General features: G+C 36.0%; 4 protein-coding genes across 5 annotated transcripts; 3 read left to right on the top strand and 1 right to left on the bottom strand.

The window, feature by feature from the left end:
* The first annotated feature begins 20,513 nt into the window (after positions 1-20,513).
* Positions 20,514-23,862, top strand: LOC144449707 (stAR-related lipid transfer protein 6-like). Its single transcript, XM_078140285.1, has 6 exons — positions 20,514-20,603; positions 20,806-20,861; positions 21,559-21,679; positions 22,318-22,438; positions 23,405-23,498; positions 23,718-23,862. Exons 1-6 carry the CDS (start codon positions 20,514-20,516, stop codon positions 23,860-23,862), a joined length of 627 nt encoding a protein of 208 aa, XP_077996411.1.
* Positions 23,863-26,194: 2,332 nt separating this feature from the next.
* LOC144449706 (stAR-related lipid transfer protein 6-like) lies at positions 26,195-30,613 on the top strand. Its single transcript, XM_078140283.1, has 6 exons — positions 26,195-26,284; positions 27,381-27,436; positions 27,829-27,955; positions 29,105-29,225; positions 29,609-29,702; positions 30,469-30,613. Exons 1-6 carry the CDS (start codon positions 26,195-26,197, stop codon positions 30,611-30,613), a joined length of 633 nt encoding a protein of 210 aa, XP_077996409.1.
* A 476-nt stretch (positions 30,614-31,089) lies between these two features.
* LOC144449070 (cys-loop ligand-gated ion channel-like) lies at positions 31,090-42,497 on the bottom strand. 2 transcript variants are annotated; one of them, XM_078139487.1, is made up of 10 exons: positions 42,312-42,497; positions 40,414-40,542; positions 39,821-40,018; positions 38,835-38,934; positions 38,099-38,256; positions 37,366-37,521; positions 36,004-36,180; positions 34,973-35,020; positions 33,910-34,188; positions 31,090-33,359 (listed from the first exon to the last, which is right to left on the bottom strand). In XM_078139487.1, the coding sequence occupies exons 1-10, from the start codon at positions 42,444-42,446 to the stop codon at positions 33,327-33,329; spliced, it is 1,413 nt and encodes a 470-aa protein (XP_077995613.1). In that variant the 5' UTR covers positions 42,447-42,497; the 3' UTR covers positions 31,090-33,326. The 2 variants fall into 2 exon arrangements, with proteins under 2 accessions (XP_077995613.1, XP_077995614.1); XM_078139488.1 differs by lacking the exon at positions 36,004-36,180.
* A 355-nt stretch (positions 42,498-42,852) lies between these two features.
* LOC144449611 (methyltransferase-like protein 27) lies at positions 42,853-49,597 on the top strand. Its single transcript, XM_078140181.1, has 6 exons — positions 42,853-42,906; positions 45,010-45,115; positions 45,904-46,026; positions 46,641-46,782; positions 48,079-48,171; positions 49,345-49,597. The coding sequence occupies exons 2-6, from the start codon at positions 45,011-45,013 to the stop codon at positions 49,509-49,511; spliced, it is 630 nt and encodes a 209-aa protein (XP_077996307.1). The 5' UTR covers positions 42,853-42,906; position 45,010; the 3' UTR covers positions 49,512-49,597.
* Positions 49,598-72,089: the final 22,492 nt, after the last annotated feature.

Genomic DNA, 72,089 nt, shown 5'->3' with positions numbered 1-72,089 from the left:
AATGTACGTAGCAATTGCATTTTTGTATTATCACAGTTCTCCTAAAGGAAAAGATTATTATGGATACAATTTCCTTCAAGTGCAGTAAGGGATGTATTGTGCAGACGCTTTAAGCTAAATGCACATAAATGGTGCGGTCTTGATACAATTTGCTTTAATGTATATTCTCTATTGCAATGTTACCATGAGGTTAATTTATAAGCTTAATTTCGCTACCAGCATGATTTTAGTCATTTAAAGGGTTTTTAGTCCCGTGAAGGAGGGACTTTTACATTGGGCTCCACCCGAATGTGCACCCATTCGTGTGTCCATCCATAATGAGTCATTTCTCAGATATGCAATATTCATTTCACTAAAACCCGGTACAAAGGTACCATATCATATGAGACACATGCATATCACGTTGTTTTGCGACATAACCAAAGTAGACCGAACGAGTCATAAATATTTAAATAAATTTCAATATTACCTCAAAACACTGTAGTGCATAGACCTCCATTCAAGTGTCTACCCCATATTATCAGGTGCGAGCTAAATTGACCTTGGTCTTAAAGGTGATTCAATATACCCACATTGACTATTGCTATTTTGCTAGATGACATGTTCGTGAAACGTATTCTGGTTTTAAAACTTTTAAAAAGACACCTTAAAATGACAGTTTTTCGAAATTAATTTCCTGTATTCAAAGCTGTACTGCCAAGTACAAACAATTGACAATAATCACCATGACAACATTGAAGCAGAATCTATTATGTTTATTCGATTCTCAATCTATACAAAGACCTCTGTTTAAACTTCTAATCGCCAGTGAAAGTGAAGCTTAAATCTTCTCAACTCTTACATCACAGACCTATCAAAACGTTCAGTACAGTTGAAAACGTCAAGACCTTTGAGGGCCGAGTGACCACCTTATATTGCAAACTGTGCAAAGATTTAAACAATTCCTACTTATGACATATTTCAAATCCCTTTCCTCAATTTCCAAAATATATTTCTGGATGGCTGCCAACAGTGGTCCTTCGCTGTCAAGTACGATGCGTGAATCGTTTCATACCATACATTTGATATATCATACATTTCATTCATCTCACCTGACAGTGCATTTCTGCTTCTACAAGTGCAAAATTGCATTCGGTGCACTTTTAAATTATTGGAAACATTCCGTTCTGATAAAACGTTGGAATGCAATCTATATGCATAAAAATACAAGAACAAACTATTTTTGTGGTCCAGCCATAAACTCTGTATTCATCCATCAGTTTATGTATAATATTTATTCCACTGTCTTTTTTACTTTCTCTCCTGTTATGTTGATATGATTTTGAGTTTGTGGCAAATAAAAAAATAAAATAATAGAACCTAAAGAGAGATGAAAAATAACGCAGGATATCGGTGGTCATAGCACGTCATACACATCAAATTAACAGTTACACTATAAAGTCGTGAATTGAGTTTCTTCATTTTTGTTCAGTCGTTCCAACCTATACGGCTAAAACGTTTATGTTGTTATTTAGTTCCAGATCCTGGTGCCTGCTTACTGGATTCTTGTGCTTTTGGTACTTGCATTGATGGATTGAACGAATTCACCTGTGATTGTTCCACGGGTAAGACAGCCTTCCAGCCTTCCTTCAATAGTAAAAAATGATGATGATGATGATGATGATGATGATGATGATGATGATGATGATTACAAGGGGGAAGGGAGTTGGGGGGAGGGGTATTGGGTGTCACCTTTTACAAACCAGTTGTATGGGGAGTGCCATAGTTTAGAAAATAGGACTAGGGGAGGGTGATTTTTTATTTTGAGTCATTGTATTGTCTTTCTTTGCATTATGTTGTGATTTTGGCATCAAAACACTGCCACCCTTTCTACATCCCACTGCTGCCCATACCGGATAGGATTAGGAATACTACAATTCAGTTTTCTACTAGGTTTGCAGTTAGGTTCCGTTATATGTTCCGTTATATTGGACCATGTCGACAAAGCCGCTGCTGATAACCATGTGGTGAATAAATTGCTAGTTGTCAAGTGAGGCGCGGGTCTCACAGGAGTAAAACGGGAACAGTTAGGTAAGATAATAGGGATAAACAAATATTGTGGTGCTGTTGATCTTAGTGTCGGGAGTGAGCCGATCTAGACATTAGCACTTCTAGCCTTCAGCTCAGGTAATGATCATGAGATTCAAACACAGTGACTTCACACAAAGTCACTCTGGTTGTAGTAGTTGGAAATAATCTATTCCTTTAAATCTTTCGATGTGGTGGCAGCAGTAGAATTAAGTGCTTGCCATTGTTTCTGTTGCGAGTCTCCCTCAATACGTCTGACAGAATTCCATGTTTTGGAAATATTTCACCAGGCGGATGGTCATGTTTTAGAGAAGGGGAATTTGGGGAAGGTCATATTTCAGCACGGCGGAATCAAGGGAGGGCCACACAGTACGCAACACCCTGGGCCTGATTAGCTCCCCTTCCACCTTGTAGTTACTTAAAATAAGGCTCCATAAGAATACATAAATACGACACCATGGCCAATGTGTGATACTTTTGACTAATCCACGCATGTGCACTGTACTTATGATATGCCACTATATGTTGTATGGCTATGACTAGTCTACTCAACAGTTTTTGGTCGTGATCTTTTGGTTTTGTCTCTTCTCCTGTCTTTGGTAAGAAGTTGTATGGTATATTCATCCATTATTTACTAGACTATTTCGGAATAACCAATTATGGTGTTTAGCGTGACACTCGACAAGCATAAAATGTGAGAGCACAGCATAAACTGTTAACAATTAATTTACCTAGCTATTGTTTGGTTCCATGAATTACAAAGTTTTTTTCTTTTGATTGTATGATACTTCTAAAGGTAAAGATATATTTCCCCCATTTTCTACTAGCAGATTTGACCAACGTAGCTTTGAAAAAAGTCGTTTCACAGAGTTCAGTTCGTTCTGGCGGAAAGGCTAAATTGGCGATTGATGATGATGTCACCCCAAAGCTTAATGCTGGAAGCTGTACTCAAACGAATTCTGATTTCGGCGCTTGGTGGAGAATAGATTTAGGAGAAATCCACTGTATTTGGTCAGTCACAATTTATAAAAGACAAGACAGGTGCTGTTGTGAGTATCATTCATTCTACTTGTAATTGTTGCATGAAAAAGTCCCTGAATTCTTTGTTTAGTCTTTTGGTGGCTCGATATGCGAGGTGCCAAATACGGCGGTCAATATTTTGTCCGGGAACTATCAGATCTCATCAGACACTGGAATTCGTTTCTAATGTATTTTAGGAAATGAAGTTCAAAATTTCATTACAACTTGCCCTCGGCAAACTAAACGGTTCTTGACAACGAACAATTACGGACATAACTACTTTGTTTACATCAACCTAGGATGACTTGTGTTTTGAGGATGGGGTGGAGGGGGAGGGGTTGGCAATTCGATACCACTACGCTAAACCTAGCTATTGCCATGTTTTAATGATCGGTTTTATATCGGTAAAACGCTTTGGTAGATTGCGTTGTTTGATAAATTGTGAACAAAATGATATTGTTATACATTGTAAAGTTAGAGACATTTAGTCACATAGTCTAGTTGAATGTCAGGCTATAGGTAGAATGGTTGTTCATTGTCAGTCAGTAAACGTACCAATATTTTACATTAGATTACAAATGAGATACTAGGATACAACTTTGTTGATCAAAATGTAGTGCACAAGGAGCAAAAAATATTACAATGGAATACGCAATGATTAAACGTGTTGAGTTATTAAATGAAACATACATATAGAAGAAAATTTAAATGACATCGAATGTACACATCGTCATTGACATTCTAATAAAATACAATAGTTTAATTCAGATTTACATATTGTTGTACATATCATAAACTGAGCTGTGCTGTTGCCCCATCCACTTTCAAAATTGGACTTTTTATGGCTACTTTTAAAACACTGAAAACTGGCATAAAGGAAATAAACAAGTGTGGGGGGGGGGGAGTGTGCATGTGTGTGTCTGGGTTGGGTATGTATACCCAACTAGCTACTGGAAAGATGATCAGATGATAGGTAACTTTTAGAGCAATAAATAAGTACCCACCACAACATATAAACTCAGTTTATGACCGTTAATATGTAGCATTACGCATGAAAATCATGACACTTGCTCATATCATTCTCTCGCATGCCTTAAATATAGCCAGCAACCTGCTAAATGCAATCGTATTGATCGGGGACACTAGCACAGTGTCAGAAGCCACTCAGTGTGGTCCCAAAGTTGATGCCACCATTGTCTTACAAGATATACTTACGTTCACATGTGATCGGATGGGACGATTCGTCACCATATTGTTGGAAAATACGGCTGAAAAGCTCTCCCTGTGTGAGGTGCAGGTGCATGCTCCACGTAAGTCTCCAAGTAATTTGTTTGATCTTGCACGGTTTTAACTAAAATCATTAAAAGTAAAATACACAATTAATTTACAAGTTCCTTCAAGCAAGAACATGGCGGCCTAGATCTTCAGCCAGAAATCCACGATGAGGTTTCTTGTCCCATAAAATATGGAGTCTTTGAATTCAACAGTCGAACTTAAAGCATGTGTCCTGAAATCTAAATCTAGCACTTGATGATGTATTGAATACTATCTAGACCTCACCCATGTTCCTATTAAATTGTGTAATTCTATGCTTTGAGTCAAATATACGTGTTTAATATTTCTATACCAGTGAGGAGACGATACGAAGTGGTAACGCTACAGAAATCGTATACAGACGCTACAGCCCATTGTGAAGGACTTGGTGCCCACCTAGCAACAATTCGAAATGCAGACCAGCAAAGCTATCTTGTGCAACTAATATTACAGACCGAACTTCAAATGAACGTTTGTGAGTTTCTTGATTCTTGAACTATTATCAATATGAACTTAGAAATTGATATAGTTATATAAGTAATACACCTGTCAGTAAAATGTATTTACGGGTGATATTGAAATCTAATTTCCAGGATCATATATAATCACTTTCCATAAGGGAAGATTATGTTATAGCTTTGTCTGTCTGTCTAGTGATGACAGGGTGTGCAATAAACTTAATTTTTCATTCAGCTTTATGCATGAATTTCCTTATGCCTAGATGGATGGCTTTTTGGTCTCAATGATATTACATCCGAGGGCAGTCTCCTATATTTCGATGGAACGACAACAGACACATACGGATATTCAAACTGGGAACCTGGTGAGCCAAATGACGGTGGGCCCTGGGGTTCAACCGAGGATTGTGTCGAGTTAGCGTAAGTAATACTTAATCAATTATTCATGGAATGTGTTAAGGGTCAGCTGATTTATTAATCGAGGTAAAAGTCATATGTCTTAGGTAAGATTAGTAGAACATTTTGACAAGTCTTTTTTTCTGTTTACCAAACTAAGTTAATTTCATGATAACTACCTGTCAGTCATTGCACAGTGGCACTAGAATTTAATATGATTTGAATGTTGTTATCTTCCAGGAGGGATTTTCAGTACAGATGGAATGACGTGCCGTGTCATGAGGCTATCAGGTACTTCGTATGTGAATACAGTGGTAAGTCAACTAGATACAGTTTGTCTCCATATATTAAATTTTGAGTATGAGACAATACAAATGGGTTATGCAATAAGCCTTAACGTGGTATAAGGTGAAAGATCTGAACCCATATGCATTCCATTTGATTAAAGTAAGACATGCACTCACATCAACAAAATTAACAAATTAGATGTTGTTTGCATACTTTATTCTACACAAAAAGACGTGTCCTGTATGCGACAACATATATATATATATATATATATATATATATATATAGCAAATGTATTTAGCGTACAACTGTTGAGTTAGACAAAAAAAAGCATTTCTTTCAATTATTCCAGATCCTCTATAGAAGAAGGGTGATACTAGTGAGCTGTCTGCCATGGTGATAATTGGGACTACAACTCCTTTTGATGATGAATCCTGTGTTAACGAAAGGGGATTGCGTGCTCTACGACCTGCTGCTGCATTTGCTTTCCCGATTCCATGTCCTTCTTTCTCCACATTGCATCGTCGTATTTAAAGACACCATTTGGTATAATATTGATCTTAGGTGGAGATAATCAACATTACGAATGTTTTGAGAAATTTCTCATTATTGTTTATCGTGTGTATACATGTATTTTTGTGTATATATATATATATATATATATATATATATATATATATATATATATATATATATATATATATATATATATATATATATATATATATATATATCTGTGAGTGTGTACACCAACAACGATACCATACAGTTACCGAAAGTGAACTTCTGATGCGTATTTACTAGTAAATGGCCGAATCTTGTCGGTGATTAAAACCTCGGGGTTTACCAACTCTAGGGGTGGTTCATTGCTTAAATATTATATAACGTGCTTTTAAGTGATTGGTTACGGTGTGATAATGTTAGCTCCGAGTTCCATATATTGAATTTTGACAACAATAAATTGCATGTTTGATAGTTCTATCAAAAGTCTGTTGTGTCGCCAGTTGCAATAATTGTGGATTTGTATTATACTTTTTTATGAGAATGAGCTGTGAGAATGTATTTGGTGCTTGTTCGTTTAATTTAGGATACATATGACAATGTTATCTTACAGCTTCACGTGTCTTTGTGTGTGTGTGTGTGTGTGTGTGTGTGTGTGTCTGTCTGTCTGTCTGTCTGTCTGTCTGTCTGTCTGTCTGTCTATGAACACATTTAATATGATTTAATACATGCATTATAACAAAACGCGCGTACCTTATAAAGTTGGCTCTAATTATAATAATTCATTAATTTGCATAATCAATGATATTCAATATTGGGCGATAATGAAAACTTCAAATGTCATATAACATACATTATAATAACAACCTGCACATGTCCTGTAAAACTTGCTTAAGTAAATGTGCCTCTTCAGCTTGAAGACTTTGTTACCACCACTATACTGACATTCGGTAATTGGGCAATATCTTTAGTATGCAAGCTACATATTTAATGTAACGTTGTATGTACATTGACGATAAGATTTTACGGAATGTTTCTTGTCGTCGAATTTAAATACTTGGAGTTTATAAATGCATTCATAGATCGGATACTATAATATAATTACAATGCATATCCGTGTGGGATATGCATCTTCAGTCAGTAAACGTACGAGGTGATTGGCAACAGGAAATAAGAGGGTCTGTGACCCTTACTGGTGTAGATTTGTCCAGTGAAACAAGCCTCTGTAAGATCCAGTTATCACTGCTGTTAGGTGACCCTATTGCACCTACAGCCAAATAGAAATGGCAAGGATGTCAAATCATGTGTGAGTGTCCCACGGTCTTGATGAACAGATTGTTTCATTCGGAGGTGTCCCACTCATGACACTGGTGCTAATTTGAAGATACTCCCAGAATAATTACACGAGCAATCAAGGGGGATTACTTCTACGGAGTAGACGGGTATAGGATGCTACACATGTACGTTGTCAGACCTGAATTACTAGACAGTGGACTGACCGGACAGTACAAGAGCGACATAGTATTAATTGGTCCTGGGTTCAATTCCCAAAGTCGGATGATTTCTTAAACTGGCCAAACAAGTTGACCGAGTGTTCTACACTGTCTATAGACTTTATCACTCGGCCTTGTCTAACCGGTGGAAAGGGTTGCCCGATGTGTGAGGGTGCCCCGTCACGACGTACCTTACAGACTATAAATTGATATCAATGCAATTGAAACGAGTATCTTTATATGAAGAGGTCTTGGTAGTGTACCGACATTTGCGGCAAATTGTACTTCAACCTAAAGTGACAGTGACACCAATAGCTGGAAGAAACTTGATATGGCAGTGTACCGACATTTATGGCAATTTATGATTTAACCCAAAGTGACATTAAACAATATTTAACATAATCTGAAGCCTAACAGTATCGGTATCCTCTTGCACTAAAGAAGAGCTGTTGTTAGGGTACAAAACCATTGTTCACTTACGCCAGTCCTCCTTTAGCGGTCTAAATACTCCATAGAAATCTGAACAGGCTTATGGTAAATCCCACAACAGTATCTTAAACAGTGATTAATCTCACTCCAGGATATGAGTGTAAGATGGGATAAATTCTACGGTGTGAAGTATATGGTTAGATTCACCAGGGCTGATCAGAACTTCCAATGAACTCATTCAACCGTGTCCAAGAGCTATATCGGTTTCTGGGTTGTCGTCGATCGGGTCACCTATGAAACCCTGTCTGACAGATATTGCTAGTATTTTTTTTCATCTCGATGTCAAAGCAATTCTTGCTTGCTTGATTGTCTTAATAGCGTCGTAAGTTTCAAATCAAAGTTTATTTCATGTTATATAGATTTTATACCTGCAGAATTTAAGATAATCGGGTCCATTCTGAATGTCATGATCAGCTACCGACAATTCGTTATTTGATATAACAATATATACCTAACCATATATAGAAAGGGACATCTGGTTACGTCAGCATATACTGGCAGTCATACATATAATTCATGATAAAACTCCAAACTCAACTCTTACACGACATCAATACTCTCTCCTTTTTGTTGAGAAAGGATGTGATATCTCATATAAGAAAGCGTGTAGATTCAACTATGGAAACTTTAAATACAACGAAAACAGGCTCAAATAAAGTTGACGAAGTGTTCACTAATTTAGGTGATGTCCCCTCTACCCCCCCCCCCCCCCCGAGGAAAACATATAAAATGTACACATTAATAACAATAACCAACTCAGACAAAGATTCACAAGTTTGAGAGAAAGACATATAAACACACTAATTGAGAATTTGGAGCTTGGGTTTCCTGCTGAACATGATACTTAAATCTCTACACTCCACTCGCAGGTACTACGTTCAAAGATAGTTTAACAACAACAACCTGCTTAATAGTATGCTTAGAACTAATGCCATCATAAAACATCTTGTACATGATTGATAAGCAAACCTAGAGGATTACTTAAAATAACCATGTCTTGACAAATACACCAGAATGACCGGCAGGTAGATTTTCGTGAAAAAATAAAACCTTGAACCCTATACATTCAAAAGCTTAGGATTACATTGCTTTGAAAACGTTCACCGATAAAAACCGGATCGTAAACGACAACCTGTACAGAACAAACAGTCACCATAAGAACACTACAGGTTTGGATCGGACGAAAAGACATTTTTATTAGTCGTAAATTTCTAAATATGAGCAACTTGGTCGCCCCAATACCAGACGACATCAGTGGAACGAATCAGGTTAGCAATAAAATTAGCATTCAATTTCATCCATAAACTTTCTTGTTGTTATTATGCCAACAGTATACATATGTCAAGGTGTCATTCACTGTAGCTTCATCACTCATGTGTTGCGCAATTTGTGGTAAAAACAAGAACACAAGAAAAATAGACACCATTTAGTTATTATTGTAAAATATTAGATTTTAAATAAGGAAGCAATTAACCATACTGAATCACATTTATTTGCGCTCATCTAATGAGGCTAAGAAATAGATGTATTCGTAAGACCACAGTGGTCGATGAAGCTATTCTAATCATTGCGAGTGTACGTGTCTTGCAAAATCAGCACACCTTTCATATGTTCTCGGTGTTCAGTGCACCTTTCACATTTCTAACTTTCACTTTAACAGGAGATAGAAAATGATCTGCAATAATTACATGCGAATTTTATTAAACAAATGCTTTGCGTGATGGGTAAATATATAGATTATTCTTCAATTTCGGGTCGAAATTCTTCCAAGTGAGATAACGTTGATTTGACTGGCAAACCATTTCTGACATGACATAATCAGGTGTATTGATTTTCTCTAAATTTTCCTTACCTACTGATTTATTTCAAGGAAGAGGAGGAAAAGAAGAAAAAACGTCGGAGTCGACGTCTTGCTACAGCAATAGTGTTACCCATTCTTGTTGGCATTGCCGTGGTAGCTGCGGTGGCAGGTGGTACTGCAGTTGGTGTAAACAATTCATCAGGATCACCCTTCCAAGAATCGATGAGAACGCAAAGGACAGCTGTATCCAGTACGACGAGTAAGATACAAATTAAGATTGATTCAAAACAAAGATGCAGACTTTTTTCATTTCTGTCGAAAATTAACTGACTAGAACTGATCGAATTTAGTCATAACATGGAGTCAACAGTAGTCATTTTGTACACACACACACACACACACACACACACACACACACACACACACACACACACACACACACACACACACACACCCATCAATCAATCATGTCACATTATTTATTGTAGGAGAAAGTCAAACAGCTGACTCGGTCCAAGTAACACCGTCAGCCCAAACAGCGAAGACAGTCCAAACGATTGCGTCTCAACAGACTACAGATTCGGGGCAAACAGTAGTGTCGACCCAAACATCGGCGTCGGTCCAAACGACGCTCTCCCATCAAACTACAGGTTTAGTCCAGACAACGTCAGCTGTGGGTAAATACAATTGTAATAATTATAACCTAAAACAATCGTGCTAAAATAGAGTCGTGGTCGAACAATCGCGTTAACGTCATGTCTTTTTGTTAAAATATGTGTTATTCTATTCATTGAATTGGAATTGAATCTTTATTCACCCATGAGGATAGAAATTAGTTAATCAAGTCTGGTCACTCGAAGTTTACAATTATACTTATAACATTACATTAATATGCGACTGAAACGCAGAGATTACATGTATATCTTCTCATCCGTAAACTACAAAGGTTAAGAGCAAAGGGGTTGTTGGAAATACGTGGATCCTGTACCGTAAGGCATGTCAAATTCATTATCCCAGTATCGAAAACAATGTTTTATTTTATAATTCAGATACAGGTCCGGATGACTGCTTACTGGACTCGTGTGCCTTTGGTACTTGCATTGATGGAGTGAACGAATTCACCTGTGATTGTTCCAATGGTAAGAAAATCTAAATATGCTATTGTTTTTGTCAAATCCGAATATGTGCATTCTACAACTTCAAGTTGTAAGCTTATGATTAGCTTACTAAAACTGTTTTTGGACTGTTTGTTCATGATAATAAGTTGTATGGTATGTTTAGCCGTTGTTTAGACTATCAGCATTAACATGTCACATGTGTAATAGTCAGACTATAGTGGACTGTTTACTGTGTTGTTGTGTTAGCCGATAGCCGTTGTCGTGCCTCCTAGCACTCGAAACCAACGCTTTCTTGAGAACGTGAACAAGTTGGTAATTACGATTTGAAAATGTATCCCCAATAACCTGATTATAACGGTTATCATGACAACATTATTTAAATGAAGTCATCATGTAAATGTACACGCACTGCAGAGACAAACATCTACCTTTAAGACAATCCATGGAGAATTTGAAGTGTGGATTATGTAAATTTAACATAGACGTGTTTAATAAGGACTGTTGTGTTGTGGCTTTCTGAATCATTTCTAACTGTTCCAAGACAAGCTAGGTGATTTGGAGGACTAGGACTTACAACAACAGCTACTGATGCAACAAAACAGTGCAGGAATCATGTTACAATCAGCCTTAGGGTTGTATGACTATTGCCTTGATGAAGTGATGATGATACTTCCAAAAGTAAACATACACTACCTCCATTATTTTCTATTATCAGGTGTGACCAACGTAGCTTTGAAAAAAGTCGTTTCACAAAGTTCAGTTCATTCTGGTGGAAAGGCTAAGTTGGCGATTGATGATGATGTCACTCCAACTCTTAGTGCTGGAAGCTGTACTGAAACGGAAGCTGATTTCGAAGCTTGGTGGAAGATAGATTTGGGAGAAATCCACTGTATTTCAAATGTCGAAATTTACACAAGACAAGATGATTGCTGTTGTGAGTGTTATTCATTTTACCTGTAATTGTTGCACGATAAAGCCCCATTGCATGTTTGTTTAATCTTTTGTTGGCTGGTAATGGATGTACGCAGTGACAAATGAGGTAGCTAATATTTTTATCCGGGAACTATCAGACTCTATTAGACATTGCAGTTCTTTTTCTAAATACCGTTTAGAAAATGTACTAGAAAACTTTGATCAAATGTACCCTTAATTGACAAAAACTGAACACTGTTCGTACTACTAAATAAACATGGACACAAAATCGTAATATTTGAATTTTGGACGACTTGTGTTTTGAGGGGTAGATGAGGTGGTTTCGATGTCATCATTCTAGACATAGCTACTCTTATGTGTGCAATGATCGGTGTTTTGTCAGTAAAAAGTTTAATATCTTGTCTATTTGTAATTTTTTGGAAATAATGAGATTAGTGCAAAGTTAGAGGCATTTAAGTTTAGTTGATCTGATTGTCAGGCTATAGATGGATGGCCGTTCGCAGTCAGTTTGGTGAACGGACCAATGTTTCTGGTTTGATTTCAATAAAAGGTACTAGGTTGGCGCAAGTTTGCGGATAAGGTGTACTAGGCTAAGAGTAGAAGGGACAAAACATATTATAATTCATACATATTGACTAAAGTTATTGGGTTATTGAATGAGGTGAGTATAACACCACCTATCGGTGCACCACCATCACACACCCCTCACACACAGACACATAGGTATACCCCCCCCCCACACACACACACACGCACACACACAAGATGCGTGATACGTAATTTCAGTAAGTATGTCTTAGAAGGCAACGCTTAAAGTAGACCTTACCTGCCTCAAAATAGAAAAAAAACTTACTCCATGCTCCATTACGCATGGAAAGCATAACACACTCTCTTTATCATTCTCTCACATGTCTGAAATATAGCCGACAAACTGCTAAATGCCGTCGTTTTGATCGGGGACACTAGCACAGTGTCAGAAGCTACTCAGTGTGGTCCCAAAGTTGATGCAAACATGGTCTTAGAAAATATACTTACGTTCACATGTGATCAGATGGGAAGATTCGTCACCATACTGTTGGAAAATACGGCAGAAAAGCTCTCCCTTTGTGAGGTGCAGGTGCATGCTCCATGTAAGTGTCCAATTAATGAGTCTGATTATGCAGGGTTTTAACTACACAACAATTTCCTTCAAGCAAGAACAGGCTGGCCTAGATGTTTTGCCAAGAAATCTAAGCTGGGGTCTTTTGTCCATTAAATCTGGAGTTTTCAATTCAAAAGTCGAACTTAAAGAATGTGTTTTTAAATCTAACCTTTCAAGATATATTTAATACTGAATACATCTCACTCATGTTCCTATTGAATTGTATATTTTTATGCTTTGGGTCAAATTTACGTTTTTAATATTTTTTATACCAGTAAGGAGACGATACGAAGTGGTGACTATAAAGAAATCATATACAAACGCTAAAGCCCATTGTGAAGGACTTGGTGCCCACTTAGCTACAATTCGAAATGCAGACCAGCAAAGCTATATTGAACAACTGATGGTACAGACCGAACTTCAAATGAACGTTTGTGAGTTTGATGATGTTTTATTAATATGTGCTTAGACATTGATAGAGTTAACTAAGGAACACATAGTAAAATGTATCTACAGGTGGAAACGAATCCTAATTAGAAAGGCCATATATATTCAATTTCAATTTCATCTTCCATATGGGATTGTTATCTTCGAACTTTACGTGTGTGTGTGTCTATCTGTCTGTCTATGAACACATTTAATATAATTTAATACATGCATTATAACAAAACGCGTGTATCTTATAAAGTTAGCTCTAATTATAATAATTCATTAATTTGCATAATCAATGATATTCGATGAAAACTTTATATTACATGGTACATACATTATAATAACAAGTTGCACATGTAAATCTTGCTTAAGTAAATGTGCTTCTTCACCTTTAAAGCTTCGGTGCCACCACTATACTGACATTCGGTAATTAGACAATATCTTTAGTATGCAAGCTACATATCTAGTGTAACTTTGCATGTACATTAACAAGATTTTACGGAATGATTTTTGTCGTCAAATTTAAATACTTTGAGTTTATTAATGCCTCCACTCTTTTCGCACTTATATGAATAAAAGTTTTCCAACCGGACTTCTACATCAGCTTATAGTGCATGCTATGAATACCCCAATTCCAGACACAATTTAAATTTTATGATGATAGAATAATGTACAGTACATTTATTTTATTCAAAGTTATGCATGAATTTTCTCATGCCTAGATGGGTGGCTTTTTGGTCTGAATGATATTGCATCTGAAGGTAGTCACCGCTACTTTGATGGAACAACACCAGGCGCGTACGGTTTTACAAACTGGAACGCTGGTGAGCCAAACAACGGTGGACCCTGGGGTTCAAACGAGGATTGTGTTGCGTTAGGGTACGTAATGTCCCTTCCACATTCTTACAGAATGTGGAATGTGTCAACCTTTGGTGGTATTGGTTTACATAATTTAACATTTGTGACTAAAATGTTATGTACTATCTTGAACTGATATTCTCTGAGTTTTGTGTTTCTAGTAATCTTCATTGGCAGTTGATATATTGCTTCCCATAAGCCTATTCTCTTATCAAACACATCTGTACAATACACTTCTGCTCTTGGTCGAACAAATACATTTTCAAGTATTCTATGAATAATTATTCTTGCTGTACAATTGGCTAATGGAAGAGACTCTCTACCAAAATAAACCTTGATTTCGCATACCGCTGTATCAGGATTTATTTGACTATTTGGCTTTGTAGGCATAGCATTCCTCAGCCCAAACCATCGAAGTATTGAGGACTGAGGAACTCCTTTATTTTGCATATATTCCCAATCTACCTTTTGTCCATCCTCTCCATATAATTGCTCCAAATGCAAAATGCCAACATTTGCAAATTCAGGATAAAACATTGATTTACCAGCAATTAAACTATCTTTGTTATATCTAGAAAAAAATTTTCTTTGAGGTTACATCATTTCCCCTGAGGGACATCTCTATGCTAAGATTAGACCATGCTTTCTACATACCATAGAGAAAACCAGGAATGTTTCGGTCCAGCAAAAAATCCACATCAAAATTACATTGCAATAATAAACTCATTCACCCTCCTGATTTTAAGATTCTATGTAAAAATAATTTCCAAGGGTGGTTTATGGTTTCATCACAGTGTCTCCTCATCGAGTTAATTGTCACTGCTTTGTACATGGCAAATATATCAGGCATTCCCAATCCCATTTGTACCAATTAGTATAGCTTTATACGATTTAACATCTTTTCACCTATTTCATCTTTCAGGAGGGAATTTCAGTTCAGATGGAATGATGTACCGTGTCATGAATCGACCAGGTACTTCGTATGTGAATACAGTGGTAGGTCTATTAAATATAGTGTGCATCCTTTTATCATTTCAGGTGAAGTATATGGAGATTTCGCCGTGGTAATTGAATGAATAAACACGGAATGTAACACCTTGAGAGATTGTGTTCAACTTTCTTAAATTCGATATTGTTTGCATAATTTGTTCTACACAAAAAGACGTGTCCTGTATGCGACAAACATTTGCTTCAGTTACTCCAGATCCTCTATAGAAGAAGGATGATATTAGTGAGCTGTCTGCCCATGGTGATGATTTGGAATACAACACCTTTTGATGAGATGTGGGTTTTTTTGCCAGGATTTGACACAAGTGTCAAACACTCTTACATACCTTTAAATAGAGAGAAAGGGAGTGAGGGGCCAAGATTTGACACGAATGTCATATGCTTTTCTACACAAAAATAACATGATAGTAAATGTTTTTTAATAGTGCAGTACTATACTGTTAAATAACTTTTCTTTTTAATCATTCCTTCAGATCCTGAATAGAAGTGTAACACTATTGAAAAGACTTGTTGGTATAGTGGTAAGCAGTGAATACACCACTCTTTATGACGACGACTCTTGTGCATGCAAGAGCACTGGATGTTGTATTTCCTGCTGTTTTATCTCTTTCCATGACTCTCTGTGTCCTACTTTATATATACACTGTCTTCCTTAATCAACATCATGTATTGTTTTGACAACACTCTCATTTTGATGTGTATTTTCTTGCCTCTATACACATTTATATATTTTGTGTATTTATTGTTTGTGTGTATATACATATGAAGTTACTGAAAGTGAATTTGTGTCGTTTATTTACTACTAATGACATTCACAATGACCAAATACAACACTTGCTGTGTCGTTAAATATATAGAACATGACATGTTTGTTACTAACGTGAAATGCGCCTCGGAAATAAACTGTTTAAACTTTTGCTGGTACTTTGTTCAAGAAATTGCAAACCCATTCTCAGTTAAAATCAAGAAGAAAAAATCAGGGATCACCATATATATTTTTGAAACAGAGGTCAAAATGTTACAGAATTAAGACATTTTAGAATCCAAAATGGCTGCCAAATATTCGATGGAAAAAAGATTGTCGGTTTCCTTGAAAACAAGACGATGGACCCCTAAATTTCTTTTATTATTTCAAAAGCACATGTAGAAGGGAGGTTTATATGGCAAAGTTTGGAGCAATGTTAAGAACTCTGATGTTCAGTGAAATTAGACCCAGAGGCGCACTCTACCTTAATTATAAGTGATTGTTTACCTTGTTATCGTGTAAGCCTCGAGTTCAATATAGTGAAATTTTGACAAAAATAAGCTGAGACATGTTTGTTTGCTCTTACTAGTAAAATCTTCCTTTGTCGTCAGCCGGCATTGTGTACTTTTATGTCATTTTTTCCCGTGCGGATGAGTTGCACTGGCGAGGATGTAATTTGTGCATAATATTATTCTTAGGTTCAAAGGTTGTGATACAAAATATACTGTTGGTGTAAAATTCTGTGGATGTGTATTTCATCTTACCTATTATAGCCGGGTTGAAAAATGCTCAAAATACAAAAGCTGATGATCTTGTTCTAAAAATCAGTTATTTTTTTAAACATGGAAATGTGTAAGATTAACCAATAACCCCTTTATTAGATGAACAATAAATATACATACCATTTTCCCAATTTTTGTATATTTGCCTGTCTGTACTGTGTGTTAGGAGTTTGTCCGTTTGTCAATCGTGTAAAAAGTTAGTATTGGTCTATTAACAAAATGTAAAATTATAGATGATTGATATGATGTGTGAATATCAAGCCAAGCTTAAGGCCTACCACGGTGTGATAGTCAAAAAACGCAAAGCGTACATGGAATAGTTATGACTTCTTTTTCGCTTATTTTTATTTTTGCCCTTAATGCACTGGAAACTGCTTAAAATTTTGCTTATTAAAATGACCTCTGAAAAGTAACACCAAGGCACTGTAGGTACAGCGCCGCATGTTGACAGATCGTCCAGTTTGTTCCTGCGTTAGCGTGAGTACAACATGCAAAACCAAAGTGGCATCAACTTTCAGACTACATTGAGTATATGTTGACAATGCGCTAACGTCCACAATTAATTGATCAAATCGTCAGCTATATTATTAGCCCATATAAGAGAATATCATTATCCGTAATGTTTCATTTTATACATGACATAGATTGGATACTATAATTACAATGCACATCCGTGTGGGATACGCATCTTCAGTAAACTTACTGTACGAGGTGATTGGCAAGAGGAAACGAGAGGGTCTGTGGCCCTTACTGGTGTAAATTTGTCTAGAGAAACAACCCTCAAGTTATCACTGCTGTTAGGTGACCCTATTGCACCTACAGCCAAATAGAAATGGCAAGGATGTTACACCATGTGTGAGTGTCCCACGATCTTGATGAACAGACTGTATCATTCGGAGGTGTCCCACTCATGACACTGGTGCTAATTTGAAGATACTCCCAGAATAATTACACGAGCAATCAAGAATGATTCTCACACAGCTGCAGGATGCTACACATGTACGTTGCCAGACCTGAATGACTAGACAGTAGACTGACCGGACAGTACCACAGTGCCGTGGTATAAATTCATCGGTCCTGGGTTCAATTCCTACTGTCGGAGGATTTCTTAAACTGGCCAAACAACTGGTCGAATGTTCTATACTACAGACCTCATCAGTTGGCTGTGTCTCACTCATGACAAGATGTGTACAAATTTGGGGAGTACTCCTGGACTAATACCTACTTACACCAACGAAGGATGATTACTAACATATACAGCCCGTGATATATGGACTGAAAGGGAAATCCTTGACATTACCATGGTGACGTGATATATATGAATTGTCACCCCAAACCTGAATCGCAGACAAGGAGCATGTATGGACACTCGTCTTACCTTTATAGAACTGTATCAAAAGGTAACTTGAGGACAATTCTCACCACACTATATAAGAAATGAAACACTAACATCTTATATCCTGTTATAAATCTGATTGAAACGTGCATTTTTATATAAAGAGAACGTCCAGGTGACATGAGCCATAGCTGGAAGAAACTTTTCATAGCAGTGTACCGACATTTATGGCAAATTGTACTTTAACACAGTATATTTAATATAATCTGAAGCCTAACGGTATCTGCTTGCACTAGAGAAGAGCCATTGTTAGGGTACAAAGCAGTCCTAGTGCTCCATAGAAATCTGAACAGGCTTATGGTAAATCCTTCAAAGGTATCTTAAACAGCGATTAATCTCGCTCCAGGATATGAGTGTAAGATGGGATATATTCTACGGTGTGATATATAATGTTGGGTTCTTATATACTAGCGCTTTCCCACTCCGTGCTCAAAGCACTTTACAATTATTACCCCTGGCTCGGATCAGAACAGCACAACGGCCCTTTAGTCTTCCTCAACTCACCGGGGAGCATACAATCCATTGCAGCCATTTAAGCGCATAGGATTAAAGCCTTCACATTGCAACCTACATCCTACCAGGTCCCCAATTATACAGCTGGGTTGACTGAGGCACAGACGTGGTTCAAATCTTGCCCAAGGACTTTAGCCACTCAGAAACAAACAGCAGGGAGCGACGGGGCTCGAGCTCGAACCTGCAACCTGTAGATTCCAAGCCGGTCACGCTAACCATTCACCCATCATGACTTCATATATATGGTTAGATTCACCAGGGCTGATCAGAACTTTCAATGAACTCATTCAACCGTGTATACCGTGTGTGTGTGTGGAGGGGGGGGGGTAGTAGTAGTAGTAGTAGTAGTAGTAGTAGTAGTAGTAGTAGTAGTAGCAGTAGTAGTAGTAGTGGTTTTTACATCTCGATGTCAAAGCGATTCTTGCTTGATTATCTCAAGAGCGTCCTAAATTTCAAATCAAAATATCTCATTTCATGTATTTAGAGTCTATACTAGCAAGTCAATTGGGTCCATTATGAATGCCAGCCTTATAAATAATAACCTCGGGGCTATCACTGACTTCTCTAAGGACTTTCTTCACCCGATCTCGGTCAGTGATAAATCATGAACCAAAGGTTCTTCATGCAAATGAGTAAACCCCAAACTGTTAGAATGATGTAAACATAGTACAATGTAATAGCATCCTGAGGTGACATTTGGGCATTATGTAACTCCTCCCTATAAACACTATTAAACTTATCATTGGGCAGAATACTATAAAGACATGATTGTGTAGGTGGCTTCATTTGAATTTGAAATTTCATCTCAGGACCTCATTAAGCTAGACGTGGGAAGAGATTCGATGCCACAGATAGCCTGTAGACTATATAAAGAACAATTATGTAGTCAGTAGCAGCATGAACGTTTTCTTATTTTTTTAAATCACGAATTTCAATTATTATGTTAAATTATCGCTCAATTTAATGATGATTTTCGTTTGGTTTTGCCATTTTACAATAGGTAAAGTTGTATTTTTTCGAATGTGGCCATAGAGGTCGCCATTTTCTTACGTCAGATTCAATATAAGTAGGGTCATGAAAAGACAGGAAAGAAAATGGGTCGCCCTTATTTTAACTATGGGCGACCTTTACACTGACTCTTTATCACGCACCTTGTGTCTATTTGACAACAGATATCATGACTTTGTACATTAGTTCAAAGTTTACAATGTTATCAAACTATATCTGAACGTCGAAGGCTTGCGCTTGGCGAACAATCCCACAAAGGCATGTTTGGCAGTGAGGTAAACCTGCAGTGCGAGCAAAGTCATCTCAATTTTCACAGTAAAAATCACCCCGGTCTTTTCAATGAAGTTTCTTCAATTGAAGGTACGCTTTTTTTACGGAATGAAATATTTGTTTAAAAGTCACTAGTATTATAGACTTTGGAAAATGTTCAAAATGCTAATTACACGAACATGTTGCTTATTCATTTTGATCCATGTTTAAATTTAAGTCGCTGAAATTACGGTTTGTTATTACAATCCACATATTTAGTGGACACACTATGAACAGATAGAAGTGTTGAAATTGCTCAAACAATTTTAATTTTCTGTAATTCTCAAGTAATTAAGCATAATATAAACGCTTCAAAATTCACCACGAAATAATGTTTTGTGACCATTCGAGTAAGTTTGTGTATATCATGCTAACGCAGAGATTCATTCGTTCACCTTTGCCCTCTACTGGGACAGTACTGATTATCTGTGAGTAGATGTCAAATGGCAGATTACAGGGCTATCGGAGATGGAATTCTAAACAAGGTGTTTTCATATGAAACAGCCACTGATTGGACTCTTGCCAACGACAAGGTAAAACAACTTGAAGTACTTGTATTGTTATTTTCCTAATGTTTTTGCCCGATTGCTATTAACCAAACACTTCTAACCCAAGATATACTTTCAGAATTTACATACACAAGTTGCTCTGGTGTGTTAATTGACCACAATTCCGATGACACGTATGTAACTTTGTTTATTGTTTTTTATCTCTTAATTTGGCTGTGTAAACTAGAAAGACAAAGGAATCAGGGTCTTCTACCGACAGGGCTCTGACTTCGATGGTCGAATGTAAGTATTATATATATAATTCATATATAATTTGTTACGATCAATGATCGGTACTGGTATTAGAGTACGTTTCGGATATTTTAGTGTCAGAGCTGATTATTTCATGAGATTAAGTCAAAAGTTTTAATTGTTTATAACAGCACCCGGTATAATGAAAAAGGTCAGGCTTTTAGGTTCTTCACGGGTGGTCTTAAAATGATTAGGAAGTTTTCAGTATTTACAAGGTTGAGGGCGGGGGTCATTATGTAGCAAATCGACTCTCGGGGAAGGCCATATTAGAAAATTGGATTAAAGGGAGGGTCATATTTTACTTTAACTCATCAATGGATTATTTGGGGGTTTTGTCGTCTCATCGGTCTCAAAATTGTCGGGAGTGCGCCAATCTATTAAATCGTTGGGAGTTGTAGCCTTCAGCTCAGCCAATGAGATCCAAACACAGGTATTTATTAATGCAGTACCTTCGCACACATCCACATGGCGGTAATAGTGGGAAATAAGCAATGCCTTTAAAATTTTCAACATGGTGGCAGCGGTGGGATTAAATCCTGACCAATGATTCTGGAACTCGTGTCCTTTTAACATTTTAACCCATGTTCCAACCCCTCTCTTGTAAAGAGAAACAAAAGCGAACATGGTTTTCTATAACATACAAATTATCACAATGCTTTCCCTTGTATAATGACGATCACTGGTTCAGGTCAGAATATGATGTAAATGCTTCACCGGAAACAGTCCTTCAGTTGACAACTGGAAATGAAAAGCGTGTAAAATGGGATACATCTCTCAAAGAAGTGAAACCTATCCAACGTCTAGACGAGGTACGTATTGTGCATTAAATCTAACTATATCTATATAGTTTTGATAGTTCTGGAACTCTTTCTTGGTTGTAACTCGGAGTTTCACGCAAAGTGCGATCATCAGACAATATTATATATATATATATATATATATATATATATATATATATATATATATATATATATATATATATATATATATATATATATATATATATATATATACACTACGGTATAGAGCACTGTCTTAGCAGATTGATACTCACCGAGTTTTATATATATATATATATATATATATATATATATATATATATACATATATATATATATACACACATATATATATATATATATATATATATATATATATATATATATATATATATATATATATATATATATAATGTATACATTGCTTAATAGCCAATACCGATTTGGTACTGCGTATGTATTTATTGCATTCTATCGAAGTTAAAGTGACAATGCATAAGAAATCTCGAACTCAGAGAGCATATGAACGATACATTGTGTGACCTTTACGTTAGTAGAGAGATTTGCAATCTCAAAATAGCATTGTTTTGCCTTTGATATGTCACCAATAAATCGATCCTCAAATTGGTGATGTAATTCTGCTACAGCATTATGATTTATACTTGTAGGAATCAGAACTAGTGTACACAATTTTACCAAGTTATCTTTATGGACTGGTGTCATCACGTGATCTGGTTGACTTTGTTGCCTTTAAACGCTACCCAGAGAAAAATCTGATTTTGATTTACTGTAAGTTTGTTGCACTTTCATGAACGGAAAGAATTTATATTAGGCAAAAAACAACACTCTAGATTAGGTAGATGCAATACGTTTACCTCTTTCGAATAACCACTGGGTGTGGGGGTAGACTGGCACAGTCCCGATTCTGATGTATTATTTATTTGTGAAGTTTTCTTATCCGTTTGTAATTTAAAAAATGAAATCTCGCGCGAATGCGAAATCTCACACGAGATTGCGAAACATCGTGTTTCGGTTTCTCATTCTCGTGATATTTATTTTTTTTATTGGCGAACGGATAAGTAAACATCACAAATAAATGAATACATCAGAATCGGGACTGTACTAGTCTAAGTGTTGGGATATGAAGTGGAGATGTGAATATGTTGCATCCTTTCGGATTAGGATGTATTTTAATTATTTATAAATACAATCATAAATGCTGCTAAACACAATACAATCAACTATTTCAACCTTCAAAGTAACAGTGTATGTTAGGTCAGGCAATCTAATGTGGCCCTCTGTTTATAAGCCCACGATTGACTAAAGTATTATCCAATATTTCAAATTTGAAAGGCAATATTTCACTATTAACATAATTTATTAAATATTTTCAATTGAATTTCAGAATCTCAGTTTGAGAGCATATGATGAAGTTCACATCCGAATGATACTTTTCTCCATGACATCACATGCAGACTCCTTGGGTGATAACAATGGTATAAATACGTGACGTACATTACCAGAGTCAAGCATATTAAATATTGTTTCTTAAAATTAGCAACAGCATAAAAAATATATTTGTATTACTCTTTAGGCATATGAATATTGACCAAAATAATATAACCAAACTGTCCATTATCCAAAATTAATTGTTAATATTTGCAAACATATATATATGTACATATGAGGTCACCTGTTGTTTAAATATTTTCAATTTTTTTATTTAATTACTAATTGTCATTTCTGTTAATTTAGGGACATCTGTTGAGCATCCTGGTTACCCAAAAGTCAAGCAATATGTACGAGGTTTGAATTATCCATCTGGCACCTTCCTATATTCCGTTGATGAGTAAATATGAATAGCATTTCCCGCCCACTAAAAGCAGAGACGTGTCCGCACAAATCTAATTTTTCATTATATGCATTGTATTGATGATTTCATTAGGACAAAAGTCAACCATTCAAAGAAAGGCTATTTCCATCACATCAAAGCACAGGCATAATTGAAAGAAAAGTCCATTGAAATACAATAGAACTAAATGCATGTCTCCACCCATTTCTCTAACAGGGACCCCAATCGGACTCGAGTAATTGATATCATACAAAGTGACCTTTTCCTCTCACCAAAATCACTGATTGAAAAGGTGCTACCAATGTTAATGCCCCGCTATGCCAATGATTTGAGGAAACAAGTTGCACAAATCTGCAGGTGAATTGTACAGAACGTAAGGCAGCGATGTGGATAATACTACGACATTGGACCTGACTTATTGTTGCGGATTTTAGTGAACGTGCATGCATATGTCAAGACTCGTGACCAATAATTGATTAGCAGGGAAATGATATGTTATATAATAAACAATCCATGTTATGTAGAAAATCGCTGGAAGCAATTCTCAGCACAAGACAGTGTTTTTAATTTGCAAGAAAAAAAAGAATTCCATTTAAAAAAATAAAATAAAATAAAACAAATAAAATAAAATCCTAATCCATATTATTCTTATATCTTAGCACACAAAATCTGATAGAGGGTATGTTAGAGGGCTTACTATTGTTACATGTGTATTTGTTTCATTGGGATGTACACGTATCTTATCAAGTGCGTATTGTAAATACTTTAAACTCACACAATACACCAGATTCTTATAGAGGCAATGTTTTGCAAACGTACAGAGAATTGACACAAATGTCATAAAACCCAGGGAGGAAATTATTTATTTTTACAAAACAAATTGTCGTTTACATATCATTGTACGATTATATAAGAATTTTGATAGTATGTCTTTCACGTGTATGTGTTAAATTGTACTTTTCAATGGATTGTGTACAAAGAAAGTATTTATCAAAGGCATAGCACCCAACTACAGTGTACTGAAGTCTAGTTTTCAAACAAATATGGCTGACATTCTCGCAAAAGTTATATCACCTTGTATATGTCAAGTGGCATTTACCATCTTCCTAACAGATACATTTTGTTTAAAAAAAAAAAGCGCCTCTCTCAAATATTGCAAATTATGTGATGTGCAACAAACGGGTTGGTTTGGATTAACAATGGTCAAGTCTTATAATACCAGCTGATAGACCACAGCTTATAACATGGTGTTAGACGCTTGAACCTGACTCAGATGTACATGTACTCATCATTCTGTCCATGATTGAATACAGAGTAGGTGATGAAAGTCAACAAGCCATGTCTGAATCTTATCTTTACATTTCACTTGTGTTATGGTTTCGGCCTCCTACATTTTTATTGAATTAATATTATACACGAATCCATTATGCATTTCAGTGGAAGTTTATGTGAGATAGATAGAAAATATTCAAAATTGAAAAGGTAAGTGTTAGGGCTGATACGGAGGCTTGTATTTCGACATATGATATAATACATCAATTTCGTGCATTTCGTGATTCGTATTGCCAGTGAAACCTCATGCATGATCTAATACATAGACTCATCTCCATTCCAAAAATATACGATAAGTCGGAGTTTCCCTTTCCACGCCTTTTGTTTTGACAATGCGTATTTGTCTATTACACTTTGAGAGGGCTAGTTGAAATAGCCTCGATCAGCGTTGTCTTAGGAGGGGTTAAAGAGGTTACAAGCCTAGCTTTATTATGCACCCACTGTACAACAGGCCTCTTTTAAAATACAACTCTATGTCAGAGTGGTGTCTGTCTGTCTGTCTGTCTGTATGTCTCTCTGTTTGTCTGTCTGCCCTTGTGATGTTGCCATCCTACCGTCAGTACCGTTTTGATTTATTTTCTTCTCTGCTGTCCATACAGGTCGTTACTAGTTTTCGTCACATTCAATAAAAACAGGTCGTGAGAAACATAGCAACGATAATGGGCCGTTTTTATCTCAACTATAGGTGACCTTTATCCCCGGACCTCTATCACATACCTTCCATGTTTAGTAGACTGTAGATATGACGTATATCATGGTGGCATTGATACTTTGTACATTTGTTCAGAATTTACAATCGAACTATTCTATATCAGAGCGTTCAAGTCCTAAGACTGGGATTGACGTATCATGCCACAATGTCACACATGTAAATTTCGGCAGTGAAGTAAGAACACAGTGCGTGGATGATCAGCCTGTCTTCCCGGCCTTTTCAATGACGGGTCTTCATAAATGGAAAGCAAATGAAATATTTGTTTAAAAGTTACCCCTACTGTCATTGGAAAAAGTTTCATAATACGAGTGTTAACGTTACGTTGCATAAACATTTTGATTCGCGTTTATATGTACACACGCTGGCTATTACAATCCACGTGTTCAGTACCTATTTAAAACACTATGAACAAATAGACATGTTGAAGAGGTTGCTGATCAATTTATTTTGATTTTTTGTTTTATTATCCCAGTAATTAGGCACGAAATAAAAGCAAAGTTCGCCATTTAATGACACGAGTTGGTTTGAGACCAATCGAACAACAGGTAAAATTAATGTAAATGACATGCTAAAACAAGGGTTCCACCGTTCACCACAGAGCTCAACTGGAATAGTACAGATCATATCGTAAGCAGCGGGCAATTGCAAAATGGCAGATTACAGGGCAATCGGAGATGGTGTTCTAAGCAAGGTGTTTTTATATGAAGCAGCGACTGACTGGACTCTTGCCAACGACAAGGTAAAACAAGCACTTGTATTGTTATTTTCATATAAAGTGTTTTTTCCCCAAATATTGTTAACTGCTATACACCAGGCACTTCTCAGGCATCCGAGATACAGTTTCCAGAATATAATAAATAATCCTACAGATATATTTATTGGTTGATGACTCGTCTGAAGGGATGGAATACGTACGTACGTAATACTGGTTTCCAGGCCCCTGCAATCACCACTTTGACATAATTAAATCATCGATCTTATACGTTGAAATTCTGAATTTATTTGATCTAATGGTACATAGGCAAATTACGGATAATCGAACGGTTATTTAGTGATGTGACAGTAATGAAATTTAGAATTCACCAAGCAGAAATTGTCCAAGAGACATAGCTTTTTTAATGACCAAAGTACAGTCATCAAGGTATAATGTAATACTGGCAACACATAGATGATACACAGGTACTACTTGATTCTATTTTTAATGAGTAACGGTCTATGTGATTGTCAAACCTTCAAGGAGAGAGGGCGCCACCAATAACAGTGGTTCTTTTTAAAGTTAATTGACTTCATAATGTTCATATGCAGTTTGTTACTTGACAGTAGTAGTGGCAATAGAATTATTTATGATGGTGACGTGGGCTAAATCATGTATAAATCTATACATACAAGTTACAAAAGACAATCTCCGAGCAAAATGGGCTTTAAAATTTTTAAATATGTCAATTTAAATAAAAAGCAAACCAGAATAACTGACATTATGAGGGGCACCTGACAACAAATCAAAGTTGATATATTATGTAGAAAGTAAGACAGACGCATGCTACTAAACTGGTGATGTACAAAATGTTCCTTCTCTCTACAACATTATGTTTTCTCAATATACTTTGTCGTATTTCTTATTGTAACCTTGGCACCAAGTACTTTTATATAAATTAGTCTTTCATTATCCGACAAATTAGAGTAATCGTCGTCCAATACAATCACATAAAGTTCGTTTCCCGTGGATTTGTTGAAGTTGTTCATAAGTTATACAAGACGATTCTGTGGTTGTGCTTGATTTCAATTACCATGAAAGATAACTTTTGTTTATTTCTCCATTTGCTTATGTATACTAGAAAGACAAAGGAGTAAGGGTCTTCTACAGACAGGGCTCTGACTTCGATGGACGAATGTAAGTTTTATATAAGCTTATAAAATTATGTAATTTATATTCATATCTAATTTGTAAAAATCGATGATTGATACTTTTATATTAGAATGTTTTTATTTTAAATATTATTATAAAAAATATCAAGAATGTTGATATCAGAGCTGATTATTTCACGAGATTTAGTCAAGAGTAAGACTTGTCCATATAGCGATTTAGGCTGGTAGAAATTAATGTCTTTAAATTTTGTTGAACTTCATGTTGACCTTGGAACATGAGCAGCAACCTTTAGCATATATACGATAGCAAAGTGTGAAAAATATCGCAAACCGCTCTCTTGTGAATAAACGTCCATGATTGTCCATATATACCAAACAAATTATCACAACGTTTTTCCCTTTTGTAATACCGAGCAGGTATAAGTCAGAATATGAGGTCAATACTTCACCAGAAAAAGTAATGCAGTTGTCACTTGACAATGACAAGCGTGTAAAATGGGACACATCTGTCAAAGAAGTGAAATCTATCCAGATTCTAGACGAGGTATGTGTGTCTGACAAACTATTATTATCAATTCAATCGCATTTAGTCTGCTAAAATGGCGTTGGTTTGGTGTTTCACTCAATAGTAGCATAACATTTTTACACACACTCAGAAAACTTCAAAATTTTAACACAAAATAAAAAAAGGTGCTGTGCACAGTGGGGATGTAGAAGTAGGCGAGTTGATATGTTGATTACCAGTTAGAAAATAAACAATTGCAGCCATTAAAATCATCAAGTCCTTGTGTAATGTTTTCATTAATAGAAGCCTGGTTTTACTGCACTGTGAAAGAACAGCATTGCTTATCAGTGTTCAATGTGATTGGGCAAAGTGTCCTGCTGTGTTTATTGTACCTCTTTTATTGTTAGTCTAGAGTTGAAATATGCCAATTTGTGTCAAAAACGTAAATGTCCCAAGAGTAGCGAAACACCAAACCAATATAATTTCTACTGTTACAAGGAGTATGTGCAGTACACATATGAAATAATGCACTCCATGACAACTATGTAACAACGAAATTGCGTACACTTGTAATTACGCTCCGAAACAATACTAGAAAATAACACACGTACTTCTATTTACACGGAGTATAGATACAATGTTTGTTAGGTAACAAGTTATGTTTGCAGCTTTTCAAGGTGAGAGTTGTGTATGTTAAAGAATTGAAGGTTATGATGTCACATCTGCCAGGCTAATTGTCAAAAAATTAACCCAGAGATCCGAAGTTATAGATATGAGATCCAAAGTCACAGACATGTTATATGACAAAACACAGCTCGAATATAGACGAATCGCTTCATGAGTAGTGTTCGCCAGGCATCATCCGTGTAGAACTGTTTTGTGGACATAACTCCGCTAATACTTTTGTAATCAATTCTGCTGAATCGGAAAATTCTCCGGACAAAGCTCCTTCTCATTACTATTATAGATAGAAAATATCAAAATGCAAGAAAGATCTCGAGCTCTGAGGGGAGATGAACAACAAACGGTAGATCACCCTTACGTTAATCTAACAGAGAGGCTATTGAGATCTCAAAAATATAGCAATTCCTGCCAGTCCCTGCTGCCAGTGTTAAGGCAGCAATAACTCGATCCTTAAACTTGTGATATAATTCTGCTATATATTCTCATTATGTTTTGTACTTATAGGATACAGAGATATTGTATACTATCTTACAAAGTTACCTTGGAGGACTGGTGTCATCACGTGATATGATTGATATTGTTGGCGTTAAACGCTATCCGGAGAAAAATCTTATTTTACTATACTGTAAGTGTTTCACATACTGTATGGAAAGAATGCACGTTTTGCAAAAAGAAGTTAGTAAAAAACACCCAAGATAAGGTAGTGTAGATATATATAATAAAAACTTACACCCCATCTGAATAAACAAGATATGTGGATATTAGGGGAGAATTCGAAGTGAATATATAACATCATTTGTTAGGTTACATCATTTGTTATTACAATATAATTAATTTCGCTATTCTTGGGTACAAACATGAATATTAATACATTATGTACCAGACATTACTTGCACTGGTGCGTGCGTGCGCATACTAGTGGTGTTTTCACTGCAGTGTACAGTTTTCTAACAATTTTTTATTACTGCAATGACTAGTTACATTTCTATTAATTTTAATACTAATTAGGGACATCTGTTGAGCATCCCGATTACCCAAAGGTCAAGAAATACGTTCGAGGTTTGAACTATCCGTCAGCAACCTTCCTATATTCCATTGAAGGGTAAATATGAATAGCATTTTTCTCCCTATAAAACAGATACGCCAAAATACAATGTTTTTATTATATGAATGTTAATTATGAGTTTTGTGAGATAAATTGACAGAGTCCGACTTTCTTAGTCTTGAGGCTATAGGTTGTGTTGAAATCTGAAGATCTCTTTACCAAACGTCTGCCTCAATGAGAAACCGTGAACCAAAAGTTGTGTATGCAAATGAGTAACCCCCCCCCACCCCAACTGTTAGAATGATGTAAAAAGTGTATAAGTAGCATCCTGAGCTGACCGCGGACAAGTGACCCATATAATGGACATTATGTAACTGCCCCCTTCCCCCAAAAATAAAAATGAATAAAAGTTCAAATAAAATAAAATAAAAAATAACTCTAGTCTACCATACTACCATATTATTGGACAGAATTCTGTGACTGAGTAACAAAGACGTGTGTGTGTGGCTTCATCAGAATTTGAAATTTCACCTCAGTTCCTCAATGATCATGAGCTAGACGTTGGGTGAAGAGATCTTCAGATTCAACCCCCAAAACAGACAACCTCAAGAATAGACATTTCTGGAGGAAAAGATGCACCAACATACCCCGAGATTCTAGAGAAACCCCATCAATAAAACTTGATATGGTTTTTCAAAAGAGTTGATGTCAACCATTCAAAGGAAGTAACCTTTTATCAACGATACACAATGTGAATGAAAGCGATATTTGTTGTTGATAGAGCTAATTAAATGCATGTTGCTACATGTTTTTTTTCTAAAAGGGACCCCAATCGGACTCGTGTAGTTGATATACTTCAAAGCGACCTTTCCCTCTCACCCAAATCACTGATTGAGAAGATGCTACCAATACTAATGCCTGGTTATGCAGATGATTTGAGAAAAGGCACAGAGCAATTCTACAAGTGAATTATACAGAACGTAATTAAGCAACGATGTGGATCTTACTATGAAGTGGGACTTGACTTGATGTTATGGATTTTGTCTGATGTATATATTTAAAGTCGCTTGACCAATAATGTTGATTAGCAAGTATTAAGATATAATTGCATTATTCTGTGATGGTTTCTTCATTCAGCTAGACAAACTCATGACATAAGGGGGCTTGCCACTTCTTGTGACTTTGGACTTATTACAAGACCCTAGACAGTGTCCATGGCTCAACGAAGTAAAATATTGGTGAATATTACCTGAATGTCAACTATGCCAATCTATTATAATGGTGTAGGAAACACACATATCACAATAATCACCTCAAACACTCCCGGAGCAATATCAACAACATCATATACAAGGGTAAAAAAAAACATTTACTTATACATAAAGATACAAAACTATACACAACAAAATGTATGTATGAATTACTGAATATACATATCTGGGTATTAAAAAGAAAAAAATATGTACAATTTTTTGTGTAGAGAATAATAACTCTTCTGTCAAAATAATAAACTATAAACTAGAATTGATCTAGGTTCAGCTTTGTTGTAACATACATTTCATGAAGTACAGAACCACTTATAAAAATTTATCATGATCAAATCTGCATATAAAAAGTACAAGATTGTGATGGTCTATCAAGCAATCTAAAACAGCACATTGTATCTAAAACAAGAATAATGAGATAGTATTTCCCAATATTTTGCTTTATTCAGCCAAGAAATAAACTAGTGACCTTAGGGGGCCTAGTCACTACGAGTACTCGTAGTGACAAACCTGTAGATCATGAACATGTTCTGACCAAATGAAGTAACATATTGGGAAATAATATAATACCTATTGAGCATGATTTACGAAAAATCTGAAAAATAATGGCGATTTGGACTGTTTTGATTCATATTTCGAGCACCACAAAACCAATGACATAAACACGGGTTGTCATGACAACGTAAAACGACCTGGGTATAAAATTCATATTTACTGTTCAACAACAAAAACTTGGTCCAATGATTTTCTTTCTATCATTTTAGATGCTTATGGTGTTTTCCTTTGGTTTCTATTTAAGTTACATTTGCATAGGGCAGAGAATATTAACTCGTATCATGATACAAAAATATATTATACTTTTCTCTGTAATTTTTTTCATAACTTATGTCGTCTTATTCAAATCATTCTACTTAATGTTGTATATTTAATCATCCACAATCTGATTAAAATCTGATGTAGCAATATGATTGGATTCCTTTATTTCCTGTATATTTTGTCGATTTTGATTTTTGTCTTTCTGGGAGTAATTGCCTCTTTCTACACAGTCACTTTAATGTAATCTGTCCGCAAGGGGTTATAGTACAATGTAATACAATATATTTCAATCTTGATATCAATATCATTACTGAATAAAAAGCTATTTCACATAAATGTAAATGCTGGCAGACTGACCTCACAACACATACTAAGTAGTTATTTATAAAAACAAAATTAAAAAAGGAGCACTGACAAGTATTTGCTTCAGTACTTACAAAACTAGCCTGTCCACTGTGCTGTCAAGTTACAGCATTAGCTGAATGTACGTCCTACCCCTCATATTCTATTATTATGAGGTACGATCAACCTCAGCCCACTATAGTGGTCTGAGGATCAACTAATGCTGTACCTCGACAACACAATGGACAGGCTATTACAAAACACTGATAAATTGAAGATGTCAATGAATGTCCTGCTACATTTGACCTTCCATTTGATCTTGTATCACAACATATATTTTTTAAAGAAATCAATCAGATTGATACACATTTATATTACAAGTTTTTGAACAATAAGTTAAAACATTGGTTAGTATAAATTTTACAATTTTATCAAAAATATCAATTTAACATTTTATTAGGAATAAAGTTACCTAATTGAAGCCTGGTATAAACAACTATCTAGAGTTCATCTGAATCTTAGATTTCAAAAAGGTGATTTTAGACCAAAAAAAGAGAATTCATTAAGTCTGCAGATCCGTGAGGAAACACAACAAATAACCCTTCCTACTTCAGTGATATTTGGAACAGTTTACCAGAAAGGGTTATTGCTAATTCATCAGTTAATCATTTTAAAGCGTGTATTGATAACCACCTCAGAACAGAACGGGGTCTCTAAAAGCCTCAATGGCTTCCTACCCCATGTAAATTCACAGTAAATTCATGGTAAATACTTCAGTGAAGACAACTGCACAGTCAATCATGAACAAGCAAATGGCATCTGCCCCACATACACACTTGCTCTAAATAAAAAGAGAACAGTAACTGCCATAAATAGCAGATTGCGTGACAGGTTAACCATTTGTTGAAAATTACAAATTAATCATGTTGTCGCACGATTTTAGACAGAGTGTCCTGACCAGAAACAATTCTCTTTTTTTTTGGCATTATTCCTAATATCTATTCTTAATGGAATCCAGTATTAATTTCTATTCTAACATTTACATTCTACGTTTACAATTTATAAGCATTACACCTCCACATATATCTTGAATATTAATAGTATTTCTGGATTTGAAATTCAGGGACGGATACTCTGACCACAACTGGTGCCATGTAGTCATATATGGAAATCACCCTTTAGATGGCTACACATAAATAAACTGGCTCTCTGAAATGAAAACCCTTCCAGACATCGTCAATTCACTGAATTCTTTACACTAGCTCTGGTTTTCATTGTGAGTGGAATTGTGCTGAAATGAAAACAAAAACATACATTGTGTTAAAAAAAGTGCAGAATTAAACAGCAGATTCTGCGTTGTATGTTTCAAATACAACGAACAAAACAAGCAAAGTTTACAAATTTATAATATTCCCTACATTTGTTCAAGAACACATCCTGTTCGGATGGTATATGTTTCACAGATATACAGAGTATTCTTCTATCAATGACACAAATTCACTTTTCTCCATTTCATTGTTTATATTGCAGTGGAAACCGAGCTATCAGCTACATTTCTGTACAAACAAATGCTTAAACTGCTGTTGCGATATCTTGATATAAGCTATTGTCTTAATTGTGCTCACAGTCAGGTGTCATTTCTGATGACTTACATGATCTCGCAGTGTACATTTTTGAGGACATTATGTTGATTAGAGGGTGATTATATCTGTACATCAGGGCACCACTATCGTACACTTAAAAATCAACCAAATTGAAGAAGCAATAATTTTAGTTTATTTCTATCTTACTAAGCTGGTTTCTACAGTAGTTATTTTGCGAATGTCTTGTGTTGTACTTACCCTTGCAGACTGTGGTCTCTCTGCATGATTGCTATTCATTCTACTTGGTGAAGGATCAGACTCTAACTGTAGAAACGATTTCTCTTGTGACTCATTCGGTTTGACCTTCGATCTCTTGTGCTTCTTTTTCTTTCTTCTCTCAGGCTGTTCGTCCTCTCTATACTGAAGCTCATACATTGCAGGTTGTTGTTGTTGTTGTGTATCCGTCATCAGCTCTGCCATTTTCTGTTTTTTCTGTTGCTTTTTCTTCCAGTTTTCATTGATCATATCACAGAGTTCCTGTATAAGAAAAGACATACCGAAGTTAGGCAAGTGAAAATATTGTTGAAAACAGAAAATACTCATTTGCATATCAAGTATATACTTGTTCATAACAAAGAGTTTCTGAATATGAAAAAATTAGTTGGGCAAATGAAAGACAATTTTTTGTAAAAACATTATTCATATATATATATATATATATATATATATATATATATATATATATATATATATATATATATATATATATATATATATATATATATATATATATATATATATATATATATATATATATATATATATATATATACACTTACCAGGTGCCTAGTTGTAAGCACATGGCTAAAAAATATAATATGGGTATCTATGTACTTATTGTTTCAGTGGTTCATATTGTTGCTTTACATCCTCTAAAATAAATCTCACCTGTTTGAAATGAAGGTGATCAGATGCAATATATGGAAGTCATGTTTGTGCTTTGCCTTTCATAAATATATTTTTCGGGAGAATAATGGCAAATGTGCACTCATTAATAGACGATACAACCAATAGAGCTTACTGATTGACAGCCAAGCATGACAGAAATATCAGCCAATCAGGATAAAGCTTGTCGATGTTATAAGTTACAAAGGTATACATATTATTTCATTCAAATGCAGTATCAATCAAGTGATTGTGTATTTCAATAAGATCTCAAAAAACATATGTAATCATGGCACTAATCCCTTTCTAGTTATAGAAACATGTAAATTCTAACATGAAATATCAATAGAAAGATCAATTTTCTGTTATTTCTTACCTTGTAATTGTCATCTGCAACTTTCATTTCTCTCTGACATGCTCTAACCTGTATAAAGTGTGTGCATAGAAAACATGGAAATTGATATGTTCTACATATACCTTATTTCATATCACAGATGAGCATTTAAGAAAACATTTCCTATTTTCTCCTTTAAATATGTACCTTTTGCAGCTGTGAACCCTTAAGTGGTCATATGGATGAGGATTAGGTATTTATTTTGGATTTTTTTAATTTATAAAACAAACTCTATCAAGGATTCCTAATTGAAATATAAGCATGAAACAACATAGATCTGTGTTTTTGTAACTAAATACAGCAAAAAAGCTACAAAAAATAAATGTGTAAAAGGTTTGTAATTGTATACATAACTTTTTTATACTGTATATACAATAACAAACATTTTACATATTTTATCAATCTTCTGTAATTTACTGAGTTGCAAACAAGGACTTGGCATATGTTGTTTCACATTTATTTTTCAAGTAGGAAGCCATGATAAAATTGTTACATAAATTAAAAATCTGAAATAAATGCCCAATCCTCATCCATATGGCCACTTTAGACTGAAATATGGACCAATGAAATGCATTCACACCCCAACCATGATACCATGACTTAGTACACACTATGACACTCTGTACTCAACATACACGTACTTAATACATTTCAATGTGTTTCTCATTCTAAAGGTTAATATGTATTCATACACTTCATTTGTGGTATATAATAATATGATTTAAAATATCATTGATGTGTCAGTTTGCATTATATTATCAACATGTTGTACTTTTGTGATACTTTCCTAAACATCAATAAAAAGCCACTGAGGTGCAAAAACTAGTCGGAGATTCAAGACTCCTTTGTACTCATCTACTGCAGATAATACCCTTTTAGGAATTCCAGTCATATGTCTGCTATGAAAGCTTGAGAGGGGAGAAGTAAATGATAACAATATAGTAAAAATAGACTTCATTGCTATTCTGTATTCATTCACCCAATGACACAAACCATGAAAAAGCAATGCTAACCTTTACAGCCACAGTGATGATAAAAGCCAAATGAGAAACAAAGACCAATGCACCCATGCATATCAAGCACACAACATCAAACAACTTTGCATCACTTGGATTGGTGAATACTGATGCTGTGGCATTCTGGACAACCATCAGGCATTGAAATGTCATGCAGAATATGATATACTTGTCCTGTATTGAAATGAAATGGAAGCAAATTGACTACGTTTGAAGCAAGTAATGAAAAAATATGCACGCAAAAAAGTGTATAAGCTTAACTTTAAACTTGGGCTTTCTATGATTCGCTGGATGTTTATTTATGATGGTCTATTTAAATTTGCAGAAATATTCTTTAGTACTATATGATAAAGAATTTTTGAATAATCTTGCTAATGTTATGACAAGATAATGTAGATTGTCAAAAGGTCAGCGACAGTTCTGTAATTTTTTGCCTTATTTCCACGTCACTACATTGGTAGCCAGTCTACTGGTTGAATATGTGACACTGCTACGTTAATGTCGCCATTCAGTAGTATCTTGATTCTGTTAATTTAGACACACCTCTCTGAAGCAAATCATTAGAATACAGGCATACAGAAATTCAATTGTACATGTCACATTGAAATTATTTTTGTAAACATCTAGTGGCTCAAAGGTCACTCTCATGGTGAGTGTACATGATACGTGTTTGCTGTTCATCTTCATCAACTAGACAAAGAGAATATTTGTGCTAGCTTTAACCTTAACTATCAATTCTTGATGGGGGTGGGGGGGGGGGTAATGCAGAACGTTACGTGGAGTAGCACGGTCACAGATCCACTCAGTTTTGAAAGTTCTAACACTTGGTAGTTTCTTTGATCAATATAATATCCGTCCACTTGGTTGTTAAATCTGAACTTACAGACTTTGTTCTATATTGAAATTTGACACAATTCATACCATACATGTACAAAAGCCAAGTTGAATGCATTCAAACACAAAAATATGGGTTTTCTACCCTGATTGTCCTATGTTATGACAATATGCATCAACATCATTGGTTATATGGTGCACTAAACATGAGTCAATACATTCCAAATCACAATAAATATCTTGATTTTCTATAATTTATGCTTGATGAGGTATATTTATTATTATTTCCAAACATTTTTCTTCATTCAGCCTGAAATAGTTGTGATCTAAGGATTTTGTCACGACACATGTATCAACTCAGTGACAATACTCCTTAGGTCACTTATATATTCCTTTGGCAGAAAGAGGAAAAATATTAGTTAAAAATATCTAATTATCCAATTCTACATATATAAATGCATAATAAAAATGTACTCTTATTCAATGGTCAAAATTGTTATCATGAAAATAATACCATCCACTTACCAAGATAGTGAGGTACGATATAGTTGGCAAACTCTGGGAGACGACAAATTTGAAGGCAACTGAGGTCAGAAGAAGGGTCAATGTTACACTCAGTCTGTCTGCAGGTTCCGCTGGGTCCACAGAGAATGATGCAAATGACATCCCTACAATCAAAAACTTCAAGACAAAGAAAAGAGAGAAATGGAGATAAAGACAATATATGTAAGGGCACTGTAATGACCACTGTGTATGTACATTGTAATCCTCTGAATTATCGGTGCACAGATTTTATGATCATTATTTTTTATCTATTTCCATTTACTAGAAACACTGTGTGAAATACTTCAGCTTAAAGTCAGAATTACAAACATATATCTATATGTATGGTACTGATCTTGATGTTGTGCAAACTCAAAATATGAATATCTTACTTCTCTTTTTATCATCATGGGTAAAGGGAACTTGTTGACAAGTAAAATGGAAATTTATGAGCATGAAATAGTTACTTAGAAACTGATTTAGAAGTTAAGGTTGAATTATTACTGATGGAACGTCATGCACTGCCTTCGACAGGGAAAGCAGCCCAAAATATTCAATTTTGTTGGAGAGGTTAAGCAAAACAAAAGTGGTTTGAAATGACCTTCCCATCAGAAACTTTGTGTTAGGAGCATAAAATGTATAATTGTAAGTACAAACTCTAGGAAAGAAAGACATTTACTGACGTAAGTAAGTAAAGAATTAAACTCAAACCTACCATTATCAATGCAACATTCCATAGATAATAGCCAATTCTCCTACTGACGTGTGTAGTGATATGATACAAGGGATATTTTCTGTGTGATCCAGTCATTTCCCTGTCTTCATCCACTGGTCTTGAGAACACATGGTGATGTAAAACCCATTCCTGGGCCCCTACAATGCATAAGGTATATCACTGTGATTGTACAATTCATTACACTAGTGGTGAGTACAGTCTGAAAGGTCCAGTCATTGGTCAGCTCTTATGTAACTACTCACTTATTTCCCAGAGTGCATTACATAAGCGGAAGAAACACCTGGATCTTTCAGGCTATGGTGAGTAAAGTATAAGTTTAGAGTATCATATTGCAATTAGAAAAAGTAAATGAAATGCACATATTAAGAAATTGGGACAGGTTGTGAAATTGATAACTTAAGAAAAGTTTCCGAATACAAAATGTAAAATTCCCATAATTTATGAAACTTTGTAACAAGCCCAATAAAAAAACATTATTGAATACAATTAAGGATGATTTTTGTTTTGCATATATTCACATTATACATGATTTTCATCAAAACTAACGTTGGCTGTAACCAGGAGTATTTGAATTTGTATAGTATCAATGCAATGGCAATAACTAAATCAATGTCAACCTACTGTATGTACAAAACTTCAAATAAAGGTTTGCTTTCAGCTATGTCATTTAAGCAGTACATTTTACACATCTACATGTATGTGTTTCGATCCTTACCAGTAAATGTATCTCTTCTAATACTATCCTTGATGGCCATATTCTTGACAAAGAGTAAATCTGTATCTGGCCAGTCTGACATCATCCGTATCGTCAAGTCCTGCATAAAAAAAGTTAAAAACTGTTGTTATATTATTTTTTTTAAAAACGGATTAAGGGTATCATTAAAAACCAATTATGTATCAACTGTCACCAATACACCAATATACCATTGTGACTGGCATTCAAGAGCCCTGTAGATACGCCCAATTACTTTTCAGCAATGGCCGTATTTTTGCTTGTTGTATCACATGGCCACTGCAATTCCCCTTGTAAGCAATCTCAGGCCACCAGAAATCAGGTTAAAACACAGCATTTTGAGTACCAAATTTAGAGTAAACCATACACCATATCATTATTGTGCACATTGTAACAACTTGTTGAACTGTTTGTGTTGTGTCACAGGGAAGGCTATCAGAATTTCAACTTCAAGACAGTATAAGTAGTTGATGACTTCTATTTCTGTAATAAAACTAGGCTTAGCATGTTCATTAAGCAATTTTTCTTAACCAAACTTCACTTATTTATCAGATCATACACAAATAGTGCAGAGTTGTGTGTCTATAATGACAAACTTCATTTGATATTTGTATAATTACATAAATACCACATTTATTTTGTTTATTTTCTGTTCCTCATAGTTTCACTGGTAATGTAGGATACCCAAACCGATAGCACAACCAACATAATAACAAATTCTTATGCCTGCCAGGAATAGGCTTTGGTATGAGAATATTCTAGTTTTTCGAAGAAAAAAATGTGGTGTGACATCACTTTGGGTTATACATGTAGTAAGGTACATGTATATCATGTCAGGGCACCCTCACACAGTCAACCCCTTTTATGGTAAGATTACAAAATTAACAGCACGATAGACATATCTTAGTCTACTTGTATAATTACCCATGGAATTGCCAACCCAGGGTCATTGGTCACAGGTCACATACCTGATAGTCAAAGGGAAAATCATACAGTTCCATTGGCTCCTTGAATGTTGCCTTCAATCTGATATTCAATGACGCTATTGGTATTCCATCATCACTATCTTCATCTTCATTCAAATGGTGCTTGGTTTCTATTTTATCAATGACAGTTGCATTGAAAAACACCAACCTAGGTTGCCATTCACCATCCCAATCAACCTCCTGGGGAAGAATTATGAAATATCACCAAATTGTACAAAACAGTTGCAATAAATACAATCCTACAATCCTTGAGCTTTAATAATCTTTGAATGACAATATTGTGATAATAGTTTCACATGAAGAGAAATGGTTGATCCTAATGTCCATGTGTGTATGTATGTATTAAATATGTCAGAGTTTGTTTTCAATGTTGAAGACATGCATATTACATGTGATCATTATGCAAATCATGTTATTGATATGTAAATTATGCAAATTAGTCACACTCCTGACAATCTCTAATGAAGTCCATCAAATTTGAATTGACCAAATTGTATGCAAAATATATGTATAACTGATAAATAAAATGTACTTTGATATAAGATTAACAATCATGTAAACATTATCTGACAAACCTCACGGGTCTTGCCTGCCAACAAGGGTTCTTTCCATGAAGCACTGAGCCATAACTCTACTGCAAATTCTTGTTTGACTGTGTCTATTTCCCCAATACTGATGATATTGCAGCGAATCTTGACTGTCACCTTGAAAAAAACAAAATGTTCAAGTGTCATTTTTTAGGGTCTAAATAAGACCTACTGTGTGTCAGAAGTGAAAAAAAAAGTTGCAATAAAGAGACTTTAAAAATAGAAAATCAGACTGAATTTCCACAAAACTGCATACCAAAATACAATAATTGAATTCATATCTAAAATTTTCTGTCATTTTTTTGGTACACGTACATTAACACAGGAGTATACATTAAAACCTGCACCACTTTCCATCATAACTTTGTGAAAAGGACTGGTAGATTTTAATTTCTTTCTTTAAAAAATGACAAGTAATTTTGCTGAGCAAGGCAGAGGTGGAAAGTTGGTAAAACCTACATCTACACGTACATGTACTTATTAATTACATGTCTTGCACTAGCTCTTATTGGAGTATCTTTTTTTTTTATCAGACAATAAACAATATATTCACTGAAAACTTAAAAATACCAATAATTAGACACTGTACATTTAACAAGTTGATATTGTGATAGTATTGGTAGCACTTATTCTTGTGTGTGAACCCAAAAATCAATTTAAATGGATTTATTGCACCAAATTATGGTAAAGCCACTCAAATATGCTTACCCAGAGGTAATAAAGTCTCTGGGAGAATGAATGTATCACACAACATTACACTTATGATCAATAGAGAAACTGGCTGTTATAGGTAGTTTTAGCACAGCTTGAGACAGGCTTAGAGCCATGGTCGATGAAGGTTGTTGTAGTGAGATCTCACTAGCATATCCATGATACTGTAGTCTGACTGCCAATGTATTGTCTTCTTAACTATGGAACCGGTAACAGCTATGGAGGTTACAGTCAGCGTAATAAACGGGCTAATGATACTTTGCTGAATGTACAATATTATTATTACATCATTTACATGTCTAACAAAACTTGAAAGAGGAACAAATGCAAAGATGATATACTGCTAATGAAGACTAACAATCTGATAAGTTCTTTTTATTTTGACAATTTCTATTTAAACCTGTGACATTTGCAGTAGTAAACTGCCCTGATAAATTTTCTTATCATCACAGGTTCTCTTGAAGTAGCCACAGACAATGGAAGGACCCCTCTGGAGTAGCTGAAAGTTTTGTATATAGCAAGACCCTTTGATTTCTAGAAATGTTGGCCTTGACAATGAAGTGTTGAGAAATAGCGTAGGTGTTAGTTCTACCTCGGAGTAATTATACCCTATAATTGCTCCAAGGTTCTACGTTATGTCTTTCATGTTTGTACCTGTATATGTCACAACTTGCATCAATTCTTTTGAAGTTTGCCTGTGTTCTCAACTGTGTTCACTCACGGCCAGAGACAATATGTATACACTCCACCAATGCGGTCTAGTTTACTAAGCGTCAACGGTACACTATCAACCGTTAGTGATGACTTCTTGTCAAGTCACCCCAAAGACTAAGGCCAAAAACAAATTGTTGACTTTTTAATCTAACGATCCTATACCAACTATCGGTAGATTCGAAGGCCAATGACAAGTGTTTGGTCTACCATGCACATACCACACTGGAGTGAGCGCCATCGTCCCGGTCGGTCTATTGCCACAGTAAAGGAACGTTCAATGATTCTCTATCTTGTTTGTTTCTTGCAATCATCAACCACAAATGTGAACAGTCGACCAAAAAAGCTAAAATTTTGTTACGGAGTGATTTCGCCATTAGCGATATTCACTGAAAAAAAATCAATATTCTGTTGTCAAATGAGGCATGGATTCAAGCGAAAGTAAACACAACGAAATAACTAACCCTTTGACCATCGTCTCTCTTCTTGTGCCAAACGTCCGAGTCTCCACGTTTAGCGTTAGCTTCAAGTTCTTTCAAACTATGCTCGATTCGTTGTAAACTGTGGAGAGCAATTTCGACAGCATCTTTCGTTTCCATGTCACCGTCGTAGTTCAAACAAGGCAGCTTTCATCGCACTTCCGGTTTTTATTAGGCCCTCTAGACAACCGAATAAAAATGACGACCGACCACCCAGCTTGGGGCTCGTCACTGCATGACATAACGCCCTCTACGTGTACCTCGAACAATGCCTGAGAGTGCCGCCCACGTAAAATCACAGATACAATATAAAGGAAGTAAATGCTTGTCCAAGCTTGTCAAATTTTTTGTTTGGTTATCATTTCAATGCATTGTGACAATACATTCCATTTGGCACTGAAATGCTGAACAATGAATTGAAATATCGATGGATGAATACATAACCTCTATGCAAATTGTGTATTTTTTGCATATTTCAGTGATAGAACACATTCGTTATTTTCATTTGGCATTCACTTCATTGCTGTGATTAAGTGAACATTGACACGTACATTCTGAACACCGACTCTTGAGGCGAAAGGTAACTCAGTACTTCTTTTACTTCTGTCTATAATTCATATGAGTGCTGTATTCATGCGCTTTCCATAGCATGTTGTAAGTAATAGCGCATGACTTTTAATGTACATTTTCTCCAACAAGGATGCTGGTGGAGTCCTGTAGATCTCGCCAGTATTCGAGGGAGTATGGCCTGTGAAATCGGTGTTATCGATGCGGGTGAGGGCAGATTTAAAAACTGTCAACTGTCCTTGCTTGTTCGATGGATAAGCTTAATGGTACATGATCTCACGTTGGAATTGTCCAAGACTAAGTGAATATTTCTATAAAAAAAATACTTGGCGATGGTCGAGTAGAGAGAATAACAAGCCACACTTCTGCTAATAGAAGGTGTAAAATTCTGGTATCTTATCATCTTGAAAAGCATGTTTGTAACTTTATATAGGAAAGTTAGTCTGCTCACTGCCCTTCGATTTCCAAGGTATGGCCGTTGTATTGTCCTTACCATATCAAATACACTGGCTTCCTTCATGTAATTTCTGATGACAAACGAGCTGTCTTGCATTGATCATGAATCCTTTCAACTGAACTTTCCCAAATACTTGGGAAATTTACCAGCCGTGATCGTACCAGGAATATATACGTGGTTTGTTTGATACTGGCAGGACATTGATATAGATGTATTTGCAGTAGTCCTACAAATACTTGATGCATTAGATGTGATATTTAAAATGTGGTGCTTCCATTCTAAGTCATGTGAAAGTTCAACGCCCAAAAAAGGGTGTTGCTTGACCGTCTAAAGTACACCGTCTCCCGTTTTGTAATTGTATGCCAACTCAGTGTATTGAGTCCCATTTGCCAGCCCTTTCCCCACTTATATATAACTTGTCGATTTCCCTTTGCAAGAATTTAATTGTACAACTACACTACTGTATTGTGAAAGAATTCCTGACCGATCATATAAAAGACAATATTTCGATCTGACCTAACCCAGTATTTCCAGTACATGCAAAGCGTCAACACACCCTGCTAATATAAGTCAGTGCGCATGCACTACTATACATCGTGGCAAAATTCATTACCGAGCATATCGCACGCAATGTTTTCAACCTGATCTGTCCGACGTGACGAGTTTGCCTACCTTATACCCTACTTCACGCCAAAGAGAGTGTTGTTTGCATGGGCTTATCCAATACTGTACATAAAGTTATTTCAAATTTATCCTTTTATAAGTACGAGTTTGTATATACCGGTATATCATGAAGGTCAACTGATGGGGGCGGGGGTAGGGGTAGTGGACTATGGCTCTAGGGACAACGGATATTGCGTGGCAGGTGTTATTCACCAGAGCCACTGTACACAATTAAATTTGTAAAAACGTGTCCAAGCTTGTCACGTCAACAATTATAGTTTGATAAAAGGAACATTATTTTCAATGATTACCTAGGTTGGACACCCCCCCCCCCCCTTCTCAAATGATCCCAATGTGCCAGATTTGGTGATTTAGTCAAAAGTGTCAGGATTCCATCTGTAAGTTTGGGTCTAAACCCCCTAAATGACTGAATAACTTTAATACGCGTCCAAGCTTGTCACCATCAAAACAATTACTACCATTGCAGGATCGGAGTTATATAGAAACGGCGCCTGTGATCAGAACGTCGTTTTATCAGTGGTAGGCAATGAAAACTGCCTTTGAGGGTGCCGAAAAAAAGTCTACTTCTTATCACTATCAAACTGACAAACTTTGACACAAAAATCAGTACCTCAATTTGAAATGATTTTATGTGCAATGCAGTTGGGCCAAATCTGTCAGATTTAGTGATTTAGTCAAACTTGTCATGATTGTACCTGTAAACGTAGCCCTAAACCCACCTAATGACTGATACCATGAATCTTATTCAAGTTATTTATGATATTCTGTATTCACTCTCAGTATAGAGTCAGTTTTAGAGTAATAACATCCCCTTCTAGTGCATGTGGTGATCTGTTTATTATATTGCCAATCGGCAACGGATGTATTTGGGTATGAAATTAAGTTCCTAATGCATATCGTACTGGTTGCATAGAAAGATAAACGAAAACTACACATAACACGAAATCCTGTTTTTATTATTTTCTCTCCTTAAAGTATGGATGACGCCGGCACTGAGCTAGTACATAACATTCGTAATACAGCAAGAAGCACAGGAGAAATCAGAGATCTCTACGATAATTGGGTTGATCATTATGATAAGGTAATGAACCACAGCTTATAGTTTATGCACAAACCTTTTAACGAAATACAATTTCTTGGTAATGCTGCGCATCTTCGGTACGCATGTTGGCCAAGAAATTAAGTTCCTAATGCATATCTTGTACCAATTTAATTTCACTTTTTCTCTCATCGTTGTTCAATAAATTTAAAGCTAAGTGGTCGTCTAATTTCATATGTACACGTTGGCGGTCCCCATACAACGGAAATGTTACTGAAACGTGACATGAAGCAAATTGGTATACAGATAACACTCAGATTAAGGGATTACACATGATGTTTGAAAAACCACGACATATTTGCATTCTGGTTTTTTTAAATGGTTCCTCAAAAATGTGAGCACCGAAGAAAATGACCATTCAGATGTAATGAGTATGAACTTGTATGATACTGTATATTCAGGATCTTATCTTGATTTACGAAAACTAAGGAGTTGGGGGAGGGGTGTTGAAATTTTCGAATACTACCACCTCATAGTAAATTATTCAGTCTTTGCTGGAGAGCTGATAGAGATGCAAATTTGTTGGTAATTTATATGCAAATATGTTGGTAATTTATATGCAAATGTCGTGGTAATTTTTATGCAAATGTGGTGGTAATTTATATGAATTGATGTACACGTTGTTTGATTTACGGTAAAATTGCCCTGATGTGATATATATCTACAATACGAGAGGGTTTAGACGGAGGACAAGTGGAGATATTTCAAGAAACAAATACTACCCATCCAATGGCAATGCTTCAATTAACACATGCTATATATTTACCTAGGATATTGTGTCTTGGGGGTGGAATGCACCAATGTATATAACCAAGGGATTATCCAAACTTATGGCAAATAAAGATGCTAGAATTTTGGATTGTGCAGCTGGCACAGGTCTGCTTGGTCAAGAGGTGAGAATTTCTAAGAATATCAATACAGTTCGGGTATTATCCATAGTTTCATCACTGTTATTGCTGGTTGACTCATCTAACACATTTTAAATTCTCTCTCAAGTTGCTGCAAGCAAACTTTCCCAGGTGAACGTCCATGGAGTCTTATTCTGTTTCAAATCGTGGCTTATTCAATGTATATCAAGACAAGGATGAGTCAATTCAAGTAAAGTTTGATATTCCACTCCGTGTAATTCACAATCAGATAATTGCTAATGTGACCTGCCAAATCTTATAATAAATCTTTTTTTTTTTCATATGTATAACGTTAACGCAACCTTTATCTACAGATTTGTAAATTGAAATCAAATATGATTTGCTATATTTAATGCATTGAAACAATAGTTTTGGTTGCAAGGATGATCCGTACAATAGATATTGAATCGGGGGGAAAATAATGGCGACTTGGAATGTTTTGACTCATATTTCGACCACCGCAGAACCTGTGACGTATACACACGAGTTGTCGTGACGTAGAACGACTAGAGTATATATAAATCCATATTTCTGTTCAAAGGTCAATGAATAGCTTTGGCATACTATTATGTTATGGGTGTAATTCTGGTTTATTACAGATGTACAGTGTAGGCGGATATACAAATATAGATGCTATAGATTTGTCACAAGGACTCCTAGATAAAGCAAAGGAAAAGGGTATATACAAGAAATTGATTTGTGCTAAACTTGGTACGGGACCAACAGATGGAGTGAATGAAGGTAAGAAAACAATACCAGACCTTTGACAAGTTTACAGAAAGAACAGTAGAGTGGTGGTGGTGGTGGTGGTGGTGGTGGTGGTGATGGTGAACGGTGTTTTGTTGGTGGATGGGTGGTGGTGGTGGTGGTGGTGGTGGTGGAGGGTGTGTTGTTGTTGTTGTTGTTGTTGTTGTTGTTGCTGTTGGTGGTGGTGGTGCCGGTGGTGGAGGGGTTTTTGTTGGTGGATGGATGGTGGTGGTGGTGGTGGTGGTGGTGGTAGGTGGTGGTGGTCGGTGATGGTGGTTTGTTTGTTGGGTGGTTGGATGGTTGTGGTGGTGGTGTTCGGTGATGGTGGTTTGTTGGGTGGTTGGATGGTTGTTGGGGTGGTGGTGGTGGTGGTGGTGGTGGTCGGTGATGGTGGTTTGTTGGGTGGTTGGATGGTTGTTGGGGTGGTGGTGGTAGTGGTGGTGGTGGTGGTGGTGGTGGTGGTGGTAGTAGTGGTGGTAAAAAACAAAGAAAACTTTACAATTATTTGTTGATTGGTGCCAACATTACAATATCGTATCAGGAAATACACCCTAAATCAATCCCGTATACCTTTCTATTGCATTTCTCAACTGATACTTATCATTTTGGGGACACACCGTGTCATACATAGAGACATTGATGCCCTAGATATGCCTTAGAAATTAATTTATGCTAAAATAGGAGCAATAGAGGAATGTTGTTATTATGGTAAATCATTGACCCTATATATAAAGCATGCATTACAAGGTATAAGGCGAAAACAAAATTATGTGCTTCCGATTACATTCAATTTTAAAATAGGTGGGGTAGGTAGATTTTATTTTTTTTCATGTGTAAGTTTCTAGTTCAGGTTTTCCATTGTTTTCCAAATGGTCTCTGTGTTGTTGTTTTTCTTCCTATCAGATGTACATCCATTACAGATTGGAAGAATAGTTTTATATTGTCTTTATAAGTTGATGTCAATTTCCGCACCCACTATTTCTTGCAACACGTCACTATTTTCGCGATTTTATTATTTTTCTCGAATACGTAAAAAAAAATTTAGGGTCGGCGAGGAAAACTAGGTGGGGTCGGGTAACCGGAACCAAACAACATTTTTACTTGGCCTAACATATATTACAGTATGTGAACCTTGTTCTTTAATCTATAGATTAATCTTCTGACCAGATTTTTGTTTTAGAAAAAACACATTCCCTTGATATTTTTTTTTACAGTAGCGTGATTTTTTTTTTACAGTAGCGTGATTTCTGACATGTCCACTAATAACATTTCCCGCCATGTTTGTTTCAGACACGTATGATGCGATAGTATGTATTGGTGCATTCTTACCTGGTCATCTTGATGACTCCAACCTTCCAGAGATGGCGAGAATAGTTAAAAAAGGTACGATTTACATTCCTATTCAGGGTACGATGAGCGCACGATGCCGGAACAGTTGAAAGCATGAATTATTTAATATAGGAATTTACGTCGATTAAAACGTAATCGTAGAACAGTCTGATGAATGACCATAAGTAGTTACACCTCAAACGTGCGCACGATACTGGTACGTTCTGTTCGTATGGGTATAATTGTAAGTATACACGGCGATGATGTAATTATCTGACGAATGCTCAAAAGAATCTACCTCAATAATAAAACGCGTACATGTGTCACAGAGTGGTTTGAAAGAATATCAGGAGTCCAACAATGGTCAATCTTTCTATAGATATTTCCAGTGTTAAGGATGATATAAGACTATCCTTAAAGCTGCACGAGATGCAACTGAAACGTTTATATAAAAAAAAATATTTTGTTCAGTACAGTAACTTACATTTACTATCGTACACTGTGAACAGAATTGCATCACGTATTTTTTGTAGGTGTAAACACAAAAATCCAATCAAATTGACTTTTGGGTTCGCACCCAAAAATCAGCGCCCTCAAGGGCCATTATGATTTCGACCTATTTCTCTACTGCTTATGGATGATATGGACGAATGATTAACACGTGCAATGTCTTATTATTGATGTCTTAAACAAGAATGTTATAGTTATCTAATTGAAAACATGATACTCCAGTTACAACAAGTGCAGTTTTAACATGTGACAGATTGAAAACTGAGCTTTCGCTCAAGATTTAAACTTGCCACTACACTACCTACAGATAATATTGAGTGTCATTTTTATAAGTTATTGACCAATCTTCAGTTAATATATTTTTGGTTATTTGTACTATGAGTTGTAGCTAGTGTAGATTTAACAGGTTGTGCCATTTTTTTGTTTACTATAAAAAAAAACCATTACGATGGCTGTGATATATTTAGAAATTGTCGTGAAATTTTAGAGCCGCAAAGGTTTGATTTTAGTGGCGCGGAATCTAGCAAACGCTGCGCTGAAAATTGCGACATCTGCGCGCAAACATTGCATGACAATTTCACTTATGAATATATCTCAATAATGGTCTTAACCATCACTTTTTCTAAAGAAAAATAACAGGAGACGGACAACGGTGTAAACGTAACTGTGTAAATGAATTTTACTAATCACAGTGTTGTACACTCATTGTATTTTCAGGTGGCTTGATATGTGTTGGTGTCTGCGCTAAGACATTGGACAGTATGGAAGGGCCAACATTAGCATCTTTGCTAGAATCGAAGACTCTAGAGCAAGTGGAGAAAACCAAATTGGAGAATTACCTAGGTGATGAACTTGGGAACTTTTTCGCTTTCAAAGTGCTATAGCAGTATTGTTGGTTTCATTTACCAAATGACGTGTATTTGGGGTTCACGTCTATAGGTGTTAGTCACCTGTGTGGACTGTTTGATTTATACCAATGCTCAATGAATAAATACATTAATTGAACACTAGAGTGCTTCATTCTTGACCTTTTATTGCTTGTATGAATGAATGTATGTTTTGTATGTATGTATGTATGTATGTATGTATGTATGTATGTATGTATGTGTGTGTATGTATGTATGTATGTATGTATGTATGTATGTATGTATATATGTATGCATGTATATGTACGCATGCATGTGTGTATGTATGTATGTATGTGTGTGTGTGTATGTATGTATGTATGTGTTGTTGTATTTGTGAGTGTATTTGTTTTGTGTGTATTTTTTGTTTGTGTTTTATTTGTGTGCTTGTTTCTTTAGCAATGTATGTTGTCCGCAGTACTAGCACAGTGGTAAATGACAGTGTGATAGTTTCCTACGATGTCCTCAAATAGATTACGCTAGCTGCCCAGGGTGGCCGACATTGGGTAGTGAACATTTGTGGGCAAGGAGGGAGTATTCAATTTGTCAACATCTTGTTGACAGATTTAGGAAACCACCCCCACATCCCATCCCTACCCCTCGACCGTGAATTACGAAGGGCTCCTTTTGATACATTCCTGAGGGTACAAGGTATGGTAAAAGTGAAGGAAAATTCGACCTTTAAATTTGTAACTAGTTTCACTTCAGTAAGTACCACCAAATACTCAAACTCAAACATTCAATATTTAAATCGTAAACTCTCTCTGTATTTGTGGCAGTTTGCAATAACATATACCGATAAATCATGACAAACTTGAAAAAAATGAAAGCTAGCTGCCAAACATAATACGTTTTAACGCTTTTTTTATGCTAAATCAATCGAAATTTCAATCAATACAAGTATTTCCTCTCATTATTCATAAATACTCGGCAACAACCTTCTCTTATCTGATCAATAACTCGATATCCTGACGAAACGAATAAATTATTACTCATTTACCTGTAATATAGGAAAATTTCATCATCACAATTATTGGTGAAAGATATAGAAACAAGGTCTAGAAAACAGACAACTTTGTCATGGACCGTGGTAACACGATGGCTAAGTTGCTTGCAAGATGTTCCTTAACACTATTAGCTGTATCGGTAATTTCGCCACCACGGATTATTTGTATTTCATGGCCAGGAGGTAAGTGTTCATACTTGGTGCATTGCTTGATGAGCACAACTATCATTAGACATATTCTGCTAAAAAAAGTGTTAACCCCAAATCTTCGAAAGGTGATACTTTCACACTGTCCTTATTGCTTACAAAAAAAGACGGGTTGGCACTGAAACTCTTTTTAGCCATACTCAAACATTTAAAGTAGCAATATGGACGAGGACTGAGTATTTAATTAGGATTTTTAATTTGTAAAAAAAAACGTGAAACAACCTTGACAAAATCTGTCATAAAATTTTGTAACTCAATACTTTGCAAGAAGCTGAAAAAAATGTGTACCAAGTTTGTTATTGTACGTAAAATAACAAAGATTTAAACTTTTTATTAATTTTTTGCAATCTATTGACTTACAAACAAGGACTTGGCATATGTTGTTTCACATATATTTTTTCAAGTAGGAAACCATGATAAAGTTGTTTCATAAATTAAAAATCCAAAATAAATACCCAATCCTTATCCATATTGCAACTTTAATCGGCAGAATAGGTCAATCGCTGGGCCGGCTACGTTCATTGACTTCGGAATACATCCGAAAGATTCGGCACTGTCCGTGCACTAAAGGAATGGCGTTGCTTTGGACTTGAGTATAGATTCAGTCAAATCGATTCACTTTAGTAGTGCTAGGCTGGCAATTAATATCAACGAACAATTAATGTCGAGAGAATATAATATGCCAATACTAGTATTTTGTGATATATCACGCTCATTTGGCGAAAATTTGTCACCCAAAAACAGCACATCCGCTTAAACAAGATCCCAAGAAAAGTAACAAGAACGTTGACATTCACACCTTTGAAACACTACACACCGTTGAAATTTGCGAAAGCAAACGGAAGCTTTTCATCTGTAAGTCTATAGGTAGAGACACTAATTTCAGTTTCGCTTTCACAAACTTTCAACAGTGTGTTCCACTTTTCTAAATTTGAATTTTATTTCGATAGTCTGCATAGATGAGCTTGAGCTTGAGCTAAAAATAACAAAGATAAAATAATGTGTATATATTCACCACTTCTGACAAAGTAACACTTTTACAACCAAGATCGATGTTGTGTGGAAAATATAGTCTATGCAAAGTTTATTTATCCCCTTTAAAAACGCTGCTGTTAGTGCCTGGGCGCCGACTTATTGAGTTTGTAGTATTATTTTGAGCCTGTCATTGCAACATTTTATTACATTTTATATTTGGTCAAAGCAAATGTTGATAAGATATCTCCACTCATGATCTGTTTACCAAACACAACAATCTTGTGGAGGAAGGGTAACTTATTTAGTGAACGCAATGAGAGTGATACACTGTAACAGACTTGTCTCATTATTATTGATACATATGAAAATTATTTTCAATGACGTTCCTCTAAGTGGTATTCTCAAAGGAAAAAATATTATGATTGGTTCAATTATAACGATGTTGCGTAGACTACACTTTCTATACAACCTCAATCTAGGTTGTATTCTATTGAACGCTCCTAGCGCTAAGTGCGATGGCAACGACGGCAAAAAGTACATGCACCTACGCGTACAGTGACTATGGATACAGGTTATGTATACGGGTTCCCATCAATGACATTTTAATTAGTGAGTTGTTGTCAATATTGAAAAGGGGAGTACTTGTGACAACAAATAACGTACTGGTCGAAATAGCGCTGTGGTTGTTTTGTTTTTTGTTACATACATGACATGAAATGAAAGAGGTGATCCTCAAATATTGTAATAAGCTGAGCATTGTCGAGAAATTTAAACAGTTCAACTATGCTACAATTAAAAATAACCTGGTGTTTCTCGTTCTCGATTGATATCACCGATAAACCAGGTCAGTTTATGGCTTCAAAAGAAAATTTAATTTCTTCATTCTATAAGTAGCAAAAACAATTTAATACTATGGTTGTTGTTCTTAATGGTAGAATCGGTTTTTAATTCCAGTCAAAGGGTGTACCTGACGTCAAATTGCCAAAATATATAGCGCAAATGCTACCTTTGTAGGACAACCGTAAAATTAGAGATGTTTTTTTTTTCAAAATGATACGAATAAAGTACATTAATGAATAACAAATAGACGTGAAGCGAAGAGACGCTAAGTAATCGTTATTCGTAATGCTTTCTCGTATAGAATACTAAGTCAATCGAATCTATCCATCAATAACCTATTCCTTGTAATATTGAAAAATGCACGGCGAATATTATTACCTTTTTTTCAATGAACCTGTAATTGGGGAAACCTGTTGGTTCAAGAATGAAATAAAATATAATAAAATAATAGAATGTGCATTATGTAGGCATCACGGAGGCAATTTTGCTCACTATCCAATTAATAAATAGGAAAACCCATGGGATGATTTGTGACTTGGAATATGGGCCATTCCTTTTGTCGTTTACATAGTTGAATATGAATAATCAATACTACCCGTGTTGACAGGCAGAAACAAACTCTGGTCACGTGTAGCAATGGCTAATAATTCAATAAAAATAACAAATAAAACTTATGACAGTGGACAACCTTGTCTAATCCCTCTTGCTATACAAAGAAACCTCGATAAACCGCTGCTGAGTACACAGGTATTAAGATGTAACTTGTGTAAAATGGTTTCAGCTATTTTTTTCAATAATGCCAGTGCATTTCCATAATTCAAATAATAATATTATTATTGCATCACTATTCTTTTGAAAAATTAGTGAAATCAGTTATAAAGCGAATATTGTCTGAGATTCTACCTCGTGTCCTTTTATGAAGTTCAATTCACTCGAGTGTTGGTGAGTAAATGAAAGTATACAAACGCCAAATCAAACTAGAAGGGAAATTATCATTGGCAATAATTTATACCTTTACAAATCCACCTATATTGTACTGAACAGAATGTCCTTGTGGTCAACATTTCTATGAAGATGCATGTTACGAAGTCTTTCCTGACCACGGATGTACACATCACGAATGTCGCGCCCTATGCCGTAATAATCACCCGGACGGAGACCTTCCAATGGTGAAGAAACTTGAAGATCAAGATTTTCTCGTCAGTATCTTTGACCAAGCACAAGACTACTGGCTTGGATTCGAGGATCCAACGAACACTGGAAATTACATATGGGTTGATAATACCACTTTAGTTGAAACAGGGTACACAAATTGGAAGAGTGCTGATGAGAGTGGATCAGAAGAATGTGCAATGATGAAACCATCCGAAGACTATCAGTGGGATAGTGTGGGATGTGATACGAACCGACGTTATGTTTGCATGTACCCAGGTAAGGTATATCACCGTTTTTATAGTTACCACGTGTGCATGTACCCAGGTAACGTACAGTCCAGAGTACGTGTATCGTTTATGTGGGCATGTGCCGCAGGTAATGTGAAGTCTAAAGTTTATCTTTAAGTCTGCATATAGCCAGGCTAGGGACATGTGTTTATCTTAATGTGTGTATATTCCCAGGTGACGTGCAGTCCGGTGTACATAACATTTGTTTATCGTTTATGTGGGCATGTATATCCTGGTAAATGTACAGTCATGTGTTTCTCTTCAAGTGTGCGTGTACCTAAGGCTGATGAGTACAAGTGTTTATCATGTGTGCATGTATTTATAGTTAGTGTTTATCCAGGCAGTCTACATGTATTTATCACTACGTGTAAATGCACCGATGTTAGCTATCTCGATCTTTGTATGCATGGTTTTAACTTATATTAGCTTTATATGAAAACCCTTTTTGTCAAAATACAAATTGAAACTATGAAAATGGAATCCCTTCCACGCTGGTAAATTCTGAGAAACTACATGTACTAAATGAAGATATATCTAGTGTGAATTAACGAACTTAATTTTACTTCTTAAAATGGTGTGGCCATAAGCACAATTTTGCCTAAAATTGGCCAGAATTAAAATTTAGGCAAAATATTAAAAATTGAATTTCTGCTACATTTTTGTACTCCACAACAAATTTAAATGCATTCTCCGAACTCTCGTTATTCTTTTCTTTATTACTTCGATAGCACCACATACCACAGCTGCCCCATCTGGTAAGTATAGCTACTGCTAAAATTTTCTTGTAATTACAGTGATATTACAAAATTAAAGTACTGTTAATGATGATGTTCATTACCCAAATCACTATGAACAGATTTCGCCAAAACGTGACTAAGTCATTACTTCATTCATATAGACTATGCAAGCCAAATAGTGATTCATCTAGGAAAGTCTTACTCAACATATATATGAAACAATAACAAATTTCATAAAATATTATGCAAATAAGTGTAAATCATGGGAGTTTTTGTATTGTTCAGATATCGAGGAAAACAACAGTGATCTATGATTAACTGAGTAACCTACACCATGTATACCCCAAGGTACACACAGACAGGAAGTAGAGCACCACCATGGCAAATTTTGGAAAGGCCTATTTCTTCCCTGTTAATGACAGACAGACGGACGGACAGACAGACAGACAGACAGACAGACAGACAGACAGACAGACAGACAGACAGACAGACAGACAGACAGACAGACAGGCAGCCAGGCAGGCAGGCAGGCAGAAACATAAACATTCCTTTTGTTCACAAATCAACCAACTCTGCACCTAAATCTTACAGCGTGTCCGTGTGGGCAACATTTCTATGAAGCTGCATGCTACGAAGTGTTCCCAGACGACCCAGGATATAACTATTACGAATCACTCGCTCTTTGCCATGGTCATCATCCAGGTGGAGACTTTCCAATTGTGAAGAAAGTTGAAGATCAAGATTTTCTCGTCAGTATCTTGGACCAAGCACGAGACTACTGGCTTGGATTCGTGGATCCAACGAACACTGGAAATTACATATGGGTTGATAATACCACTTTAGTTGAAACAGGGTACACAAATTGGAAGAGTGCTGGTGAGAGTGGATCAGAAGAATGTGCCGTTATGAAAGCTTCAAAGGCTTATCAGTGGGATAGTGTAAGATGTGATACAACTCGACGTTATGTTTGCATGTACCCAGGTAAAATACAGCTATTTTGTGTGCACACACCTATGTAGAATAGGTGTGTTCATCATTATGTGTGTATGTATCCAGGTGGAATACATGTGTTTATCACATGTGCAGAGTACATGTGTTTTTGCTGTGCGTATATATATAATATGTACCCAGGTTGAGTAGAATGCACTTGTGTTTACCATATGTACATGTACCCTGTTAAGTTACACATCTTTATCATTACCTGTGCATTGAAACATAAAAAGTACTTGAATTTATCATCTGTACATGTACCCGTGTGATCCACATCAATTTGTCGATTTTTGAGTGGATGTAGTACATGAGCCAGAGTGATTGCTGGTACTATTTTGGGGCAAATTCCACCCTGCATTTTCTGAAAGCTCAGAATCTATATTTTATGAAAATATGAGTAACCAAGTCATCGTTTTGAAAGTGGTTGTCTTGTTTATTTGTTTGTCATAAAATCATTACAATCAAAGCTCAAGTGTTATTGCCAAAATCAATACAAGGTCAAAACGAAACTATGTTGAATTTAAGAAAATTGCAAGTACTCATTTGCAGTCATACCTTGTAGGATATATACGCTTGTGATAACGTATCTAAGTGACCACGTAATTACTTTGAATTATGCAATCAGAGAACATCCTTCACACATGAGAGCTTTCCATTTTCTTCGCTAGAACAAAAGTAGTTCACGCAAAGAAAATATATGTAGCGATATACAGTGAAAAGTTTTGTCTCACCAGACGCTGTAAGAAGCACATGTCCACATGTCGTTTGTATTGTCAGCGTATTAAATATCGATTCCTCCTTTCACAATCATTTATATTCCGTTTGTAGGCGCAGTAACCATCACTATGCAAACTACCTCAACGATTATTACCCCAACTACCGTCCTGCAAACAACATCACCGGCAACCACGTCAACCCCCACAACATCACTAGCAACCACTTCAACCTCCACGACATCACTAGTAACCACTTCAACCCCCACGACATCACTACCAACCACTGCAACCCCCACAACTATCAAACAGACCTTTACGGGTTCAACTACCCAAATAACGCAATTAACGACACCAACCACTGCCCAGACTACCCCTATGCAGACAGTTATACAACCTGAAAGTACCACAACCGCAACCCAAACTGCAACACCAACCATATCGATGCAAACAACAACGCGATCCCCAGTGATGCAGCCCGTAACTCTGACGACAATCACTCAGCCGTATTCGCCAACTGGAAAAAACATCACAACAGCGGTCATGGTCGCTGAAGTAGATGGACCGAATGGAATTCCGTGGTATGTTCGTCGTGTCTTGCCTTCATACACCATATCGGCAGCCCTGTGTCTTGTCATCAGTGTCATCATGATTCTCGACATTATTCAACTGATAAAAATAAAACTTGCCATTTCTAAAAGACAATATAAAACTGTTCTTCCAATCTGTAATGGCTGTACATCTGTTAGGAAGAAATAAACAACACAGACTATTTAGAAAACAATGAACTAGAGACATCAAAAAATATTTATACGTCACCTGTCACCAATCTCGCATTCTGATTGGTCGAGAGCCCTGCAGATACACAGGCGTATTTTTCACCAACAGCCGTACTTTTGCTTGTTGTATCACGTGATCACTGCACGTCCCCTTGTAAACAAATCTAACAGACAACTAGAAATACAGCTATAGCCAGCATTTCCAATGCCAAATTTGTTGTCAACCGAACAAAATATCACCGTTGTATAAAGTGTAACAAGTCTTTGAACTGTACTTTTCATGTTACAGGGAAAAAGCCAAAAATTCCACACAGAACGGCGAAAGTCCAGTGACGGCGAACTCGCGGTCGTCACGCGATCGTAAACATACATTCCTAAATTTATGAAGGATATGAAAATTACCACCACAGAGGGTTCAGTTTTTGCCTAACTAGAACAAGAAAGCATATCACGAACATTTTTGTACATTTAATGGAATACAGTACGCAAAACAAAGACGCACTCATTGTTCAGCTGATGGTTATAAGTTTGAATATATCGCTGAGTGATATGCAAATAGTAAACAATACGTCATACTACTGAGCAAACGCGCACTCTGATTGGATGATAAAGTTAAGGCTGACGTGTAAACAACCGCATTGCAGTTATCGGAGTGGTGCATGATACTACGCTCAACAGTATAACGCGGAAGTGATTTTATTTTAAAATGAAACAGCATTTTTAGACATTCAATAATTAATTAATCGTCGCAGGTGACGTATAAGTATGTTATTTGCCAAATACTGTTCCACATCTTGCTGCTCGAGTTAATTTTTCCGGTATAACGGCTCGCCTCCGGCTCTCCGTTATTACCGGAAAAATTACCTCTCGCAGCAAGATATGGAACGGTATTTGGCAAATAACATATACGTATAACCAGATTTAAACTGAATGCCTCCCGTAAGGGAATCGCTAATTATGCAAATAACTCATTAAACTAAAAAAAACTATGGTAACAGGCTTTGTTTTTTAGACAAGCGTGCTTTCTTAGGTTAATGTATGTAAGAGTGTATGATACTGCTTAATGCAGTCTTAAGATATAGCCTAATTACAGAAAATCATTAATTATACAAATTATTCATTAACACTGTAAGGTGTTTCAACTAACTTTATAGGACATACACAATTTGTTATGGTTAATGTATGTACTGAATTGTATTGAAATTGAAGCATGCAGTCGTAAGATATAGCCTATTTACCAAGAATCATTAATTATGCAAATTATTCATTAACACTGAAAGGTACACCAACAAGCTTTACGGGACATATGCAATTGTTATGGTTAACGTGTGTACTGAATTGTATTGGAATTGAAGTATGTATTCTTAAGATATAGCCTAATTACTTGTTCTGTGTCAATTTTATGCTGTTGTGGTTTTACCTTGTGAGAGATACCCTTTTAAATTGGTTTTGTGTAATTCTGTAATTTGTGTTTTGGGTTCTGTGTAAATTTTATGCTGATTGTGGTTTTACCTTGTAGAGTTTCCTTTTTAAATTGGATTCAATTGTATATGTTTTTTGTAACTCAGTGTAATTTGGCTATTGGCCACAATGGCTGAGATTAATAAACCATTATTATTATTATTATTATTACCAAACATAATTAATTATGCAAAATATTCATTAACGCTGTAAGATACATCAACGAATTTTATAGGACAAATGTATGTTGTTATGTTTAACGAATATACTAAATTATATTGAAATTGAAGTATGCAGTCTTAAGATATTGCATAATTAGTTGATTTCATTAATATGCAAATTTCTCTAATTAAACATTAACAGATCTGGCTCAAAACCTAATCAGGTCTAGCTATTATCCTAAAGATTATATTTCCCAAATTTCATTACAATTGAGCCAGCCGATTTTTAGAAAATGGTTTCACAGACAGACAGACAGACAGACAGACAGACAGACAGACAGGCATTCCCCTTTTAATACCTCCCGTACCCTTACGGGAGGTAATAAAATGAAATGAACACATACCTACCCCACCTATTTTTTTTTTTAAATTACGCCTAAAATAATAACATGCACACAAAATAGGAATTTGAGAGAGGATGAATATGTCTGACGCTCAACAAAAGAACACAGTACAGTAAATTCCCAGATTATAAGCCTAAAAAGAGATAGAGGGTTATTCTCATATCTGAACGTTATCATGAACTAAAACTAAATATATTAAAACTATGACAATTTTAATAATTAAATATTAAAACCTATAATGTTATATTCTGTACTCACTATTTCTCAAAACTTCAACATGTGGACAGTGTGTCTATCAAATTTCTTATTTTAAGGTGGCATATGGTCTAAACATTAGGCATAAATGAAAGAAAGGGGTGTTGACAAAATGTGTATAGATCATCTTTTCTGTCATAGCCGTATACGTAAATATTGCCTGTCTCCTTGGTAGGCTAAAACTTGTCGTTGATATTGTCAGAAATCTGTGTAATGTAGAAGTCAATAAAATGTACATAAATGACACATTGAGTTGATGGCTGTAACGGTGCAATGTAACAATCACAGCAATTTCAAGTCTATTTTAAATCGATACAATCGTTATTTAAAAAAAAAATCAAACATGTTTTTGTCATTATTAACGCTGCACTTGACTCGTTTATCACAACCTTCAAGCTTCTTAATATCAATCGATAGCTTTAACTAACAGATTGATTCGGAGGCTTCAGTAATTGGGCGTGAAACTAAAACACTGGTGAAATTGTACGGAATATGTTGTTCATCGGATGTCCCAGTGTTCGTTTAATCGCAGAGATTATAATTGGGTTGGCCAATGAAACAATTGTCTATGGACATCGACCTCGAGGTAAGTGTGTGTAATGTGAACCGTGCACTGTTGACTGTTTCCATCATACCCATCTGAAAATATTAAATGATGTAAGCTATTTTACATAAATCAAATTTGATGTTCTTTTGTAACAAATGGTTCATTTGCTTAATTCACTTGTGTTTTTATTTCATAACTTAAATTGGTCATGCACTCTTTTTGGCGAAGATTCGATACCTTAAATTAATTGTTAAATGTTAGTTCCAATGTCATTGCTATATTCTACGATTCAACCATCTATACAGTTCTCAACTATGCTAACACTGCCTTCTATAATATTTAATGGAATGAAGGATGCTAACCAAATATTACTTTGATTCTTACTGTGACTTTAATTAACATCAATCATAACCATCTTTTTACCAAGGAAGCACTGGGTGACACAACTAATTGTCAAGTACTACCATGAAAAAGGAAAACATGCAGTTGGTACAAATCAAACATTGTCAGCAATATCTACAAGATTTTGGGTAATTTGTGGACGAGAAGAAATTCGTGATTGGGAGAGGAAGTGTAATGGATGTCGACGGAAAAAGGCAAAGGCTGCTGGACAGGTAATGGCACCACTTCCGGAAATTAGGCTGATGAAGTCATTACGAGCATTCACACATACAGCTACAGATTATGGAGGTCCATTTATCACCGTTCAAGGTAGAGGTAAACGTAGAGAGAAGCGGTATCTATGTTTGTTTACGTGCCTAGCAACGAGAGCTGTCCATCTAGAAATGGCGTTTAGCATGGATACAGATTCATTTCTGAACGCCTTCTATAGGATGGTAAACCGAAGAGGTCTTCCCAAAGAGATGGTATCAGATAATGGTGGTAATTTCGTTGGAGCAGATAAGGAGCTGAGAGATTTGGTCATGAGGTTAGATAAGGACAAGGTCAAAAGGTCAACAGCTGATCAAGGAGTGAAATGGAACTTTAATCCCCCACTTGCTCCACATGTACACTTCGGAGGTGCACATGAAACAATGATAAAATCAGCAAAGAGAGCAATATATGCAATCTTAGGCAACTCAGACGTCACCGATGAAGAGTTGATGACAGCATTCACTGGAGCAGAAGCATTGATAAACTCTAGACCATTGACCTATCAATCTGCAAATCCACAGGACAATACGCCATTGACACCAAATCATTTTCTACATGGACAAATTGGTGGACAGTTTGCACCAGAATCTGTGGACACTACTGACTTCAGTCTCAAGAAAAGATGGAGACGAGTTCAAGAGTTGGTAAAACATTTTTGGCACCGATGGATGCGAGAATGGTTACCAGGACTTAGTGCAAGAAGAAAGTGGTTTCGCCCTGAGAGAGATATAAAAGTGGGTGATGTGGTATTGGTAATTTCGCCCGGGACATCACGTGGTAATTGGCCGCTTGGTAAAATTATCAATGTACAACCAGGGAGAGATGGACATGTAAGAGTGGTAAAAGTACAAGTTGGATGTGGTGTGATGGTCCGACCAATATCAAAAGTGTGCCCATTGGAATTGGATTGTGAATAAACTGTGATAATGGACAATGGACAATTGTAAAGTTGAACAGATTTTTTTGGCTTTTTTCTTTCTCTTTCAGCACCATTTTTGTTGGTATTGTTATCATTTTTTCGACATGCTTCCGCACTTCGAGGAGGAGGAGGATGGAGAAAAGACAATTAGAGACATTTGATTTATTCGTCTTTATGATTTACCTCAATTTGTAAATTTATTCGTTGGACAATTATCTACGTGAAGATGGCAGTGGAAAAGACTCCCTAAGTCACTAAAAATTGATTTCAAACGTACTCAAGACGATTATTTAAATTATGCACCAACCGGACTCTAAGTTTCAGTGTCGTTTGTATATGTTCAAGTATGAGATGTAAATTATGTTTATGTAAAACGATGGTTATGATTGATGTTAATTAAAGTCACAGTAAGAATCAAAGTAATATTTGGTTAGCATCCTTCATTCCAGCCTATACCTATCTTAAACGCGATCTAAACCGTCCTAGGAACATATGCAGAAAATTAGTTGATAATGAAACCTACGAACTATCTGTTAACTCTATATTGTATAAAGACAAAGCGTTTAAAACTGCTACAAAAATTGTCAAAGATCCAACACATGATAATCACATCCCCTACATACAGAACATGAATATCTCCTAAGTGGCCTTCGCCTCAGAGTACCACATGCACGTACAAACAGGTTTAAATTTAGCTTCGTGCCAAGATCAATTCAACTCATTAATCACACGTAAGCACTGACAAATGTATTTATTTGTATGTATTGCAATCTTTACTTTATAGATTTATTATTTGAGTAAATATTTAATCTATGTGGCTATGTAGTCCATGTCAATGCAAAGGAAAATGACGAATACAGTAATTTATACTACGGCTAGACCGACTATGCCAATCAGAGGCCTTGATTTTGGTTAGTTATATGGAGCCATAACCCACTCTTTCTTAGGGATGTGACCTATATATCTGTTTGAGCCAATCATGCCGTAGTAAAGTAAGATAGACAACTCGTTCGGTAGGGTTATGTGCCAAAAACTCGGGGCTACGCCCCCTCGTTTATTGGCACGTAACCCTCCCAAACTCGTTGACTATCTATTACTATTATTATTATTACATTGTTTTGAAAAGTTGGACCGGAAGTAGTGGAGGGCGACCTTTCTACGGCAACCCTGTGTAGGAGCTAGTTATTTTCCATGACGATTCCACTAAGCAGCATAGCCAATAATAGATTGTACCTTATAGACAAAACGGTAACCAAGGTTGTATGTCACTTGTTATCTATTAGGATCAGGTAATAACATGGAATCAGAGTTTTAATTGTGTGTGATTAGAATCGTATTCTATAGAGCTTTTACATTATGTGATATTTGATTGACGTATGCTTTTGTATATATGTCTTTGTGATGCTTGTGTTTTTAGGACCTGTGATGCCAAAAGGAAATTTTCCATATGTTTTTAACAAATGGACAATAAAGATTATTATTATTGAATCGTTCAATGTATTATTATATCGATGGTTATAACGTCGATCGATTATTTCATTTAGATATCACAATGGAAAAATAAAACTAATATAGTTTTAATATCAGTAGAAAAACGTGTATTTACTTTTAATAACTTTATAGATTATCATGCTAAAATAAAGGCATGAAGGACGCCTTTGAAGTCGAATGTGTACGTACCTCAGGTTTCTATGGAAATCAGGCGTGGCTAAGAAGAATTTATTTATCCAAAATTGTATTTGGACAACGAGTCAAGTCTGTAATATTATTATTATTTTCAAAGGAGTTGTTTTAATTTTTATGACCACGTTGTCAACAATAAAAATATGTTATTAACTAATTCGGGAAAGGCGGTAAGTAGAGGTAAGCTACGAACCATACATCATATACACATCGATTATGAAGTGCCCCACCATGTAGACAGGAAGTTAGGAGTGGAGTACTGACATAAGGAACAAACGTGCGTGACCTCTGGCCGGTTGACTGAAAAGATCTGAAAAGATGACATCATCGATCCTCTCATTGGGTACTTGTGCTGCCTTTCCCATTGATATGTCGCTGACTGGTACACTAACAGTACTTTTTTCTCATGTGTTTTCCTAAGGTGAAGGGGGGGGGGGGGGGGGGGCGGCAACATATAACTCGAGTGTGTACTATTTTAAATAGGAAAACCTATACAGCTCTCCGCCGAATCTTCATCGGTACTCGTTAGTTCCCCAGATATATTTGCACTTGCTAACATTTTTCGTGCCGTTCTATGTAAATCCATCAAGTCAAAATTAAATAAACATTCTACATGTGAGTACTGCTAATGATGGAAGGCTCTAAAATTTGATCATAAAGAAAGGAAGGAGGCTTTGAAAAAAGGAATAGTTTCTCCTCCGTTTCTCCGTAAATATTGCTCGTTCTCTTTAATTTAGTAGCTCAAAACTTGTTCTTGGAAATCTGTGTAATATAGAAGTCAAGAATACAAAGATGAGAATGGTGAGTTGTTGTAGAACGGCTGCTACCCCCATTGACTCGTACCACGTGTACCAATCACTGCACTGATATATTAAATCAATATCATCCTACAGGATATTAAAATCAATGTCGTCACTATTACTGCTGCAGTGAGAAAGTGTATCAAGACATCAAGTTACTTAATATCAGTCAACTGGATCAACAGGTTATTTAAAGAGTTTTTCAGTACATTTTTGTTAACCTATCGAATTGTACACTTGTCATCATGATGAACACTAGTGCAATTGTACGAAATATATTGCTCTTCAGACGTGCCAGGATTGTTTTATTTGCAGGGACGATAGTTTGGTTGTCGAACGAAATTCTTGTTCATGCATACATAGAGCGAGGTAAGTGTGTGATTTAGCAAAGATGATCTCTCTCACACTATTGATATTAGCAGAAAGTGGCCCCCAAACATGAAATATGCGTGTCTGTGTCTGAGTTTATCTATGTCTGTCTGACTCTCTGTCTGTCTATTCATCTATGTGTTTGGCTGTGTCTCTAACTATGTCTATGTCTATGTCTATGTCTCTGTCTGTCTGTGTGTCTCTATCTCTCTCTCTCTCTCTCTCTCTCTATATATATATATATATATATATATATATATATATATATATATATATATATATATATATATATATATACAGCATATACAATATGTCTATACTGGCGCACAGGAGCCGTTACACAGTGTTTCATGCTTTCGCAATCATCGGACGACTAACGGTACAGTCAGTGATGTTCTACTATAAAAGTTCAAAAATTCTAAGGTTCCATTTCACGTGATATGGGCGCCACAGTGGAAGTTTGTCAGTACATATCTATTTTGATGTCGGCATATTTGATATTAATTCAGATCGTTTGTTTAATAAATTGGATTTGTCAGCGTAGATGATACATAGCTTTTCTGCCAGACAGAGATCACATCGCTTTGAAACATTAGATTAGGATGGTGCGCGTGTGATGACAGACCAGTCGATGGTATACTCTTGACCTTTCCTTTTCAAGTTCCAGATATGTTTTGATAGCTCAGTACAGCTGTGATATCTCTCATTGGTGATGGATTGTTTCCGGTTTGCATGTCGAAGTTTGAAACTGTTATCCGTTAAACCAATATATTGCTTGTTGCTATTGTTACAAAGTATATAACTGTATTATAAACACAGTAATTGTATCTAGGTTACCCGACCGTGAGAGGTCTAATTGATTAATGAGATAGTAATACGAGCTAGGCCATGTTAATATTTGTAATTAAGTGAATGTTTCAAGTGTCACTACAAGTGATGAATCACAACTTTTAATGAATTCGGCTATAGTATAAAAGGATAATTTCAAGATAGTTTATCTCTTGTAGTTCATAAACACTTCCTATATATGGAAAAGAATTGAAGTTTACTGTAAACATGTTATTTACTAACCATATTTGTAATACGGAATGAAACTTTGAATTTGAATAAAATGTGAATGCTGGGTGTATGCAAGGATTCAACTGATACGGGAGAGAGTCCTGGCGGGGCGGAAGAGAGCAACACGTCTGGATTTACGGTGACTGATCTGCGTCGTAGTAGGAATACTACAGAGAACTAATTGTTTCTATCTAGTTTGAACTGCTGTAAGTGAAGGAAAACGAATCCAAAGCTCTCGTATTGTTGGTTTAAGCATACATCTTCTTCTCCAAAAGTAATATTTTGTGTGCTTGTGAGTTTATCCACTGAATGCGTATCCTGAGATTCTGGTACCTCTGAGATTGACTGTGTGCGTCTGAAGTTACAACTTGAATTTGGTCAATAACTATTAACACCAAAGACAAGTCGGTAACACTATCGTTGGTCTTAACATTGGCACTGTACACGATATTACTGGATTGGCATTTTCCTCCAATGGGGCACATGTCCTTAACTCGACAGTTGCAGGCTACACTCACTGCTTTTTTCTCTCTGGTTCCATTATCTTTTTATTGTGTGCTTTAACAATGGATGCCATGTTCCCCATGCAGCTATAGCTCACTTTGACGTTGCCTCTGTGAAATATTTTGTGCAGTTTAGAACCTCTAGGGAAGTGCTTGTCAATTAAGTGGAGGATCTAGGAATTGGTTACCGATGTTTGATTTTACCGTTTTACTATAAGATGGATTGAACCAGATGGTATTTCTTTGTCTATTTTTCCTCTTTACTTTATCGACACTTTTATTAGCTCCGCTGTCAGCGAAAGCTGAAAGCGTAGCTTTAGGTATAGGTGGGTATAGAGGTATAGAGAGTAGAGTGAATCATATGTGTCCGTCAAACTTTTATATTTTCACTATCTACTCTGAAAGTGACAGTCGGAATTCTTCGATATTTGGTGTGCATGTTCCCTGGGGGGAGGCTATTCAGATTTGTTCATGCCAAGTTGATCTGTGCCATTTTCAATTTTTTATGATTTTTTTTCCAAAAATGACATTTTCATCAACTCCTCATAAACTTAAAATCAGATTGCTTTGATATCTGGTGTGTTGATGCACAGGGGGTAGCTTACTTAGATTTGTTAATTTCAAGTCAGCACGTCTTCTCTTCTATTTTTTATGATTTTTTTTTTGAAATTTGAAAAAAAAATGAATATGTTAATGAGTATTATGACCGACGCCATATTGGAAATCAGTCCGCGAGACTTTAGGTAAAGTGTAACTTTTCAAAAGACACTATTGACGTCAAACAAGCAATGTAATATGTGCTATAGTCTTAATTCTACGCATTGTGCGCCCAAATGACAAATATTTGTTCGAAAAGGGGTTGTAAACTTCAAATCCAATTCTCCACCCACCCCTCCTACAGAATGGTTCATTCCAGTATTTGCACCTCATTATCATTGTGAGAAGTCTTCTATGCCTGAACTGAAGTGTATTGAACGATTTTTGACAGAGTCAGTCGTCAATAAAAACGATAATACTCTTTCTAAAATTACCACATTTTGAAAGGGAAAGTACTTTGTGGTTCATTTATGGAGTTTTGTTTTTGTACGATCAATATTGGTGGCAAAATTACAGCGTCAAAATTGCCGATGTGGTAATGCAGGACAATCCCAAGTACCCGGACCGGATGCACGAGGGACTAACCCAGAAGCAAGTCGTTGTCAGCCATACGTTACAGTGCAGTGGTAACATCGTCCGAGAAATCGCTGCGTTCAGTGTCATTATTCACAGAATTGTTGTTTTCGAGTGAAAACCCATCTTGAATTGTATAACTCTAACATGTCAAGTTATATTTTGAAAGTTGTATCGCTAGTTTGAGACGATTTTCTCACGTACTATCGGGGCTTACTTGGACCTTACTCCAGTTCATCGGGAAGTTTAGCCAGCCCGATAATTCTTTCTGGTTTAGTTTACAACACTTTTGATCCGCAGATTTTGTTGTTGTGATGAAAAGAAATTAAAAATTAAAAAAAAGATCACTTCAACCATTTCGTTGTGTTTTCTTTATGAAAGGTAATCGAACATGAACGAGTGTTACCACTGTAACCGGTACCAGGAGGGTCTATGCTGTAACGTATGGCAAGGGTTCGACATACACGTACACGCTGGTGGTCCGCTATCCCGCGAGTCTAGTAACTTTCTTTAAGGACCAGTAAAGGTTACTAAAATGCATCCGACGGGATAGTGACTTTTCGATAGGTATATTAGGGAGCTCAGAATTCAAACCACCGGCTATATGATGAATTCACGGTCATAGTAAAATTCATTTGATTTTTAATTTGGTATTTTGACCAACTCTGGTTGTCTATTCGCGATAAAATTACGATTAGTTTGGAAACGGGGTAGATTTTCTATGATTCCGTGTCATAAAAGCATGTGTTATGTAGTTTTCGAAAAGCACACCCGGTGGGAAAGTCGCCCAACAGGCGATCTCGCGCCATTGCTGTACTACGTGGCACTTTATTCTGGCGGGGTGTCTCTTGAAAACGGGAATAGCGAAGGATGAGCCAATCAAGTGAGACCTTTCAAATGTAGCTAATATTATAGCCAATAAAATTAGTTGTACGATGACATGTGTATAATAAGGGTAAGGCTGGCCTCTACACTGTAACATGTAAATAGTAAAGTTGAAATCTTTGTCGCATGAATTCGTATTTATGTACGGATGCGTAGTCTTTCTGAACAGTAATTTTTAGATCAGTTAGTATTTAAACTACGTTTCTGAGTTAATTATTCGGTAGGTTATTGACGAGCTCCCTTTGTAAAAACGCTGTACAAATTGGATGTAAGTGAAGCTCAATCATAAGGGTGAGGTTTTTTTTTTTTTTGTTTCTCATCTCCAATGGAATAGTCAGGCGGGTCGGGCGGGCGAAATAAAAAAAAAGGGGGGGCAAGAAAAAAAAATGTATTTTTTCAGTTCTATTCTCTGTCCTTTCTGTCCTGTTAGTCTCTATACAACTTCATTTCTCTTCTCTTTATTGATTTCCTTGTTACAAGTCTCTTTCCTTCATTTTAGCAAGGTTGACAAGTCTGTAGAACAACTTTGTAAGAAGATGATTAAATACTTATCATCCTGATGGGTGTATATCTGTAGCCATGAACTATTGTGTGATTTTATCAGGAGTACTAATACATTCGTCCTATTAATCAAAGTGGCATTGCCATCGCTAACAATGTTTTCAAGTTATCCAATTTGAACTTTAGTGTGTAACTTTTTGAAACACGTATGTGATTGTCACTGATCAGTGTGCTAGATGAATTTTCATTTATATAAACCATTACTTCTATGAAACATTTTTCTTCAGTGTGAACTTGTCAAAATAATCCACCAGATAACATGTCAAGCATTTCTAGAACTCAGAACCCCTTTGGGATTTACTGTTTAAAAGTAATTAAAAGTAATAATGTAAACATTGGAATGTCTTCAAAGGTCATACATGTCATGGGTCATGAAACGGCTATGGAGTCGGTCATTTCCCTGATAATACAACTGATTTAAAGCTAAAAACTGGTCAAGAAATTTGGAATGCAGTATGACTTTTACCAATTTTAAGCATAATTTTGAAAATGATGGAAATATTCTGAGCTATTATTGCATTGCAGCAAAATGTACCGCGTGACAGTATTAATTTTGAGCCCTGTCCCTCATCAAACCTCAATGGCTTCTGCCATGATGAAAGACACATGCTGCTCTGACGTAACAAAGGGGTTGGGTGGGTGGGTGGGTGAGAGGGGGGGGGGGTTAGACGGCAGTGTTCTGCCAAGGTTTCCAACAAGTGGGGACACAGGTCCCTTGGTTCCAAAAAGTGGTGTCATTTGACAGGGAGTGGGGTCAATTATTATTGTTTATGAAATATTCATATAAATTATCTCAGACCACTATAGAGATACTGTGGTCTGAGATATTCCATTACGTATAGACCATTACCTAACAACATAAAAAAATTCCATTCATAATAACAGTTCCCAGTAAGCTATTTTTTGAAAATAGTGTACTACACATTACACCTCAGAAAAAGAAGGCAATTAAGATTATGTAACTTTAAGTTATATATATATATATATATATATAACTCGGTGAGTATCAATCTGCTAAGACAGTGCTCTATACCGCAGTGGCAGAGCGTAATAGTTTTGGTAGTACTGGAACTCTTTCTTGGGTGTAACTCGGAGTTTCACGCATATTGCGATCATCAGACACTCTGATGATCGCAATATGCGTGAAACTCCGAGTTACACCCAAGAAAGAGTTCCAGTACTACCAAAACTATATATATATATATATATATATATATATATATATATATATATATATATATATATATATATATATATATATATATATATATATATATATATATATATATATATATATATATATATATATATATATATATATATAGGAAGTCAGTGGTAAGATTTGTCCGTAGTACAGTGCTCGATACGTCTGCACGCAGAGCGGAGTATATGTTGAGGGTAGAAGAAAATCAAGTCGGGTTTTTCGTCTCTACAAGCCTGTTTCGTGAGTAAAGAGTCACTCGTCAGGAGATGTTGATGTACATATATATATATATATGAATGATATATTGTTTAGAAGGATTGGACAGCCAGGTAGTCACAATTTTTAATCTGAATATCAATGAATAGCAGTGCTAAAATTTATAATTCCCTTTTTTCAGACAAGGACAATGACCAACTTCAAAATAAGTCACAGTGAACATATGATTGAATAAAAACTTTGAGAAATCCTAAACTTGTAACCACTTGTTTCATTTTTAAAATTGTTAGTACACTGCTGTGTTTATCATTCCCTCTTCAAATTCATGACATTTTGAAGAAAAAAAATCCCTGACTTTAAAAAGTACCAAATGTGAACGAAAAACTTACAAATAATAGTCAAACAAACTTTAAAATAATTTATTTTTTATTAATTAACCGTTACTGGCTGTGTATCATGATTTGGTCCTGCTATATCAAATGACAGCATAGTTACCTACCGTAAACTTGCAATGATACGGAAAGCTGACATTAGGTGTCCTTGAAACTCAGAACTTGAATCTTTAACTAAAACTATCAACAAAGTCAAAGTTGGGATGCTCTGTAAATATTACATTAATTTTTTTCTGATTTGCACAACAAGTTCGTTCTTCATGTCTGACCGGGCGCACATGCATCGGCCGTCTATAGTGGCCATGCCAGTGATTACGCATTGATTCAGTGCCCAACACATGTGTCACTAGCACTGTCAACATCATGCAACACGATCCCCTAACACAGCTTTTTCGGAATCAAAATACACATGTACTCATTTAATTTAACCCATCAACAAATGAAAATCACAACCTGTTCCATAAATTTGGTTCACGAAGGCGTCTGAGCTGTGGCATGGCAGATAGATGTTCCGGTAGCAAGTTCAGTGTTTCGCACACGTCAGTGATTAGGTCAGAGGTCACGACAGTGACAGTAGACAAAACACGTGACGAGAGACGTCCATTTCGACGTCTCATCTAATCCCTCTAATGTTTTAATTTGTAGATTAAGTTTATCAAAGTTGATCATTTTGTGGCATTTTTTATGTTAACAATAGAACTGCGCGTTGTCACTGTATCTTATATGATGTCAACAAAACTTTCCCTTACGCAGTCAGTATACTTCTTGTGGGATTCACGTTGAGTCAGAGCCTGGCCTGGTCCGGCCGTGGACTTAGATAATCTTGATGTCTGCCGTAAAATGAATGCGCCAAAGCGACGCAAGGTGGGAAAATTATTGCTTCATTTGTAATTTTAGGGGGCCAATGTCGCAAGGTCGTGGCCTCGGCAGAACTGGCCTAAGACGCCATGGGGAACCTTACAATTTTGCTGTGCTCAGGGGTCGGTCGGAAATAAAAAAACTTTTTTTTTTCTGATGTCGGAGCTGCAAATTAGGGTCGGTCGGGAGATGAGAAACAGAAAAATAAAAAGGGCCGCCCTAACAATGGTGGCTGTCAAAATCGAAGACGCAATTTGACCGTGTTGTTATTTCAGTGAGTTTATTCAGCAAGAAAACAACGTGTTCTATGTTTTTGTACTTCCTACATGATGTGATGATCGGTTTTTTTACCGGTACAACTTACAGCCTACAATGAAACTGCTAACTTAGTAACAGTGTACTAACACTGACATGATTCCGTGTTCCGTGTTCCGTGTTCCGTGTTCATGTTTTGGGGCACATTTCTAAATACGCGAAACCAGTTATTGAATGTGTAGTGGATATTGATATTCAGTTTGAAAAATTAAAATCCTGAACTTTATTTTGCGAACGGTTTTGTCATTTCTTAGTAATTATAGGGCCGACTGTATCACGTTTAACGTTTATGTCAACCCGGAAGTACATAGACACGAAAATAGACGAAGTGACTTGTACATGTAATTAGTAACAAAATTTTGCTGTAACTGCTGGTAACCTTCAAATTTATTTATTTTTATGTTGTAAATACATTCTAATATGCACTAAGGACATCACTATAAAGACTTGCT

The sequence above is a fragment of the Glandiceps talaboti genome, chromosome 18, assembly GCF_964340395.1.
Source record: "Glandiceps talaboti chromosome 18, keGlaTala1.1, whole genome shotgun sequence".
Taxonomy (NCBI): domain Eukaryota; kingdom Metazoa; phylum Hemichordata; class Enteropneusta; family Spengelidae; genus Glandiceps; species Glandiceps talaboti.
This window is presented reverse-complemented; position numbering and strand designations above follow the sequence as displayed.

What these genes read in the sequence shown, in the direction of transcription:
- LOC144449707 (XM_078140285.1), top strand. Translation starts at nt 20,514, where the DNA reads ATGGCAGATTACAGGGCTATCGGAGATGGAATTCTAAACAAGGTGTTT. An exon ending in TCTGACTTCGATGGTCGAAT is followed by an intron (nt 20,862 to 21,558) that starts GTAAGTATTATA and finishes TCACTGGTTCAG; the next exon opens with GTCAGAATATGATGTAAATG. An exon ending in TTCCTATATTCCGTTGATGA is followed by an intron (nt 23,499 to 23,717) that starts GTAAATATGAAT and finishes TTTCTCTAACAG; the next exon opens with GGACCCCAATCGGACTCGAG.
- LOC144449706 (XM_078140283.1), top strand. Translation starts at nt 26,195, where the DNA reads ATGGCAGATTACAGGGCAATCGGAGATGGTGTTCTAAGCAAGGTGTTT. An exon ending in GGACTCTTGCCAACGACAAG is followed by an intron (nt 26,285 to 27,380) that starts GTAAAACAAGCA and finishes TATGTATACTAG; the next exon opens with AAAGACAAAGGAGTAAGGGT. An exon ending in CTATCCAGATTCTAGACGAG is followed by an intron (nt 27,956 to 29,104) that starts GTATGTGTGTCT and finishes TTGTACTTATAG; the next exon opens with GATACAGAGATATTGTATAC.
- LOC144449070 (XM_078139487.1), bottom strand. Translation starts at nt 42,446, where the DNA reads ATGGAAACGAAAGATGCTGTCGAAATTGCTCTCCACAGTTTACAACGA. An exon ending in TAGAAGAGATACATTTACTG is followed by an intron (nt 38,257 to 38,834) that starts GTAAGGATCGAA and finishes TATGCATTGTAG; the next exon opens with GGGCCCAGGAATGGGTTTTA. An exon ending in TTGCAGATGACAATTACAAG is followed by an intron (nt 34,189 to 34,972) that starts GTAAGAAATAAC and finishes TTTCTTATACAG; the next exon opens with GAACTCTGTGATATGATCAA.
- LOC144449611 (XM_078140181.1), top strand. Translation starts at nt 45,011, where the DNA reads ATGGATGACGCCGGCACTGAGCTAGTACATAACATTCGTAATACAGCA. An exon ending in CAGGTCTGCTTGGTCAAGAG is followed by an intron (nt 46,027 to 46,640) that starts GTGAGAATTTCT and finishes GGTTTATTACAG; the next exon opens with ATGTACAGTGTAGGCGGATA. An exon ending in AACAGATGGAGTGAATGAAG is followed by an intron (nt 46,783 to 48,078) that starts GTAAGAAAACAA and finishes TGTTTGTTTCAG; the next exon opens with ACACGTATGATGCGATAGTA.